This window comes from Prionailurus bengalensis, chromosome B2 (genome assembly GCF_016509475.1).
Source record: "Prionailurus bengalensis isolate Pbe53 chromosome B2, Fcat_Pben_1.1_paternal_pri, whole genome shotgun sequence".
NCBI lineage: Eukaryota > Metazoa > Chordata > Mammalia > Carnivora > Felidae > Prionailurus > Prionailurus bengalensis.
Window position 1 is genome coordinate 34,629,614 of NC_057349.1, and position 72,089 is coordinate 34,701,702.

Genomic DNA, 72,089 nt, shown 5'->3' on the forward strand with positions numbered 1-72,089 from the left:
TTAAGAACATGCTCTGAAGACGTGGCCTGTTGGGTATATTCTGTGCCAAGCACTGCAGGACAACAGGGACACGATGATCTGGAGACACTCTTCAAGGGGGTTTTATAATTGTGTGGGGGAAAACCTCTATGAGCAGTCCAGGTCGCCCAGGAAACCCAGAAGGATGGAGTAGCCAGTATTTACCATGAGGAGACTTCACAAGAGGATTCTAGAAGTGACACGTGAACCAAAGCGTGAAGAATGAAAATTGTCGTTTTGGATCCATGAATGTGCAGAGGGGAGGCAGTCCAGGCCAACTCAACCATATGAGCAAAGGTGAATTGATAATAGGGAAGATGGGGTGATGCAGAGATGAAGCCAGAGTAAGGCAGGACTCTTTCTGCCTCAAAGATGTCTGGTCTCATTTAGAAGAACTATTAGGAGCCCTAAAGGGTTTTATGTAGGAGAATGACATGATCAGACTTGAAATTTCAAAGAATTTCTTTGGCAGCAGAGAGGGCAGTGGGCTTGAAAGGGGAAGGACCAGGGACAAAGGTCAGCTAAGAGGCCACTGCAGCACATTCAGTAGGAAATCATGAAGACACTGCTAGGATGGATGGCCGCATCCAGAGCTGTGCATGTTTCCTGACGGGCGCGGTGTAAGAAGTTTCCTGCGGAGGGCCGCCTGGGTGCCTCAGATGGATGGTTAAGGGTCTGGCTCCTGATTTTGGCCCAGATCCTGATTTCACAGTTTATGAGCTCAAAGCCCCCACGTCAGGCTCTGAGCTGACAGTGCTGAGCCTGCTTGGGATTCCCTCTCCCTCCTCTGGGCATGTGCACACACTCACTCTCAAAAATAACACAACGGAGGTAAGAGGAGCTCCTCTGAATGGCTTTCGTTTGAGCCTGAGTGAGGCCTTCCAGACGGTGGTGTCTAGTGTCACCTGACTCCGTGGTCTAGAGCTCCGGGGAGGAGTCCAGGAAGTCTTGCCCACTTTGAAGACCTCACCGCAGAAATGGCAGCTGAAGTCACAGGGTCGGGGAGATGACCGAGATCACACCAGTAAGAAGAAGGCAAAGGCATTGCTCGGAGGAGCACCAGCATTTAAGTGGTAGCAGAAGAAATACCAAGAAGGAAGTCAGGTCGGAGCAGAGGTTTGTTTTTGTTTTAAGAGTATGTGTGCGGCAGGTTGGTCAAGACGAGGACTGAAGGCAAGTCAATGGATGTGGCTGTCAGGACACTAGTGACAGGAGAAATGACTATGAAAATGAAGACTAGCAGGTTTCACGCACAGGATAATTAATACATGTTTCACACGAGGGGCAGAAGTGAGGGGAGTGAGTTGAAGCGGGAGAGGGAAATGGGGAAGCGACAAAGGCCACTGCAGTGTTCGCGAAGGAACACCGGCTCCACACCTCTGCCACACTACAAGCCCACACCTGCCGGCCTCCAAAATCCCAGACCGCTCACTCGCATCCGCCAAGTCACTGCGGCTTAACCTCATCGGGGAGCTTCGCTCAGCTCCCCAGCACCGCCAGGTCGGCCTAACAGGACTGTTACACCACCACTAACGTAGCGGCTTCACAGCTGACGCCGCTTGCTCTCAAGCCACTTGGTGGGAATTCTCAAACTGCTCTGCGGTTCAGAAACCATGGCAGGCTCCCTGGCGCATTCCCAGAGGGTCCAGTACTGTGCTCCGTATATTATGGATGCTTAACTGTTACCTGGGCAAGATGTTTTTCTTTGCAAATATGCCCGAAAAAGCATCATGGAGGTGGTTAAGTCAGTGGTGGCTCTTATAGCTCATTCCAGGGAAGTGTGTGCTACCTAGGAAGCGAAAATACCATTCACTGAATCCTTTCAGAGTTCCAAAAGAAACACCATTTGGGTTAGACACAGAGGGCCAGGAGTGACACAAACAGGAGAAAGTGAAACCTAAATATGCTTTCCAAGCAAACAATTCAGAGAAGAGGCATTGGCAGTTGATGGCAGAGGATTCCTACTATGCCAGATAGGGGAGTCTTGAAACCGCAATCTGCTATTCGGAGCCTGAATATTAACCCCGGAGGAACTCCTCCATAGCTAACTTTTCAAAGTAATTCTAAAAGAAACAGCTCCTGGCTGGTCAGTCGTTAAGAGCATCCGACTCCCGATCCCAGGTTTGTGAGTCCAAGCCCCACACTGGGTGTGGAGCCCACTTTTAAAAAATGAAAAAAGAAAAACCGGTACTGAAGAGAATCCTGATGCACTCCTGAATCAAGAGGAGACTGAATGCTGACAGTATTCAGTTTCACTTCAGTATGCCATACAGCTCAAGTCCTGTCTTCTAACTCCCCCTACGGGAGCAGGAAACGGAACTATCTGTGAACAGGACCAACACTGAGCCAATGGTTCCCAACATGTCTCTTGAAACCCGTAAGCTTTGCAAAGACAATACACATTGTGGCCGCAGTTCTGACGCCGGATGGCCTTTGCTTTCCCACCTCTTTCTGGGGCTCCTTTCCCTAAGCCAGAGGGAGACCCAACAGGACTCCTGCCCCGGTGGACCTGGAGGGCCGAGAAGCCCCATCCCAGGAGGCTGTGAGGTTCCCGGTCGACCCCAGGCGGGGTAAACAGCTGTACAAAGGGCCCACCAACTGACGGCACTTTTGTCAGCCGCTCTGCCCTCGGCCTAGCTGCAGGGGGAGAGCCCACCGTGCAGCCCTGCAGCCGGTGGGAAGAACAGACGCTCAGGGTCAACAGAAGAGCGGCTCTCACACAAACACCGATTCAGAAGACGTGTTCTCAGCGAACGCGAAAGCAGGTCCCAGCCCCCCCCAAGACAGAAAAACACTCTGCCTGCATACGGGGAAGCAGTGTTCCAGTGGTCCGCAGACAAAGGGGCTGGAAGAAGCCACCAGCACTCTGCCCCTTAGAGTCACAAGCCACACTTGCTTTAAAACACATCAGGTTCACGGTGTTTTCTCACACAGTTTTATTCAGAAGTTTAAAATGTGGGCATTTTCCCCTAAAACAAACCATCCCCTGCCACTCCCCACACACCATCACCACTCCTGTTAACTTCTCTTGAGCGTGCTTACCACACATATTTGCAAAACACCTGGGGATCAAAACGTCAACTATCGGGTAATACAAAGGAACTACCAAGTTACACAAAAGAATCTCATTTACTTCCTTGTCACTAACAGACCATGAATGAAAGATTAAGGGGCAAACATTACCTTCATCCAAAGTTAATACTTCCCTATATTCCTTTTTTTTCTTCCTCTAAGACATTAAAACCCAAAGCAGTTTCATTTACTACTGTAACTCTGATATTACCCCATTTTTCTTTGCTGAATGGCTGAGCTAGGACACACTGTCAAGTTGATCCCAACCTCAAGCCTAGCAGAAAGCAGACTCCCAGTTGTAGCTTGGCCATGATGCTTTGCAACAGGCAAAATTACCACACAGGTGCAAATGATGCTTGAAGAGTTATCAAAAATTTTAAAATAATGCATTAAAATGGAGCCTCCACATTTTTCTGACGCAGCAAAATTCCTCTAAAGGTGGTGGCAGCTGTGAAAGAAAAGGCACTTTGTGCTAAAATTCAGAGGGTCTCTCGTGAGAATGCCACAGCGGAGAGGCCTGGTCAGCCAGAGCTGCAGGCTACCCTTTGGGTGGAGAGGCGCATCCCCCAGGAAGGCATCTGCAAAGGAAAAATTCGTAATCATGATTCCAAGGCAAAATGGTTACTTAAATCGGAGAGGAGAAATACCGAGAGAGAAGACAAAACACGGCTGCATCAAGGACTGAGGAGTGAACTTTACACGGATTCGTAGGCTGGCTCTGCACTTTCTAGGGGGCTGGTTCCTTCACTTCCAAGGAGGTTCCAGAGACCAAGCAGGAGCAGCACCTTAGCCAAGAGGGGTTCCAGGCTTCCTGCCTCTGCCCGGACTCTCCCTGCTGTGTTCCCAGGAAGGAACCGAGTTCCTGCTGGCAGCGCCTGCGGCTATCGCTGGTCCACGACAACGTCCGTCTTAGGGATTTTCTGATACGGCCATGAAGAGACACTGAAGGTTTTCCACGTGATCTGGGACTCCTTGGCAAGGCCCCGTGGCTTCTGGGCCTTCTGAAAGCAGTGAGCGATGGAGCTAGTATCCCCCATCAACACTCAGAAAAGCAGCTTGAGTATTTTAGATGGGCAGGAGGAGAGAAATCACTGGATTGCGGGTCTTTATGCTAGTACCATAAATAAAGTGCACCGTGAATGGTGGCTATCCAAGCCACTCGCCCGAGGCCGAGGTATGGGGAGAAGCCCCCCACCACCCCTCAGAGGACGGTGGGGCGTCTCCTTCAGCCAGAGTGCTGGCTGCTGAGGCTTTTGTTATTGCTTTATTTCCTTAGTACTATGGAGCTTTTAGCTGTAAAGGAAAAGAAATACTTGGTGGGCTTGGCAGAAAGCGTGTCTGTCACAAAAATCACAGAAATTGGCTGATATTCAGTAAGTACGTGTTACAATCTGAATAATGTTTGATGATGGCTGTTTTTTCTCCTTCATTCTGATGAACTTAGGAAAACGAGTTTTTTAAAACCTCTATCAAATTGGCTCACGATGCTTCTGAAGAAGCAGCACAGCTGTTTATGGCCGATGCAGTAGAAATGGTCGTCTTTGTTCTACAGGTTTTCGGATGCATTATGGAAGAGACTCCACTTACTATCGAGTTTCAGGAGTTTACCATGACACACCAGTGGGTTCCGGAAACTTCTTGGAAACTCTTTCAAAAGAGCATGTGAGAGGAAAACCGCAATGTTGTACAAAGAACTCCGCTCCATTTAGGGTTCTAGTTCAAGGATACTATTTTGCTGCTTTCATGTAGGAAGGTATAGCCCCCCGAGCCGTCAGGCCCTCAAAGCGCTTGTATGTGTAATTGATGAAGACCCAGTCTTTGTTCTTGTAGTCAGTCTCAGGGTGATTACTTGTAGCCACTGGGAAAGAAATAGATGTGAGAATTGATTCACTGCCTTACCCGAATGGACTACTCAGTACTGAAGACATGACATTCTGAAGAAGATACCACAGTTTCTAGTTGGGAAACATTGCTTTTTTTTCACTCTGCAAACTGCCTGTGTTTGCTTGCCTATGTTCTTTGAACCTCCTATTTTTCACGGATACTTTAAAAGTTGTACTTTCCCACTTCCGTCATTTCAGGTCATCTAACCTTTAATTTAACAAATAAAAACCAAAGAACAAACCTGTGTGATTTACCCATCCAGTTCAAACATGGGAGTTTGTATTCAGTCTCCATTCGACAAGGTGTCACTGCTGCCCAGCATTAGCACTGGAAAACTACTCGCAAAGAACCGAAAGAACTGATGTTCCTCTACCTGACTTGTAAACACAACCCCAAAATGGGAGCGGAAATGATGTACCTATGAGGCAGCAGGAGGCAGTGTTGGGGATATTACCTGTTGGCTTAAGGATATCAGATTCCGGAAACTCATCGAAGTTTGAGGTATCATCGATGCTTTTGATTTCAATAGATATTGCAGCAGGTCTCTCTCTGCCAAGAACAGACATGTCAAAAATGACTGTGGTCAGTAATCACGCGGATCACTGCTGATTAAGTCTCTTCTCCAAAAAAGCCCTCTGGTCGGGGCGCTGATAGCACAGAGCCTGCTTGGGATTCTCTCTCTTGCTCTCTCTCTGCCCCTCCCCGGCCTGTGCTCGCTCACTCGCTCGCTCTCAAAATAAATAAACTTAAAAAGCCCCCGGGTCTGACGTGGGAGGACTATCCGCGGGCAGGCAGCGTTTACTTTCTCTGAAAAGCTCGTGACACCGAGCGACCACGCCACCTGACCGCATCCAAACCAAATGAAAAAATACAAATAACAATTTTTCACAGCTGGGAAGAAAGACAAAAATAGTGAGAAAAATGAAAATCTAAACAATGCACTCCCCTCAAGGCCTGCCCCGTCTGTAAAAAGGGCAAGTAAACCTCTGGGTGCTCCCTCACGAAAGGCTCTGCGCTTCCTTCTACCAGAGGTTGTCAACAGAGAGAGTGGCTGAGGCGGAGGTAAAACTTACAGGAATGTAAGTCAGAACACAATCACGAGAGATGACGTCTTCGCCTTCTGTCTGGCAACCAACCAACCTGAGTAAGAAGGTCGGACGGCAGCAGGCGGTGCAGGCTGTTGCTGCCACTGGCCGCGTTCCGCAACCGCCACCGTGGCCACGTCCACCTCCCTCCCCACCCCCATCCTTCTTCCTCTTTCTTCCCTACCTCCCTATGCGTGGGGACAGCCCCGCCGGTGGCCCCCTGGTATAGAGAAGCTGGTGTGTTCTAGGTAAAAGCAAGGGCAACGTGCTTCTTAGGTGCTCCCTTCACCACGGAACCCGAAGTTCACTTCACTCTGGAAATAACTGCTGGCTTCCCCATACCCCACGCCACACGGCTGACAGGAAGCCCCAACTCCCAATCCTCACCGCGAACAAAGACAAGAAAAGACCCTGAATCTCTGAGCAGCTCTCTTCCCTTACGTAACTTACCAATAACAGTGTTTCTAAATTACTATTAAACAAATTACAGACTTTCTAAAATAATCCTGAAAACTTTTATATGGATATACCTGATATGTTCCCAGTCAACGCCTTCAAAAAAAGAGTTACTTTTGATTTCCTCAACTCCAGGGGCTCCAATTCTATGTTCCCACTCACAGCAGAATCTGGAAAACACAGAGGCCTTTCAGCATACCTCAAGTAATCACTTTGGAAAAAGAAAAAGAACTCCCCCCTCCCCCCTTTTTTAAACAGAGGGATGGGAGAGAGAGGGGGCAGACCAGGTAATAATTTAAGTTTAAAAATATGAATTCATTCATGTCAGAAAGCCTGGGTGGGAAGTGTTCTCTAATACCTCAAAATTAGATCCTTGGCTTTCTCAGAAATAGGAACTTCTGGAGGAAAAGTCAAAGTTTCTTTCCAGTTCATCACCTTCTTATATGTCTCTTGAGGGGTCTCAGAACAGAAAGGTGGGTAGCCTGTAATAAAAAAAGCACTTCAGAGCTTTTACATCCCAGAACCTTGAATCTGCCTGACCGTATTCTCCTTAAGATGATTCTATATATCTTCAACCCTCCATGACACGCACAAGATTTCCACTCATTCCAGAAAACATCTGAACTAATTTTTCATTCTCCCCCAAACTCCTAAACCCAAAGTGAGTTTGTGCTTCTGGTACCACAAAAGGAGCCGGCTCAGAGCTGAAGTTGGGAAAAGAAGGGAGGACACACAGAGGCTGCACACGTGGAAACCACTGCGCCCAAAGAAGAGAGGAAAGGGTGGAACATCATTAAGAAATGACTCCGTTCTAGGAATATCCTTACGCGGGTAAAGTGCCAAACAAGTTGATAAGAAAAAAAATAGGGAGGCGCCTGGATGGCTCAATCCGTTAAGCGTCCGGCTTCGGCTCAGGTCATGATCTCGCAGTTGGCGGGTTAGAGCCCCACGTCGGGCTCCGAGCTGACGGCTCAGAGCCTGGAGCCTGCTTTGGATTCTGTATTTCCCTCTCTCTCTCCCCTCCCCCGCTTGTGCTCTGTCTCTGTCTCCCTCTGTCTCAGAAATAAACAAACATAAAAAGAAAAAAAAAACAAAAAACCACAGGCTTTAAAAGTGACCACCATGCCTCTTACTGAGAACTACAGGCAAGAGGATAAATACTCTCATACCATATTACTCCGCATGCCCTCCACATAGATCACATCTGCCTCCACCGGCATCCATCCAGCGTCTCCAGAGACAACGCTGCCAGAGGCCACACTAGTCACCCACAGAATCACTCAGTACAGCCACGATACACTTACTCTTCTAGTGCTCTCGGGCATATGACCACCACCCCCCCCCCCCCCCCCGCCGACCAGAGTGTCCCTCAAATACCCAGGCACACCATCCAAATAAGAAGGAGAGAGATCTGGGGCGCCTGGGTGGCTCAGTCGGTTAAGCGTCCGACTTCAGCTCAGGTCACGATCTCGCGGTCCGTGAGTTCGAGCCCCGCGTCAGGCTCTGGGCTGATGGCTCAGAGCCTGGAGCCTGCTTCCAATTCTTTGTCTCCCCCTCTCTCTGCCCCTCCCCCGTTCATGCTCTGTCTCTCTCTGTCCCAAAAATAAATAAACGTTAAAAAAAAAAATAAAAAAAAATAAAAAAGAGGGAGAGAGATCAGAGGATTCCATGCTTTGAAGGCTTAGAGAAAGGAAGGGGACAGCAAATAAGTAAAGAGCATGTGAGGCAATGCCCAGTTAAAGTTCCCTGCATACAACGAATGTTTAACAAATGTCAGTGACTGAAAGAGCTGCCAGATGGAGAGGATGAAAACGCAGAAGGGATAAATGATCAGCAAAGCAACCGCAGGATGCCAGCAGGCCAGAGAATACACTTGGCTATTTGACGGCTGAGCTTTCTGCCTAGGAAACTTCACGTTGAAAGACAAGAGGGGAGAAGTGCTTAGACCACCCCTAATCGAAACAGTCTATTATCAGTATGCGACTCAACCCTGGCTGCACAGAAAAAGCCCCCTGAAAGCATGCAACTTACCGATAAGCATCTCGTACATGATCACGCCGAGCGACCACCAATCACAGAGCTTGTTGTACCCGGTCTGCATGAACACCTCAGGAGCGATGTAGTCAGGAGTGCCTACTGTGGAGAAAGCCTGAAACAGGTAGCACACATTAGGGGGGCTCAGCAGGCAGGAGGGTGCCCAGAGTTCTGCTCCAGAGACCAAAGGTTTCAAGCACCATCTATGGCTACCCCCAAACTAACTGCACAGGATGGCCCAGGAGCTTAATGGCAAGTCTGATTTGCCAGAGCACTTCCAAAATGAACAGTGAGGCGAGAGACCATTCCCAAATACAGCCAAAGCCCACAGTCCACCAGGACACAGGATCCACGTTCACTAGTACCGTAAGTGACTGAGTACCCAGAGAATGCCAGGCTCTGTACTTAAATGCTTATGAGCCTATTTAGTCCTGACACAACTCGCTAAAGAGGACTTTAGTAGTCCAACTTTGCAGATACAAAAAATCTAACTCCCAAAGCAGCTTTGTTCACAGGCTCAGAACTAGTTAAGTGGCAGAGCTCAGTGTGCAAATTTAATACCTTGTCTAAATCCTCCCTCTTTCTACCACCAACATTCCTCGATTTGACAAAATCGTAAAGGGAAGCTTTATTATCTATCACAAGCTAGTCATATCCTATAGGTTAGATATACATCAATTTACCAAACTTACTTATTTATGTAAATAGTTCTTAGGGGAAATTTTTCTAAATTCAAGTAATCTACTGTCATGTACAAGGACTACAACACTAGGGGGAAGTACACTCAGAGCCTCCCACTGTGCTCAGAATTTGAGAGTTTACAACACGGAAGACTCAGATTTATCTAAGTGCTTCTGATATTACAGTACTTTTTTTTTTTTTTTAACATTTATTTATTTTTGAGAGAGAGAGCACACGAGTGGAGGAGGGGCAGAGAGAGGAGGACACACAGAATCCGAAGAAGACTCCAGGCTCTGAGCTGTCAGCACAAGGCCCGACACGGGGCCTGAACTCACAAACTGCGAGATCATGACCTGAGCTGAAGTCGGATGCCCGACCGACTGAGCCACCTAGGCGCCCTTGTAGAACTTCTAAAATAAAAAAAATTATACCTGTGTTGTCTTTGGAAAATATTTACTATGGAATACTGCAAACATACAGAAAAAAAAAAAAAACAGGACAATACAACACATGTGTACCAACTGCCCATACTAACAAGATGAATAATCCGCCATATTTGTCTCAGATCAATTTTTTTAAACACAAAACTACACAATTAAAACCAGATCCTCCCTCCTCTCCTACTGAAGTCAAAATCACCCTAAAGTTGCAATGCTATGCTTGTGTGAATATTTGCATAACTGGCATGATATTACTTCCCGAACATTTCAACTTTTAATAAAAGGTTTCATCTGGTGCTTAATTATTCTACATAATGCTACAACTTGCTTATTTAACTTAACATTATGATTTTGAGATTTATTCACGGAGCTCTGGCTCACCCATTTCACTGCTGTACACCTGTCCATTATACAAATGTCATAATTTTTTTTATCCATTCTTCTGCTGCTTCTAATGTTTCACTATGACAACACCTGAGTAAACATTCCCGTGACACCTCCTGGGCACTACAGTGAGAATTTCTCTCGAGGATATAGCAGAAACAGTGTCACTGGGTCTTGGCATTATGAACATCTCCAACTTAACCAGATGTCTTCCAACTAGCCTCCAAAGTGGTTATACCCATTTAAACACCCCCAGCGCGGATGAGCTCCTGGTATTCCATATCTCACCAACACTTGGTTTTGTCAGACTTTCTAGTTTTTGCCAATCTGATGAACATGAAATGGGATCTTATGTTTTAATTTGCATTTCCTTTATTTCTAGTAAGCTTGAACATGTATTTATATATTAATTAGCCACTCAGGTCTTTTTTCTGTGAATTCCCACTCAGATCCTTTGCCCATTTGTTTTTTTAGTTGCATTATTTTTTTTTTTAAATTGATTCATTGGAATTCTCTATGAATCATGGCATTAATCCTGGGATTCAGGAAATTAATCCTTTTTAGTTTTAGAAATTGAAAATATCTTCTCCCAGTGTGAGGATTATCATTTTTATTATCATTTTTAAGTGATGTGATAATTTATTATATACCCAAAAATGTGTAATTATCAAATTATGAAGCATGATAATAAAAATGAATAACTCTAAGTTCAACTAAAGAACTGAATTATTCCCAATGTCATTAGACCTAAATTTGCACTCATCTCCCTTCTGTCAGCCCACCTCTCCTAACCTCCTAATCTGACCTTACAGGTCAATTTTGTTTATCATTCCTAAAGAAATTTAATTTTGCCCACGTCTCTCTCTAAATGAGATCTTAGTTTTATTTTGGGGCTTTGTAAAAATGATGTCATTCTACATGCAGTCTTCTGCTATTTTTCTTCTCGATGTCTTGTTCCTAAAATTGGTCCATGATGTCACATGCAGCTGTAGTTCAACTATTTTCATGGTTGTAAAATATTCTATCCCACAGTGTAACCATTTTCCTGTCTATGGACACTGGGTTAGTTCCAGTTTTTTGCTATTACAAAAATGCAGTGAACATTCTTATCCATGGCTCCTGGATGCCCCAGACCATATGACTAGGGGCAGAAGTGCTGCTTGTAGGGCATGCACATGAATTATAAGATAATCCCAAAGCAGTGGGAGCATGTGGCTTATTTTTCATTTGTTTATGTCTTTCAATATACAGAAGGGTTTTTTTTTTCCTTTAAAGTAGTAAAATCAAGTTTTATGATCTGTACTTCTTTATCTTCATATTAAAAAAAAAAAAAAATCCTTCCTTACTCCAAGATCATGAATACACGGCCCTGTTCTTTCTTCTAAAATTTTTCAAGTTTTATTTTCCATCTACAATTTATTTTTGTGTATACTGTAAGGCAGGAATCCATTTTTTCCATATAGAATTGTACATTGTTTTTTCTTTTTTACGTGGTTTTCTCTTAAATACAAATATTAAATAACATAAATGCCAGTTGTTTCAAAGTCTGAGACATGGGGGCTCCTGGGTGACTCAGTTGTTTAGGCATCTGACTCTTGATTTCAGCTCAGGTCACGATCTCACAGTTCATGGGATAGAGCCCCAGTCAGGCTCTGCACTGCCTGCGTGGAGCCTGCTTGGGATTCTCTCTCTCCTTCTCCCTTCTCTCTGCCCCACCCCCTGCTCAAATGTGCACGCATGCTTGCTCTCTCTCAAAAAAAATAAATAACTTTAGATAAAGAAGTAAAAATAAAGTCTGAGACACGGACTGGACCCTCCCCAAGAAGTATTTTCATTCTAATTATAAAGGCTAAGAAACTACAGCAACCCTTCAATTCAGAAAGTAGATTTATTACAGCAAAGCCAAGTGCTAAGTAAATCTTATTTGTTAAAAGATTTGTATTATAAAACCAGGGATTGGGGTGCCTGGTGGCTCAGTTGGTAGAGCATGTAACTTCACCTCAAGGTTGCAAATTCGAGTCCCACGTTGGGCACAGATTACTTAAAAAAACAAATATAAATATTTTAGCCCAGTGGCCAAAAGTTAAACCCTGGCTTGCTTTAAAAAAAATAATAAAAAATCACAGAAGACCCTTATCTTACGTTAGCTTCCAAAACACAGGTAAATATCAGTTTCCCAATAATGCAGGAGCTACTATTTAAGAAACGGTCTCTTGGGGTGCCTGGGCGGCGCAGTCGGTTAAGCGCCCGACTTCAGCCAGGTCACGATCTCGCGGTCCGTGAGTTCGAGCCCCGCGTCGGGCTCTGGGCTGATGGCTCAGAGCCTGGAGCCTGTTTCCGATTCTGTGTCTCCCTCTCTCTCTCTGCCCCTCCCCCGTTCATGCTCTGTCTCTCTCTGTCTCAAAAATAAATAAACGTTAAAAAAAAAAAAAAAAAAAAAAAAAAGAAACGGTCTCTTTAGTGGAGGCCCTCAACCTTCACTATACAGTAAAATCACCCAGAGTCCTTTCAAAAAATCAAATACACAGATTATATGCCCCAAACCAACCGAATCAATCTCTGGGAGTGGGACCCAGACATCAATTGGTTCTGAAGTCCACAGGTGATTCTGATGTGCAGCCAAGGTTAAGATCTACTACTCTATGGAGAGACCCAATAGAAGCATCTGATCAAATTTGTTCCTGGCATTTCCTAACCCTCAACAAGCTATGTAAACAGTTTTTCAACCACATACAGAATTCAAACACTTCAAGAGTATCAGAGTTCCTAAGGAAAGGAGACTATGATGTGACTGACTATACCAACCTTAAGTATCCCCAAGTTAACGTTAGAAAAAAGATATCAAAGATGAATTTCAGTTACCGCATCTCCAGAAGTGTTTGGTTTAAGACCATGCCTTCTCCACGGCCCAGGTTTAACAAAAATATTCATTATGCTCATAGCATGGTCTGAGGCCTACCAGTGGGCCTCAAATCAGAAAATGCAAGCCTTTCTTTTGATGCTTTCTTAACCTTACAGGCATCCTTTTTCACCATGACAGTCAGCTACCACCAGTGACCTACTAAATGAGTTACTAAAGATACTACAGAGAACTCTGATTCAGCGTTTCACTAAGAATAAGAAGTCTGACCGAACACACTATTTGACAAACCTGCGAAGTCACTACCGCATACACCGACTAGCAGAGGTGCCGCCATTTCTAGATGATACACGTGCGTGGCCATCATTCCGAGTTAGTCATCATTTTCCCCAGCCGCTACTCTTGCTTCCTACGACCAGTTGTTAGTTTAACTTTACCATCATTTACTTCATTTGCTATGGGTTTCTAACGAAGCCTAAGAATGTGGTGATACACATTTCTATGATGTCCGGTCAATAATTTTCCGAGAACTAGACACTGGACTGCACTTCAAATATACATGAATGATTCGGAATAAAAGTTTGCCTAGACTGCAATATTTCACTGGTTAGTCTGTACTTATTTAAATAACTTCCAACATACTATCAATAGGTAAATGCAATAATGTTACTTATTTTTAAGCTTGTAGGACATAATTTTATGTGTATATACTTAAATACTTATAAAGTAAATTATAAGCACTTCCCTTAAACTGCTCTCCAATTTTTATCACTAAGTCCTCTTTTCCACCACAAAGTAGGAAAGGGTGGGGCAGGTGAATTGAAGAGTCTTGACTTGCCTAAGTGAATCAAAATTGTAAAAGTTTGAGACCCATTGCCTTAAAGCTCTGGGTAGGTATTTGTAACTTCGTTTCATCTTGAGAGACCTCCAGCTTAAAGATAACCCCTTTACCACCATAAAAACAGGCAACAAGGGGAGTAGGAAGGAAAGGGCTTGTCACGAACGTAAGAACTCAAAATGAAGTCCTCCACTGAAAATGTCACAACCTGAACAATACTATCTTCCCTGCTTCAAAAGATTACCTTTCGCTCCATGGACACAATGACAGCGTTCTATTAAGATAATCTTAAAAGCAAGGAACAGATGTGCTGTAAACATTTACTGAATGCACATTTATGTACCTATTTTTAAAATTTGTTCATACTTGGTTTGTAGCATTTAAGAAGCCACAGATATTACTTACTAGCTGACGTCTATTTCTTTTCCAGGTTTCTGCTTTCCTTTTGGAATTCATGTTCTGGAAAGCTAAAAGTAGAGACAACAAGTTCTAATCAAAGTTCAAACAGGTATGTTTACTACTTTTTGGGGCTGGTTCAAGCCACATGAAGCCTTAAAGTTTTGCTTTTCTGCCCATACATTAGTAATTCTGAATAACACTTCCCAGCAAGTCTGTAAATCCAAATCAAAGGCACTGAAGCATTAGCTCAAAGAATCATACAGTCACGTGGATCATGTGGCCAGGCCTTCATCAGAATTACGGGGAATACAGTTTCATCAGAAGCAAAGGTCCCAAAGTGGACCTAGACATCGATAATTTCTCAAAGCTACCATCAAGTTTCCAAGAATAGTACTTGGTACATAATCAGAGACTTCTGAATTTATAGTACATTTTTGGCTTCAGTTCTCCAGGATAAACTGTCACTGTACCACACAGTTTCAATGGTTTGACAGGACTGGCGTGAAAGTAACACTCATAAAGATCAATGTCTTTCTGCCACAACAGAAAGAAGCACCTGGGATACATCTAATCTGGAGCTGGTCCCAGGACATTTTCCTCTACTACTTTTGCTTGCCTGCCCCACATCCATCCCCAGTAACCTTCTCAGTAGAGCTCCAAAGAAGGCTCTTTGCAACATCAGCCTTAGTACATCTGGTAGCACTCATCTTGCCTCACATACAATAAAAACCACAGGCACACCTGAGAAGATATTTTTATTCTCTAGATTCATGCCAGGAGAATCTCCTAATCTGTCCTGCATATTTTGGTTACTAGGGTAACAGCTCTTCTACGCCCAGGTAAGGGATAAAAAGGCTAACATCACTGTTTACACTTACTGAAATCACTGGGGAGGCTGTGGTTCAGATTCCTATAAAATTCAGTCCTATGTGCTTTTTTCAGTCCTGTGCAAAGGCCAAAGTCAGAAAGCTTCACGTGGCCCTATGGGGAAGAAGAAACAAGGTAATGGATGAACATTCGTGGATGTGGAACAGACATTCTATTCTCTAGCTCCTTATAGTATCCAATACACCTCCACAAAGTATACTGTCTTTTTTTCTTTGATTATAGGGAAAAATAAATTAAAAATAAATTTTTAAAAGATCACCCCAAATCCTATTATTCGAATAAAAGTATTTCAACTCTTACATATTATCTTTTTGTCCAAACATAAACTTCCCAACATAGTTGAACTCTCCACGGCATCTAAAAAGACTTCTACTACTTCTTGGGGCTCCTGGGTGGCTCAGTCGGTTAAGCGTCTGACTCCTGGTTTCAGCTCAGGTTGTGATCTCGCAGTCTGTAAGTTTGAGCCCCAAGTCAGGCTCCACGCTGACATGCAGAGCCTGCTCGGGATTCTCGCTCTCTCCCTCTCTCTCCGCCCCTCGCTCTCTCAAAATAAACTTAAAAAAATACTCTTACTACTTCTTAAACTAATGCACTCAAATCTTCCTGTGTTTCTAAATGGCCTTCAAAATCACCATTTTTAATGTGTACATGATATTCAAATGACTTAGTACATCATTGTTTACCTAACCATTCTCCTCATACTGGGTGTTTATTCCATTTCTAATTCCTCACTCCATGTAATGTGGATTATAAGCACCCTGTGATAGAGAGGGTCTGTGCCCCCAAATCTAACCATGCACGGTACAGAGGATGGTCTTAATAAACAATTGTTAATGAGTAAATAAATCTTTGTTCATATAACTTCTTTTCTGCTTGAACTATTTCATTAGGATACATTCCAAGGAATAAATTATTCCAAAGACAGAGCATAAACTTTATTACATAGTTCTTGACAAATGTTGCTATACTGTATTTCAGTCATAAGTGTCTGACTTTATCATACTCTTCAAGGAACACTCACACCTCCTCTGAGCCAGGCCCCACGCTTTAAATGTGTAATCTCATTTATAACTCTTAAGTCACATTTCACTGACTCAGACTCATTAAATGGCTTGCTGGTGAAATGGCAGAACCAAAGCCAAAAATCAATCCGTGTTCCTTCTCCCAGACCAAGATTCCCTTACCCTCTCCAATCCCCTGATCCCACCTGGAAAATGGAGATAATGGTATCTTCTTGGTAGGAATGATGACAATTAATGCATATAAAGATCTTAACCTAGTGCCTGGCACATAACTAGCTCTAAGTAAGACAGGTGTTCTTGGGGTAGTGAAATTTCAAGTAGATAAGGAGGTAAAACCAAAAATAGGGGAGGGAATCCTGATGCTCAGGGATCTACATTGCTCAAGGTCACACACTTAGAAGTGGTGTGGCCAGGGGCACCGGGGTGGTTCAGTCAGTTGAGTCCAGCTCCTGGCTTCAGCTCGGGTCATGATCTCACGGTTTGTGAGTTCAAGCCCCGCACCAGGCTCCGTGCTGATAGTGTGGAGCCTGCCTGGGATTCTCTCTCTCCCTCTCTGTTCCACACCCCCACCCCCTGCCGCTGCTTTCTCTCTCAAAATAAATAAATAAACTTAAAAAAAAAAAAAAAGTGGTGTGGCCAAAGACTTCAACATCTGTGATCTACCCATACCACCTTCCTCCAGAACATCCTTGGGCCTTAATATACAAACTTCTCAGGATACATGAGGCTACAGAAGCCCTGCTCAGATGGGTCAGTTTTATTTTGTTTTGTTTTGTTTTGAAGAAATCCCATTAGGTTTGGCCGTGTGTGTGTGTGTACCCATGCGTGTATGTATGCCCAACAAGGTAAACTGCCAAACAAAGACAGATTTGAACCTGCTAACCTGGTATCATTTTTTTCAGATTTTTAAACAATTTGTTGTATAAGTCAAGGAACAGAGTTTAATTTAGAGTTCTCAAAATTACATGTCACCTGGACACCTCTAAGAAAAGAGAGTGTCTTAAAAAGCAGTACCTGGAACAAATGCTATTCAAGCCTAAATTTTCAGGGAATTCTGTAGGTATCCTAAGTATGTGGCAGGAACTCAAAACATCTACACTTTCACCTCTAGAATCTGTATGGTTGAACACCGAAATGAGCTCGCTTGTGAAAACATCTTTCTACAAGTCTGGGCTAACATCTTGTAGAGAGCAAACCTGCACCTAACAGGGTTCCCCACTCCTCCTCATTATATTGAGGCCCCAAGTTCTTGGTTTTCAATATGTCTGCTAGACCTGAACAGAGACTACAGGGTGCAACTAAACCTGCACTAAGGCACCTGGGGCACAGGATCAGGGCATCTGAACCCGACTACACAAAGTAGGGCCAGTGCTTTATTAAAATATATCTGAGGGGCACCTGGGTGGCTCAGTCGGTTAAGGGTCCAACTTTTGGCTCAGGTCATGATCTCACGGTTCATGGGTTTGAGCCCCACGTCGGGCTCTGTGCTGGCAGCTCAGAGCCTGGAGCCTGCTTTGGATTCTCTGTCTCCCTCTCTCTCTGCCCCTCCCCTGCTTGTGCTCTGTCTCTGTCTCTCAAAAACAAACATTAAAAAAATTTATATACATAGAATGACAGAAAAATACGTTTATATACATTAACATTTTTTTTTAGGTTCAGAGAACCTTCAGAGAAGATTCTAAATCTTTCTTTATTTTTTTTTAAGTTTATTTACTTTTGAGGGAGAAAGCAAGCAAGGGAGAGGCAGAGAGAGGGACAGAATCCTAAGCAGGCTCCATGCCCAGCGCAAAGCCTGATGCATGGCTCCAACTCACAAACTGTGAGATCATGACCTGAGCCAAGATCAAGTTAGACACTTAATCGACTGAGCCACCCAGGTGCCCCAATATATACATTAACATTTTAAAAGCAGAATACCAAGCTACAAGCTACTTTTAGGATGTTAACTGTATATAAATTACAGACACAAATAGAGAAGGTATTGAAGCTATTGTACCAAAATAGTGGTTATCTTTGAATGATGAGATGATAGGTATGTTTCTTCTTTATAACTCTTTGTACTGTTCAAATTTTCTACTGTGCATACACATTATTCTTATGATCAAGAAAAAGAAATTATTTGATAAATCTCCAGCCTTCTTGAAATAGAAAGATCGTTTTTTAAAGAATGTACACCAAAAGTTCAGGTTTTTCAAAGACAGCAAGAAAACTATTAAAAAACAACAAGAGGGACGCCTGGCTGGCTCAGTCGGTGGAGCATGTGACTCTTGATGTTGGAGTCGTGAGTTTGAGCCACATGTTGGTGTAGATTACTTAAATACATAAAACAAGACAAAGAAAGAAAAGAAAGAAAGAAAGATACTCAAAGAATTAAATTCACTTTTCTCCTTAAAAGTCCAGACAACAATTCTGTGTAACAGAACAGAACATCCTAAACATTTTTTTAATGTTTATTTTTATTTTTTCAGAGAGAGAGAGAGAGCACAAGCAGGGAAGGGTCAGAGAGAGAGAGGGAGACAGAGGATCCAAGGCAGGCTCCACACTGACAGCAGAGAGCCTGATGCGGGGCTCAAACCCATGAACTACGAGACTGCAACCTGAGCCATAAGCCAGACGTTTGACCAACTGAGCCACACAGGCACCCCTAAAATGTTAAAGCTGGAAGGGACTGTGGAGCTTCTCTGGATCGATATCCTCACTTTATAGACAAATGAGGACTGGACAGTGGGGAGGCCTGCCAAGGAGCAGCCAGAAACCTAGCAACACAGGGGTTCTCTTCTGATCTGCTGTGAGTTTAAAAACCAAGCAACTGAACTCGTTTGCACGGCTAAAGAATACACAGGCCAGTCCAGAGGTTGAGCAGGACTCTTCTTTAAGCAAAGGACAAAGGATCTGGAACCTGAACTCTGGCACAGACTGCCGTTTTTGTTTGCCTTACTTCCCAGTTCTTGACTGGGTTCAAGAATAAGGTTGCCCAACAAAGGGATTCCCAATAGGTGATGCATCAGAAGAGTTAATTATATGCTAATTATAGTTAATTATGGGCTAGGAAAAGACGGTACCTTTGGCTTTATTATAAAATAAGCTTCTAAATCAGTTTTCAGGGCGTCCAACTCTTGATTTCAGCCCAGGTCATGATACTACAGTTCGTGAGATCGAGCCCCACATCAGGCTCTGCACTGACAGTGCAGTGTCTGCTTGGGATTCTCTCTCTCCCCCTCTCTCTGCCCCTCCCTCGTTCTGTCTCTCAAAATAAATAAACTTTAAATCAATTTTCCTCTTAATCATTTTCAAAGATGTCCTTTATTTTTAAGAAGAGTGTTCAAATTATAGAATCATACACCTTTCAGAGAGGGGAAGTAGCAGCAAACTTACCTATAAAAAAAAGAGAAAACTATACAAAGACTATACAAAACAATTCGTGGCTCCCTGTGATTACCACAAGCATTGCAGGTGTTAAAGCAGACACTGCTCAGATGAGGAAATACACACTGGCTATTCCCCCACCACAGTACCTTGCTGTCCAGGAGAAGGTTGTCTGGCTTGATGTCTCTGTGGATGAATCCAAGTTGGTGAATGGAATCTATTGCTAATACTGTTTCTGCTATATAAAACTGAGTCTCCTCTTCTGTCAGGGTATCTTTTTTCATTAACAGGGTCATCATGTCCCCTGGAAACAAGATACAAAGCCAACACACACACATACATACACACACACACACACACACACACACACACAAACACACACACAACAATGCATGAGTAAGTGCCAGTTTTCAGATAGGTCTTCCCTATCTGCCTACATAAGGCAGTGCTAAACAGGACTCTTTTGTGTTCCAGAAACTGACCCACACTGCCGACATGGGTGGAAATGGTAAGTAGTTTCTAATACTTAAAGGTAAAACATTCACAGCCACAGAGAACAAAATGCTTTTAACCTAACCTGATGCTGACCACTAAGCAGTGATTCCCATTTTATTCTGGAGAGAAAAAGGAAAATTCTCTCACACTTTAAAAAAAAAAAAAATCCTTAGGGTAAGTTTTTGGACTGGGGGGAAAAAGTTACTTTACTTTTTAATTTGTCTGCAAACTACCATTTCCACATAGGTTATACCACCATTGTTATAAGTATAGGCTGAAATGCCAAACAAAAACTAAATATATGAGGAGACTGAAAACAAGCTCTCCAATTTGTTTACAAAACACCTGAACATAAATAAAAAGGTGAGATTTAGGTAGCACAGTGTAAGTCAACAAAAGCTAAAAAGGAACTGAAAATGCTACGTACTGGGGTATGCAATGGCTGCCTCTCAGAAGTGCAAGGTGAACACGCCCCAAGATCAGCAGAGTGTTTTCTCCACTGTTATCATAGGTAAATATACACCAATATGCTTTATGCGACTTTTACAACACAGGATCAGTATTCTAGCAGTTAAAAGGTAGACTCCCTAGTTTTCTGCAAAGTCAAAATTTAATTATTTCTGCTTACTATCAGCAACATAAAATGGTGGGGAAAAAAAGATTCTGATCCTAACTCAATGGTTAGACAAAAGCAAAGCAAAGAAAATATTTAGAAGTAGTTTAAAGCTAAGAGAAACAGGAAAGATTCAGTTTAGATTCCATATAAAGCCAGTTATGGTCAGTAAATAGGGAAAAGAGAAAGAAACCTCTGATTTTAATAGAGCATCATGCTGCTTTTTGAATTTCACTTATAACTTTGGGGGAATTTTTTGTATTCTTAGAGAAAATTGGATATTTTACACTCAGGCAAAAATTAAACCATTTATGCTCTCTTTTTTGACCCAAGACTTGAAAAACAGGATTCCCTAATCATTCCTGGCAGCTACATATTCCATCTGGAGGCACACCAGAGATGTGGGGGTGGGGCACTCAGGCCAGCTCTAAGGTAGCTGTGTGGCCTCAGTGCTGTGGCTCAGGAGAGCAGAGTTTGCCCAGATCAGAGAGCTCAAGCCAGATGGTCTATGGCTCTGAGGCCAGCTCCACCGAGGGCAAAGGGCGGGGTCCAGGAGACATGAGAAGCTATGGAAGACGGGGCGTGTAAGGCTTGAGGAGACCCGTGTCAAGGGGCTGGTGACTGAGCTGCTTCTTATTCCTATTTAAGAACTAGCATCTAAATGTTAAAAAGTTTCTCCTCATTCTATCAGACTCTTCCCTAACTTTCATCAATTGTTCATAAAAAACTGGTGACCCTAGATCTAAATAAAAGTTGTCACAAGATCAAAATATTATGGCACAGTTACATTTGCTTTGCTATAGAACCAAAAAGAGAAAAAGTTTTCTTTTTTTTCCCCCACCAGAGTGTGCTCACAGCTCATCTGTTCACTGGCAAACAGACTGTTCCCCAGGACAGATGGTATATTCTGTTACGGGTTTACTTTGGAGCTGTCTCAGGAGACACACATGCTGAGTTATGTAAAACTTGAAATCTCAGAAATGAGAGACTGAGTCTGGCTACTAATATAGGTAATGAGAAATTCACTCCTTATTAATGTAAGTTATACCAAAAGATAAAAAGTTGAAGCAAATCACATAATAGCTTCAATCTGGTCATTTGGGTAACTGATTATACGTGATTCCCACTGACAGGAGAGCAGGCAGAGTCCCTAGTTTATTCCTATACATTTAAAAAGAAAAATAAAAGAAAGAAATGTCCATCTGAAATCATGAGAAGAATGAGTGAGAAGGTTACTTTTATGGCACTAAGAATTGTAGAAAGGCACCCCAGCACAAGACAGGTTACTGACCTCCTTTACAGACCTAAAAAAGATTTAGAAAGCAACTTTGTGAACACGATTAAAAGCAGAAAGGAGGGTTAATTGATGTGAGAGAGAAACCACAGAACAAAAAGGAAAAATGACCTTTCATCGTCAAGTAATTACCTCCAGGCAGGAACTCCATGATTAGGTAGAGGTTTAGCTTATCCTGAAAACTATAGAACATTTTCACAACCCACAAACTGTCTGCCTCCACTAGAATGTCACGCTCCGCACGAATGTGGCCAACCTGGAGGTATACGCATTTGATTAATGACAAGCCTTGCTCTGCTTCATTAGACTGTATATTTGTTTAAACAAGTTAAGTACCGTTTGAGTATTCAATTGTGATGATGCAAAAGATCTAATTTATGCTTAGGCAAACCTATGAACTCAAAATTGACAACACTGGACTTGATGGTATTCAGTCATGAACACTTGAGTGATGAAAGGCTTACAAAAGGACAAAATGAATGGCTGTCATGCAAACGGCAACTTTAACAGTGCTGTCAGTTGAACCTGTGATTAATTAAAAGTACCATTCTTTTGCACACCTTTTTGCTCTAATAACCTTTTATGACAAAAATTAGTCCCCAAGATGAAACTCTCTAAACAAGTCCTGCCTCAGGTCTGCAATGGTGTCCGCAATGACGGTGCCCTGGCTGACAATTCTAGAATACTGTACCACAGTATTCAGTTCGCTGCTGTGCACAGAGTATGTGCTCAATTCTTACGGAATGGAAATACAAGAATACCTAAGAAGAGTTACTGATTCGAATTTATGGTAATTCCAGCTTTCTGCTCTTACTAAAATATCTAGCCAAGGGAGACCAAATTGCCAAAAGGTTTAGGAGAACTGGCAGAACTACTGACAGAACTACATTATTTCATAATAAGGTTTTATTATCAAATTTACCTTATCTACTTGAAATATGTAAGAGTAGTCAAACCACAGCTGCGTATTATCAAATCCTGTCCCCTCTCCTCTTACGCTAAATGTCACAAGATGCAAAGGTGGGTTCAACCAGGTCTCCATTTATTAAGACCCAGTGCGATCCTTGAATAGAAGTTTTGTTCTTAACACATGCAGCAGGGCTTCAGTCCTACCCTATGTTCACAGGTAAAGATGTACCAAAGTTCATAAACTGGCACTTGCGGTTGGCAGACTCAGCGCATGATTGTTGTTTTGTTCAATACGATGTTCGATACAATGCTTTGTTTTACTGCAATGTCTTTAGCAAAGCCAGGCACTCTCTCTTCCAATTGGACACAGATCCCACCCTTCTCTCCTGTCTTACTCCTAATCTGCCTCATTCTTCCCTTCAGGCCCAAGGGAAGTATTGAGTTTACATATCTCAGCTTCCAGTCTCTACTAAAATTCTTTGGGAAATTTTTAAATAGCTTCAATGCTGCAGAAAACTTACATTTTTACATTTCTCCTTAGGGCATGAGGGTGGGAAAACGGTAGATAAGGGTGGTAAGGAACAGTGTTATGAAATCACAAAGAAGCTGAGTAAAGGCTAATGCTTTTACTCAGCTTTAATACAGAAGCAAAGCTTTTGGGAACCACTAATGCACTTGCTCAACCGCAGCTGTGGCTGTGCCCCAGTCATCACCGGACATAAAGACTGCGCAAGCCAGCCTCCAGCTGCCTCTGCTCTCCTGGCTCCCAACAAGGCCTCTACCTGCTGCAGGGAGCCAAAAAAAAAAAAAGGGGGGGGGGGGAGGCAGAACTATTACGACTCGTCACTCACCTCGGAGGACAGAATGGTGACGGCAACACTCTCTGTTTGTTAAGGGGAAAGCTATAGGCCACCTATGCACACCTTGCCCTCCTCTCCTGGGGCTGAAACAGCAACTAGGAACCTCAATATCTAAGAGTGGAGTGAGGTTAACACAGGGTAAGGGAAGGAAGAACCAAAGGTGCAACTCACATCAGAGGTTCCCTTTCTCTGTTCCATAAATATTTAATGGGGTGGAGTCACATGCTAGTTGCTATCCTGAGCACTAGGAAAGCAGAGATAAAAGTCCATCTTTTGTCCCCTCCTAATACTGTACTAGCATCACAATTGGAGGTTTTCCTTTAGCAATGTAAGAGAAACATGAAAAAGCTAGCTAAATGCTGGTCTCTTGTCCTTTAAAATTTATTTTCCAGATGGCAAAATTCCCACCCTATGGATCAGAATAACGACCTAAACTCTCAGTGGGTAGCTCTAACTCCTGTTCAGTTTAGTAAAAGCAAAGAAAAAACTTTGCCTAGGGGAAAGGAACCTGTACCTACAAAAAGTTAGGCTCTGAGTCTAAACTTGGTCAGCCCTACCCAAGTGATGGGTCTGCACTGGTCTATCTACTTCCTCTCACGCCCTAGCACCAACCACGCTTCTTCAAGATGGCCGACTCAGGTAGAGTCTGTGACCAGAAACTTTAACTGGATCACACTGAGATCAAATCTAGGGAGCACAGTCCAACAGCAAGGTGAGCTAACAAGTAAGCTAATACATTGTTTAAAATCCTAATTCTCATGGAAAGCTCCTCTACTTTCATGTAGGAACACTTTAGAAAATGATTTTGAAGAAGGCACAGTATTTGAAAAAATGTTTTTACACTGTATATTTGAATTGTCCTCTGCTACCATGCTGGGCAACTGGCACATGTTATGAAGGATTAATAAGTGAAAATCATGATGCATACTTTTTACATTTTATTCTGAACACTAATTATTTGATAAAGAAAGGTTTTGAGACTTGGTGAAAACTATAGGAAGGGCACCTGGGTAGCTCAGTCGGTTAAGTGTCCAACTTCAGCTCAGATCATGACCTCGGGGTTCGCGAGTTTGAGCCCCACATTGGGCTCTGTGCTGACAGCTCAGAGCCTGGAACCTGCTCTAGATTCTGTGTCTCTGTCTCTCTCTCTACCCCTCCCCCACTTGCACTCTGTCTCGCTCTCTTTCTCTCAAAAATAAACATTAAAAAAATTATGTTAAGTAATTTAAAAAAATAATAAAGTTATATGAAATAGGTCTTATAAAAATAAAACTTACTTGTGAAATACAAAATATACTGACTCATCACTACAATTTTCCATTTTCCTTTTCAAGACCAGCTAAAACTCTTTCAGGGCCTATACCCATACCACACACTAATTTTTAAACACATAAATAGGGCTGTTGAGCATTCTGAGTAAGGTTGGTATCAGCATAAACTATAGTCTCTGAATGTTTACTGCCAGGGTATTTGATACTCTCAACCGAAATTCCTGGGGTAACACGTGAAAGTTAAAGAGAAAATAAAAACTTCAAATTTTCACTGGCACTTAAAAGGACTGAGAAGCTTCAGTGATTACACCTCCCTTCAAGAGGCAAAAAGGACTGGGTGTGGGGCCAGTCTCCAACCCTGCTCTTTCACTCTGTGTCCAGGGCTCTCCTTGCCACAGGCTCTCTCTCTGTCTTCCTGGAGCATCTGATCCTTTACAGGACATATGCAGGCATCACCCACTAAAATCTGTTCTTAAGCAAACAGCTAAATTAAATTAGATTTACAGAAAAGTTGCATTCTTGTTTTTAATATATTATCCAAAATTTAAAATTTTATTTTGCATAAAGTTACTTTTGCATCTTATAAATCTACTTGCAAAGTAGGTTTAGGTTTTAGAAAGTGTTCTCGCTCCTTAAAGGAGAAATTGTACTGCTCTGCCGTTTGCATTAGATTTTTTTCAAATTCATTCAGAAAGAAGACTGGTCTGTCTTGGGTAGTAATGAGCTACTGAGAAGACCCAACTTTGGTTTGGGTATACAGAATGAAGCATATTAAGACACATTTTAGACTGCAAATTCCAAATTCTAATTCCTAAGGCTCAGTCCCAAAGTGTGTGTGTGTGTGTGTGTGTGTGTGTGTGTGTGTGTGTGTGTGTCTGTGTGTGTCTGTGTGTATGTATATATCAGCATTCAATAGGAACGTGTCATCACAGCAAGTGTGACCCCAAAAATAGGCTCCTCATGACAAGCACAGCATGTGATCAATTGGGAGACACAAACAGCAGATGCTTCTAATAGGTTTTCAACTTTTAAAAGACTGCACATAACATAAGGCATTATTTGTACTTTTAAAATACATGTAACTGCTTCTTTGTTGGGGAAAGAAAAGTAATACATGTATATTTGTACATGACAGTGCTAAAGAAAACTGTAATAAGAAAATACATTTCAAAGAAACAAAAGGAACAGTTTTACGTAACAAAAAGCTGATAAGCAGCCTAAGATCACCGTTATAATTGTGGTTTACCTGCTCTTTTTCAAGCATATCTGCTTTACGGAGTATTTTCATCGCATACACATGCCCTGTATCTTTCTTCTGAACAAGCCGCACCTAAGAGTTATAAAAGAAATGCCAAGTCAAAAGTTCACAATGCCAAGGTAATTAATGCTTTCATGTGTTATAGGAAGTAATTTAAACTGGAAAAGTGTCACAATTTTAATATAAACAACCAGCAATAAAAAAAAAAAACAAAAACAGAAAAAAAGTGCTTTTTAACATTCCAAAATGAGTAGATTTATTATACACGGTGAAGTCAGTCCTGAAAACTTTCTCAGGTATCTCTAGATCTGAACAGTTTGGCTCCCTCGTTGAACAAGTCAATCCTATTTGAAAACCCTCCCTTTTGAACTTAAGGACTCATTATAACCATGGCACCTGTCATCCACAAGCTCAGACAACCTAAGGAAGTGACTGCAACAGTGTTTAAAACAAAAGCAAAAGCTCATGTGCAAGAAAAATGTCTAGAAGGAAAAAACCTAAAATGTGTCATTAGGGGAAACAGGGTTTTATGCAGTTTTCCTCTTTCTTATCCTCCAATGTTTTTAGAGAACATAATTTTATGATGAAAAGAAAATCAATAGTCCACAAACCCAAAGAAAAACTTCTTGGCAAGTCCCTGCACATCCTCCCCTGCAACCCCCCACCCCCACCAAGATACTTAGGCTATCTCCTCCCTGCACCTTTCTTCATGTTTTTCCTGACTGGGTCCCACGTCCCTTCCTCACTAAACAGAAAGTTCTTTTAGAGGTAGTACCATACCTTCCCCTGTCTCCAGGAGCCAACAGGGATTTTGAACACTGAGGGATCAATTTAATCTTTCACCTGTGCCTTTGAGTATGTACTCACATTTCCCCTAGGTACGGCTTTTTAATAATATGCTGCTCAATTTATACAAAGTTAATGAAACTATTGCATCATCCACTTTGGGTGAGTCGTCCACTTTGGGTGTTTTCCACTAATGAGGATGACCTTGCAGGGGCTCATTTAAACCCTCCCCATAGACTGCTCTTATGACCGAGCAAGATGCATCTACAAGACCTGGTGGGACAAATGCTTTCAACTCTCTACCACTACCTGTATAACCCATTTCTATAATCTCTGTCTCCTGGGGCCACCTTTTTAGAGCAATACAAATCTAGCGGGAAGAAATAAAGGGTGGATATATGCTGTTAGTTTGCTCCTGAAGAGGCAGTGTGAGACTGGGAAAAGCAAGAGCTTTAAGATCAGGAACTCCTTTAAGAAACAAAACAAACAAGCAAAGGGAAAGAAAGAGAGACAGACAGAGAAACCAAGAAATAGACTCTTAACTATAGAGAACAAACTCATGGCTACCAGAGGGGACATGGGGGAATGGGGGAAACGGGGTGAGGAATGAGGAGTACACTTGTCATCATGAGCACTAGGTGATTAAAATGAAAACTTTAAAAAAAAAAAAAAAAGATTAGGAACTTCTGGTACTGCTGCTCAATGGCTATGTGACTATGGAGCATTACATATCCTCTCTCGGAGTCTTAATTTCATCATCTATAAAATGAGTCATTGTCATGATTATAGGAGAGAAACACTCAGTAAATAGTAAATATTGATTTCCTTCTACCTTTCAACTATCCCTCTAAATCAATACTTAAAGCGTCAACATCATCTCTGGCAAAACAGAAGAACAATCAGAGATCTGGGTCAGTGGAGGGGGAGGAAAGGACAGACAGCAGTTACAATGTGGGCCTGGCACGTCTGACCCACCTACCCCATATTTCAGTTCTATCAACAATCATGAGCTTATGATACGTTGGCAGCTTCAAAGTTCTGTGGTATTTTTGTATCTTATCTGGTAAGTAGCTGTGGTTTTTACCTCACCGAATGCTCCTCTGCCTATTACTTTTAAGGATTCAAAATCTTCCAATCCAAGTCTTGTTCTCTTCAAACGAAGAAACTCTGTTTCCTTCCGAGCATGTGCTGATCTCCTCAGTCGTTTCTAACGTTTAAATAAAGGGGGAGAGAGGAGGGAAGGGAAGGAGCTGAATTTCTGCAACTCCATAGCAGTCTTACTCGTGACTGGAAAGCAGGGCCATGCCGATTAATCATGACCTTCTCACAGGTGAGAGCCTCACAGAAGAACCCTGAAGAGGCCACTCCTCCCCTCCCCAGCTTCCGGATACAAAACCAAACCATACTGATCACCGGGGTGCCTCCGGTGGACTCTGACTAACCTACTTCAGCAGCCAATTATTCGAACTTTTCTAAGGAAGGCAGAATAAACAATCAATATTTTCCTTTAAACTTTTTTATATAAAATCAAAGTGTGGGTTTTTTTTTTTTTAACACATTCGAGTTCATTTTATGCTCTATAATTCCAACAAGACTTTGGTATTTTTCACCATTTTCCTGGATTCTATGATTCATTCCTATTTTTGAAAGCATTTCCACGGTCATTTCAGTTCCTTGCACAGTTTCTTAACTGTATTTTCTCCTACCAAGTCTGTAGACACTGGGGGGGAAGGACTGATTTGAGAAATATTTTGCCTTGATAATGATTTCAGGCATTTGCACCACTTCTGTGGAGATATTTCCATGATTTCTGTAAATATGCTATGGTTTCCTTTTAAAATTTTAATTTGATCTCATCTCTTTCTTTTCTTGGAATTCTAAATCTAATTAATTTATTACAACTGGGCCTAAACAAGACTTCCTCTCCTGGGTACTCAGTAATTAATTTCTCCATCTTCATGAATACCTAAATCCAGAAGTGCACCAGCCCTCCTAAGTCCCTCTGCTACTGAGCCAAAACCCTTTCTCTATGCACCAAGGCTAACAACTTGCTGCACAAGACTCGCCACGTTGGGTTTCAAGGAAAAACTTCCCAATATTAATTACCTCTTCGTCCTTTAGGCCTTCCTCTTCCATCACTTTTTCTAACTTCTTTTGTCTAAAAATAAATAAAAATATTTGAAATAACATTTGAATAACTTTCTGAAAAAGCCTATCCAAACACAGGGTTTTTTGTAATGATAAAAACAGGTAAATCTCAAAGTGCCTCATTAAAATAAATTACAGTTACTAAAGACAAGTGAAAAGATTCCCACCCTTTGTTAGTTCTACCTTTTGAAAAAGATTGTATAAGATGTTAATGCAACAAAGAATCTTATTTCAAAATGAAAAGTTCTCTTTCCTTTATTTTTAAGTTATTTCCTCCTTAACAAACCACAAAACAGCTGGTGTTTGATAACCTCTTCTATCAGGGTGTTTCTCTCTCTCTCTCCCAGACTGGTATCTACTTCCTTTATTTTTACATCTTCCTCCTCCTCCCTGCCACAAACAAAGAGCAATAAACACTAGTAAAGGCAGAATTTGGACATTTGGGGTGGAGGGGAGAAAAGGGAATGGTCAAAATACGTGATTGGCACCACTATCAAAACTTAAGACTCTAAATCCTTGGAGTATTAAACTTTAAAAACTGCATCCAAGAATATTTTTGAGCTACAATCTCACAGTGAAACAAGTAAAACTTCCTTATAACCAATTCCACACAACCTTTATTTATTCAGCATAATAAATGAAAGCACATGGGCTGGGATCTCTATCACTTATCAGCATTCCTGATAGCAGGCAATGTGAGCAGGACAGGGAAGAATGAAAGTACAGAGTACACGAGTACACGCAGCAACAGCATGTAGTCAATGCGGGGGAGGCACACAGCACTTCAAATGCCACACTTCAAATGTCAGTCTGTAGACAACTAAAAGCTACAGAGGCCTGTGTATAAAGGAGTGAGGTGGTGAGGTTCTATTTTAAAATGACAGCCACAGTAATAAGCTGACGGGCTGGCAGGGAAAGCAACTGACAACGACTGAGGCAGACTGAAAGCTTTAGTAACGATTCAGACGAGCAGTAAAGATCTGGAACTAAGGCTAGAAACCGAGAATGAAGTGAACAGAGCTATTGCAAAGATGACCAACTGGCAGCAGGAGTCAAAGGAAAAAATCTTACAATTTCTTGTGTCGGAGGATAATGACACCAGTAACCAAGAGAGGAAACACAGAGAAAGGACCAAGGGAAAGATAATGGGTTTTATTTTGGTCAATAAATAATTATTGCAATAACAGTAATTAGTTTAAATCAGTATCATGTTAGAAATCATATTACACATCCACAGGATCAGATGACATCAAGAATTCATATCCAAACTCTCAGGAAGTAAAAAGATCTACTCTGACCCTGATTCGGGCGGGGGGGGGGGGGGGGGGGGGGGGAGTCGGGGAAGCACTGGCATGGCTCCCAGTCTGCCCACTTCTCTTCTCTGAGTTCCCAGAATATTTTGGGGTATGTATCTATGTGTGCACATTACTGGAAGGAGAAGGCTGTATTACTGGTACTTTCAGGAGTATAAATTAATTCCATTTCAGTGGTTAAATAGTTGAAGTAGAGAAGAATAAAAAGAATCAAAGATAACATCACGGCAAGAACTATAATATCTCAACCATGGTTAGCTCTTTTTGTGCCTTGAGTATCAAACACCATAATTTCCAACTATGTTTTTTTGAATGACCACACCAGACTAGGCTAGAAGTCCAATGTGCTATCATATAATGTGTGTCCCAGAGATGGTTGCTTCTGACTGTGTATTTTTTTTTTTTTTTCCGAAAGAGAGAGAGAGGGAGAGAAAGGCAGAAGGAGAGAGAGAATCTTAAGCAGGCTCCATGCTGGGCATGAAATCATGACCCAAGCCAAAATCAAGAGACGGACCGTAACAGTCTGAGCCACCCAGGCACACCTGCTTCTGACTATATTTTAAATCTCAGTTCCAACTAAGAAGCTTTCCATAGCTTGACTGCAAGCGTAATTAAATTGGTGTCTGTAGAATATCTACCTGAGAGTAAAGTTATCAGAATCAACTCCTTGAACACAATCAGATTCGTTCATCAGAAAAGTATCCAGAAAAAAGCCTATCCATGGTAATGATACTGGGGCCAAGCCAATGAAGATCTTAAAGACACCAAAAATGGCAAGCATAGCCTCAAATGAGGCTTACAAATGATATCTTCTGTGAGATGATCCCAAGAAATTACCATTAACTTTGTTAGATTCATGATGACATTGTAATTAAATGGCCATATTTTACAAGATGTACCCTACAGTACGTAGGAAATGACAGATGTTTAAATTTTGTTTTGAAACACAACTGCAAGAAAAAATAAAATGGAATAGATGAAACAAATTTAACAAAATCTTGATGATTACTGAATCTAAGGAATGAGTATATGGGGGTTCATTGTAAGATACATAGATAACTACATATAGAAAGACATATAGTCTTTCTATATGTATGTTTAAAAGTGTTCATAATGAAAAAAGAAAAGCAGGCCCCTCCACTGTGTGTCCCTGGTGGAAGAGCCAGTTTAGCTAACACTCCAGCCATTGGTGAAGCTACTCTTGCACTCAACTCCAAAGGTCCAGAGCAGAACCCCAGAAGAAAGACCGCCCACTTACACTTGGAGGCCACCCCCAACCTCACCCCATCAAGGGCTTTCTGTGAGCTCTACTTATCTGCATGAGAGCCCACTTCTCATAGGAGATGGTAAGGGCAAGTAGCTGAATCCTCCTTCTCCACTAAGAATAGCGTCTTGTACACAGCCAACTTCATAAAATGTGTGTTGCCAAATGGGGAGGAAAAGATCCAAGTGTGTATCAATGTGCAAACATATTTATGACTGCATTTAATTAGCCCCTTTTGCCAACCTTAAGTTTACCTCCCAGTACAGCCTGATTCAGAGGTTGCAGAAATGGGAGAAAAGAGCTAATCCACTCTACAAGACAGCTGACTAGACAATATTTCTAATTTCTGTTGATGAGACATTTTAAAACCAGGAAAAATAGTAAAGAAATAAACACTACTTGTTATTTCCATGATCAAAATTGAGAAAACTCTCAAGAAATATCCTAAAAATGAGTATTACAGATTTTTTTAAAATCTCGACAAATTACTTTGGTTTGACTGATATATCTAATCAGTGAATTAACAATCAAAGGTCAAGATTTACCCATTCCTGGGACTTAAATAAAACTGACACTTGCTGACTAATAGTAATCACAATATTACAACTCAGTATCAGATGAGACCAAATGCAGACAGGGGGAAATCTGGGTAAGACTATCTAACAGGAGTAGTAGAACTTGCTAATTCTCAAAGGGTAAAATGTAGGAAAATTCTTATTTGATTTGGGGTAAGAGGGGAGGAAACACACCATTACTTCCTATTAAATTAGGTTTTTGTGGCTTTAATTAATCCACCAAAATAGTATTTATGAAGAACAGAAACAACACAATATTTAATAAGAAAACAATGCTGGGTGCTTGGGTGACTCAATCAGTTGAGCATCCAACTTCAGCTCAGGTCATGATCTCATAGCTGGTGGGTTTGAGCCCTGCATCAGGCTCTGTACTGATGTACAGCTTAGAGCCTGCTTCAGATCCTCTGTCTCCCTCTCTCTCTGTCCCTCCCCCACTCACTCTGTCTCTCTCTCTCTCCCAAAAATAAACAAACATTAAAAAACAATTTTTTTTTTAAGAAAAAAATGCCAGTTTCCTTGGTTTTGGTTTCAGGCTGCTATAAATTATTTTGTATGAATATCTAGGCAATAATCAACATCTACCACATAATTAGGATCACATAAGAGAAAGAATAGAAGTGGTGTTCCTAGAGAACCTTACCATCAGAGGCAAAACAAGGATTAAATAAAGAAGATAAGGGATGCCTGGGTGGCTCAGTCAGTTAAGCATCTGACTTCAGCCCAGGTCATGATCCTGTGCTTCATGAGTTCAAGCCCCGCATTGGGCTCTGTGCTGACAGCTCAGAGCCTGGAGCCTGCTTCGGATTCTGTGTCTCCCTCTCTCTCTGCCCCTCCACTGCTCGCTCGCTCTCTCTCTCTCTCTCTCTCTCTCTCTCTCTCAAAAATAAGTTAACATTAAAAAAAATCATTAAAAAATTTTACCAAAACCACACATCCTAATCCTTTTAAGTGTCTACCATTCCCTTTGCACAATCTCTTTTGGTTAATTTGATCTTTAAGAAAAGCAAAACCACCACCGCTTTTGGAAGGTATTTCCATCCTAAGAACCCAAAACAGGGGCACCTGGGTGGCTCAGTCGGTTAAGCGTCCGACTTCGGCTCAGGTCATGATCTCACGGTTTGTGAGTTCGAGCCCCGCGTCGGGCTCTGTGCTGACAGCTCAGAGCCTGGAGCCTGCTTCGGATTCTGTGTCTCTCTCTCTCTCTGCCCCTCCCCTGTTCATGCTCTGTCTCTCTCTGTCTCAAAAATAAATAAAACATTTAAAAAAAAAAAAAAAGAATCCAAAACAAAAAAAGCACTGATTTCAACCCATTTTGGGGTGTAATTTAGTGTAAATCACAACGTAACACTTATTAATAACATAACACCATTTATCGTATAATTACTAGAGAACATGATACATATCAATAATGAACTTTAAGGCAGAGCCAGTAGGATTGAAAACCAAGTATTACAGGGTTGCCCGGGTGGCTTAGCTGCTGAATGTCAGACTCTTGATTTCAGCTCAGGTCATGGGATCGAGCCCAGTGTTGGGCTCTGCACTAAGTGTGGAGTCCACTTCAGATTCATTCTCTCTCTCTCTCTCTCTCTCTTGCTCTCGCTCTCCCTCCCTCCCTCTCTCTGACTCTCTCCCCCACTCTTCCACTCTCTCTCTGAAGTAAAAAAAAAAAAAAAAACAAACCACCTATTATCAAATAAAACAAGTATCTTAATCAGAACTCGTAAGTATTTGTTTTCTTTCTATAATACCAGAAACTACAATTTCAAGAGAGTGGTTGTATTTGAAAATAACTATCTCCAACAGCATGCCTAGAGATATACTGTGCAAATTTATCCTTGAATTCCCCATGATCCCAACATAGGGCACTCTGCAGGCACTTCTCTGTTTCAGTGAACAGCAGCTAGCCACCACCAGCTATAAAATATTTTGCTATTTCACTTTCAGATCTGCATATTTAAAGTTCAATCATGATTTATACCTTCATGAAGAGTGTGGCTGCAAAAGCTCTTATGAAAATATCAGTATATCAAATCCAGCAACATACAAAAAGAATACATTATATTATAATCAAGAGGGCTTTACCCCAGAAAGGCAAGGTTAATTTAACCTGCAAAAAATCAGCCCACGTAATTCATCATGTTAAAAGAATAAACAGCGATGCAAAGATGCAGAAAAAGGATTTGACAAAATTCAACACACACTCATGTTAAAAACTCAGCCAAACAGGAACATAAGAAAATTTCCCCAATCTACAAAGGACATCTCTGCAAAACCTACAGGTGACATCACAACTAATAGTGAAATAGTGCTTTTACCTTCAAATCAGGAACAAAACAAAAATGTCTACTCTCACCACATATAGCCAACGTTGTACCTGATATCCCAGCCAATCCAATAAGGCAAGAAAAAGAAGGCGATAGATTGGAAAAGAAGCAAAACTCTCTATTTGAATATGCATAATTGTTTACACAGAAAATCCTAAGGAATCTACCAAAAAAGCTACTAGAATAAGTAAATTAGCAAGTTGCAGGGTATAAGGTCAATATACAAAATTCAGGTATATTTCTATATGCCAGCAGCAACAACTGGAAAAAAAAATTAAATATCCACTTACAACAACATCAAAACAACCCCAAAGTACTGGCTATAGATGAACAAAATAACATATAACAACCCCATATTAAACACTACAAAACACTTCTGAGAAAAATTAAAGACCTAAGAGAATGGGAAGATATACCACGTTCATGTATCAGAAGATTCAATACTGTTAAGATGTCAATGCTCCCCCAAAGTGATCTTCAGATTCAGTACAATTATATTCATAATTCCATCAAGCTTTCCTCTAGAAATTGACACCTGATTCTGAAATTTATATGAAAATAAAATTGCCACTTGCCATGCTGGCTGCATGCTTGCCTGCACCCTTCGTAGCCATGTCTTACAAAATTGAAGAAATCAAGGATTTTCTGCTCACAGCCAGGTAAAGGATGCCAAGTCCATTCAGATCAAGAACAATAAGGATAATGTGAAGTTTAAAGTCTGATGCAGCAGATACCTTTACACTTTGGTCATCACAGACAGAGAGAAGGCAGGGAAACTGAAGCAGTCCCTGCCCTCAGATTTGGCAGTAAAGGAGCTGAAATGAACCCAGCAAACTAATTTGAACTGTATTAAAATTTTTAAAATTCTTGAAAGAAAGAGGGAAAGAAAGAAAGAAAGAGAGAGAGAGAGAGAAAGAAAGAAAGAAAGAAAGAGAAAGAAAGGAAAGGAAAATGCAAAGAAACTAGACTATCCAAAACAATCTTAGGGGGAAAAAAAACCAACAACGAAGTTGAAGACTTAACCTACATGACTTCAAAACTTAGCACAAAGCTAACAGTAACCACGTCAGTGTGATACTGACATAGGGACAAACAGATCAATGAAAGAGAATAAAAAATCCACAAATGGGGGCACCTGGCTGGCTCAATCAGTAAAGCATGCAACTCAATCTCAGGGTTGTAAGTGTGAACCCCATGTTGGGTGTGGAGATTACTTAAAAATAAAATCTTTAAAAAAATAAAATCTTGGGTGTCTGGGTGGCTCAGTTGGTTAGAGCACCCAACTTCAGCACAGGTCATGATCTCACGGTTTGTGGGTTCAAGTGCCACATCGGACTCTCTGCTGTCAGTGTAGAGTGTACTTCAGATCCTCTGTCTCCCTCTCTTTCTGGCTCTCCCTCACTGATGAATGAATGAATGAATGAATGAATGAATGAAAGAATAAAAGACAGAAAAGAAAAAACCTTCTAAAAAGAAAAAAAAAAAACAGATACACGCTACATGGTATTTGGTTTTTGATAAAAATGCCGAAGAATCTAATGGGGAAAAGGAAATCTTTGCAACAAATGGTGCTAAAACAACTGAATATCCGTAACAAAAAAAATAAATCTCAATCCCCACCTCATACACTTATTAATTCAAGATGGATCATAGAACTAAATGTAAATACTAAATTATAAAACTTCCAGAAGAAAATGTAAAAGAATATCTTTATGCCTTGGGAGGAGTGAAGATTTCTTAGAGATCACAGAATGCAATAGCTATAAAAGAGAAAAATGCCAAATTAGATTTCATCAAAACTATTTTTTTTATTAGCATTACTTTTATTTTAGAAAGAGAGAGCATGAGCAGTAGAGAGGGGCAGAAGGAGAGGGAGGAAGGGAGAGAAAGAGAGAGAGAGAGACAGAGACAGAGAATCCCAAACAGGCTCCACACTCAGCACAGAGCCCAATGTGGGGCTCGATCCCACAACCCTGGAATCATGACCTGAGCCAAAATCAAGAGTTGGATGCTCAACCGACTGAGCCACCCAGGCACTCCAGATCTCATCAAAATTTAAAACTTCTGGGGCACTTGAGTGGCTCAGTCGGTTGAGCATCCAACTTTAGCTCAGGTCATGATCTCATGGTTTGTGGCTGCAAGCCCAGCGTCGGGCTCTCTGCTGTCAGCACAGACCCTGCTTCAGATCTTCTGTATCCCTTTCTCTCTGCCCCTTTCCTACTCACGCTCTTTCTCAAAAATAAACATTAAAAAAAAATTTAGGGTGCCTAGGTGGCTCAGTCAGTTAAGCTTCCAACTCTTGGCTTCGGCTCAGGTCATGATCTCACGGTTCATGAGTTCAAGCCCTGCACCAGGCTCTGCGTTGACAGTGTGGAGCCTGCTTGGGATTCTCACTCTCTTTTTCTGCCCCTCTGCCACTGGTGCTGACTCTGTCTCGCTCAAAAAAAAAAAAAAAAGGTTAAAATTTTTTTTAACTTTTGCTTATCTAAAGACACTGTTAAGAAAATGAACAGGAAAGCCAGAGACTGAAAGAAACTATTTGCAGAACATTTATGTGACAAAAGACTGGTAACTAGGACTTATAAAGAACTCCTACAACTCAATGGTCAAAAAATTTGAAGAAACACTTTACACGCACACACACAAAATACAAATGACCAAAAGGCACATAAAAAAATGTTCACCATCATTAATCATCATGGCAAAGCAAATTAAACAGTAAGATACCACTAACCATCTATAAGAATAACTGAAGTTAAAAGACTGACAGACGTTTTGTTCGCAAAAATGTAAAGCAACTCGAACTCTCATACGTTATTGATAATACTTTAGAAAAAGGTCTAGCGGTTTCTTATAAAATGAAACATACTTATGTATATTTATGAACCAGCAATCCCACTCCTAAATATTTACCCAAGAATTGAAAGCAAATGTTCACAAAAAGATCTGTACACAAATGTTCATAGAAACATATCCAAAACAGTCAAAAAGTGGAAAAAAGCCCAGATGTTTATCAACAGAAGAATGTAAAAACAGAGGTATAGGTATAGTCAGAAAATAGAATGGTACTCAGCAATATAAAGGAACAAACTATTGATACAACAGCAACATGGATGAACCTTGAAACATTAGGCTAAGTGAAAAAAGCCTTACTGAAATGAGTGCTTACTATATATAAATCCATTTACAACCTCCATTTGTATAGAATAAGCAAGAGTAATCTAAAATTACAATAGTGGTTGCCTGGGGTTGAAGGAACATCTCCAAGAATCAAAGAACTTTCTAGGATGATGATAATGTTCTATGTCTTGGTAGGAGTTTCAGTTCTACAGGTACATACACTTGTGGGGCGCCTGGGTAGCTCAGTCAGTTAGGCGTCCGACTCTTGATTTCAGCTCAGGTCATGACCTCACAGTTCATGGGATCAAGCCCCACATCAGGTTCTGCTCTGACAGTAAGGAGCCTGCTTGGGATTCTCTCCCTCTCTCTCTCTGCCCCTCCCCTGTTCACACGTGCTCTCTCGCTCTCAAAATGAATAAATATTTAAACTGTTTAAACTAAAATATTTTAAAAAATATATATGTATATATATACACACATTGAACTCATTTGCTATACAAGAAGTAAAATATACTGACATCTGCAACATACTTTGAAGTACAGCAAAAAATTAAGATGGTTTAATGAATGGATAGAGATGGATAGATGGATATGTGATAAAACAATGAATGGTAATTGAAGAATCTAGATGTATATACGGGTATTCACTGTATAATTCCTTCAACTTTTCTGTACTTCTGAATATTTTCATAATAAAATGTTGGGAACAAAATTTTAATTACGAGTTACTATATAAATAATATATACCAGGTGCTAAGTGACTGAATGATTGCTATGTGAGAAGCACTATGGTGGATACTTACATATGTTATATCTAATCCCCACAACGATCCTGCGAGGCAAGTATTATCCCCATTTTCCAGATTGGGAACTGATACACAAAAAGTCTAAGAAACTGGTCCTGGCCTCAGACAGCTACTAAATGGTAAAGGCAGGATTCTAAACCCAGGTCTGATTCCATAAGGGCTGCTCTTTCTACTACATCGCACTACTTTAACAATAAATCTAAGAATTTGGCCAATGTTTTCATACTACCATGGAATTCTGTGTTATTTTTTTTTCTAAGAATTTATTTTTTATTTATTTATTTTTTCAACGTTTTTATTTATTTTTGGGACAGAGAGAGACAGAGCATGAACGGGGGAGGGGCAGAGAGAGAGGGAGACACAGAATCGGAAACAGGCTCCAGGCTCCGAGCCATCAGCCCAGAGCCTGACGCGGGGCTCGAACTCATGGACCGCGAGATCGTGACCTGGCTGAAGTCGGACGCTTAACCGACTGCGCCACCCAGGCGCCCCACTAAGAATTTATTTTTAAGTAATCTCTATACCCAACATGGGGCCCAAACTCACAACCCTAAGATCAAGAGTGGCATGTTCCACTGACTGAGCCAGCCAGGCACCCCTGTGTTATTGGCTAGTAGTAGAAATAAGTGGGTTAATAGCAAGGACTTTGGAAATCAATGGCACTGTCCTTCCATTCTAATGGGATAGGATATAATATGGACGCTGCTATTCTTATCTCCTTTCAACAGTATTATGAATGTGTTTTGTGACACTAGACATGAATGCCAAAACCATGACACAATTTTCTCAAACAAAATTCTTTACCTCATTTCTCGTTCTTCATGTTGAGCGATAAGGTTGCTATAAAAATTCTCCAGTGTCACTTTGGTCATTGTCACCCTTTCCTTTGTGTGATTACTCATGGATGAGCAAGGTGTTGAGCCTGTCATTGCCATGGCTGCTAGAAACAAAAAAAGAAGAGGTATTAGTTTTGGAGTTAGAATCCATCAACTATCACTCTCCTACCTCCCCGGTAGGAAAGTAAACTGGTACAAGTTTTCTGGAAGACAAACATGTAAATATGTAACAAAAGCCACATACACAGAATACTTGGTGAAATTAGTATGTATTAATGTCCTATGACCCAGAAATACCATCTCTAGGTATAAGGCCTAAAGAAATTGTCACACATGCTCTTAAGGAGATATGCACAATGATGTGCATTAGAGGGGATGTTTATTATGCCATCATTTGTGACATAGGAAGTTGAAGCCAATTCAGTAAGGAAATAAATAAAATGCTGTGGGTGCACATAAAGAAATAACATGCAGTAGTCAGAAGCAAATCTATCTGTACCTAAAAGTGACATGAATATCTTTAAAACATCTTGTTAATTTTAAAAAAAGGAAGAGAACAAGATCGTAACACCATAAGCGTAAATTAAGAAGATATAATATAGACACAGTATAATTCTTTGCCATCCAAGAATCTACCTAAAAGAAATCAAAGACCCATAGGGATTCATACACAAGGAGACTCAATGTAGCAGTGTAATGGCAAAGGAAAACTTGAAATAACTTGAATATCCAACAACAGGACTGATTAAATTATTGATTTATGTGTTTACCAGATGTGCACAGAATTATTTGAAATACATATCAAAATGTTACCACCGGCTTAACTCTAGGCAGTAAGAACGCAATACATCATTTTATTCGTTTGTGCTTTTCCATAATTTCCATATTTTCTTCAATGAATATGTACTATTACTATTAAACTACAAATAACTTTTTTTTTTAATTTACATTTATTTATTTTTGACAGAGAGAGACAGAGCACAAGTGGAGGAGGGGCAGAGAGAGAAGGAGACACAGAATCCGAAGCAGGCTCCAGGCTCCAAGCCGTCAGCACAGAGCCCGACACGGGGCTGGAATTCACAAACTGCGAGATCATGACCTGAGCCAAAGTCGGACGCTCAACCAACTGAGCCACCCAGGCGCCCCTAACTACAAATAACTTTTAAATCTGCCATTCCTATAGTTAAAAAAAACCTATGACTAAAATGCCCATTTATAGGTATTCATGTACTGACATGTCTTATGATATTCGATAAATGCTTGCTATTTGGATTTACAAATTAAAACAAATAACTGTGATAAAAAAACATCGTTACAAAGAAATAACCTGAATCACAATTTTAGTGATGGAAGAGATCTGGAAAACAAGGGACCCTAACTTCCTAGTTTTACATATGAGAAAACTGATACCAACAAGGTTTAAATAGTTTATAGAACATTTTTTCCTAAATTTAAATTTCATCCTCCACCCCCACCCCAGATATTTTTGCCAGCCCATATTGTCACACTTGGCCACACCATTCACCAATCTGGACCTGCTCCAGCATTGGCAATAATGTTCAGTATTTTATCCTTATCATGCCTTCCTCCAACATGACTGCCTGCCTTTAAGTCTGTCCTTTCATCCCAATATAAAGCGGAGTAAAAGTAGGAGGGGCCAAGGGCCATTTTCAAAGAGAGTACATTCTATGAAAAGTTTCCTTCAGGTTCCCTTTAATACTTAGCAGCTTTTTATTTTTTATTTTATTTTTTTTTAATGTTTATTTTATTTTTGAAGGTGAGACAGAGTGTGACTGGGGGAGGGGCAGAGAGAGAGACAGAGAGAGAGAGAGACAGAATCTGAAGCAGGCTCCAGGCTCTGAGCTCTCAGCACAGAGCCCGACGTGGGGCTAGAACTCAGAAACCACAAGATCATGACCTGAGCTGAAGTTGGACGCTCAACGGACTGAGCCACCCAGGCGCCCCATACTTAGCAGCTTTTTAAACTGTCTCGTAGATTAAAGCTATTAAGGAATGTGCAAATACTTACTATTACTAAGACAAAAGGCTTAACATTAAGCAACTTTATTAAAAAAATATTCAGGGAAAATCATATAAAAGAATAATTCTTTGAGAGCAAAGAAATTCAAAATCAAGGCTCTACTTCAAATGTTTTTATTGATGATGTGCCAAAATGATCAGTAATCACAAATTCAAGTGAACTCAGCTCTACCTTATGTTATTTGTTATTATGTTATATTTTTTATGGGGAAGTTTCTGCTAATACCAAACAAAGAAAACGCAAATGTTTTTAGGATATCGGCAGATTTTTCAAAAACCTCTGGTTTGTGAAGCTTGGGTGTGGTTCCTTATTTGTCAGCCTATACCCCCTCCACCCACAATGAAAACCACATGCACTCTAAGTCTGGTGAAGAAATTTTGAAACCAGATTTAAAAACAAGTCTGAAGTAAGGGAGTGCTTTGTACTCCTCCCTGGTCTGAACATTTCTGGAGACATTTTTATAAATACACAGATGTGGTTACATTTTAACAACTGAAATTATTTTAACATAGAAATGCAACTAGAAGAGTGTTTAAACCTAAGACAAAGAGCACCTTCCATATAATAAGTGGTTAATAAACATAAGTTGAGCAAGTTAATGATTTTTCAGTTGTCAACAAAATTAAAGAACAAAGTTACATTTACATTGATAGGTATATAAATACTGGGGTGGAGAAAGTTTTGACTCATTTAAGTCCCTGGCATGGCTTCCTAAGCTTTTAAAAAGATCAACAGGATATTAAGCGTACTCAAAGATGATCATATAATAGGCTAACAAATTTTCTAGCAGAATGATTTTCAACCTTCACATACAGTCTCTAATGTAATAGCAAAGATTGCACTATCCTTCCCTTTGACCTTTCTTCAAAACCTCCTCCTCCCCTTCCTTCACTCATAAAAGGATGAGCCTATTCTAATAACCTTTCATCAAAAGATACAATTACTATTGCCCTATAGCAATTTACAGGTTTACTGGGTCAACCAAGTACCTTTCATAAGACAGAGCTTTCCCTTATGCTTTTGACAATTCAAGCCTTCATGCCCTGACCTACAGACTACGGGAGGTCCCTTCCCTGTTTGTTTCATTCTTCAACTCTGCAGAATTAGGGAATAGGTTGGTGAGAAATTCTTAAAAGTTTTTATTTATTTATTTATTTATTTATTTATTTATTTATTTATATTTATTTTTATTTGTTTTGAGAGACAGAGAGAGACAAAACGTGCGTGGGAAGGGGCAGAGAGAGAAGGAGACACAGAATCCAAAGCAGGCTCCAGGCTCTGAGCTGTCAGCACAGAGCCTGATGCAGGGCTTGAACCCACGAACCTTGAGATCAGGACCTGAGCCGAAGTCCGACGCTTAACCAACTGAGCCACCCAGGAGCCCCTTAAAAGTTTAAAAAAAATGTTTTTTTATTATTTATTTATTTATTTATTTTCAACATTTATTCATTTTTGGGACAGAGAGAGACAGAGCATGAACGGGGGAGGGGCAGAGAGAGAGGGAGACACAGAATCGGAAACAGGCTCCAGGCTCCGAGCCATCAGCCCAGAGCCTGACGTGGGGCTCGAACTCACGGACCGCGAGATCGTGACCTGGCTGAAGTCGGACGCTTAACCGACTGTGCCACCCAGGTGCCCCAAAAGTTTAAAAAATTTAATGAGAGAACTGGATCTTTGTAAGGCAGGGGTAGGTACTGCAAACATAAAAGCAGATCACATGAAAACCACTGTTTTATTCAACCCAGATGGCTATGCCTGGCCGACTGACTTTACAATGGTACTGTCACCTCTATGAACACCCCTTCTCTCACTAATTCTTTCTTTGTGACTGACAATCCAGAACCTTCCATCTGGGCCAATGAACGCGGAGGCTAAGACTACTCCTTAACGGTCATCCAACTTTGGGGCATCTGGGTGGCTCAGTCAGTCAAGCCTCCGACTCTCCATCTCAGCTCCAGTCTTGATCTCACAGTTTGCAGGGGATCGAGCCCCACGTCGGGCTCTGTGCTGACAAGCCTGCTTGGGATTCTCTCTCTCCCTCTCTCCCTCTCAAAAGTAAACAAAAAATAACTTTAAAAAGAAGAAGAAGAAGAAGAAGAAGAAGAATCACGCATCCTAATTTCTCCTCCTGAACTGTAAGCCAATGGGAAGCAAGTACTTTTAATATCCTTCTCCAGTCTCATGCACAATGCTACGCACTTAGTAAGCACCTTATAAAGATTTACGAAGAAGGCACTCATCTTTTATGACCATTACTAGGAGCTGGGGCTACGTAGGTTTGGTAGGGATGGAGTTGGCACGTGAAGAGGTTTTCTCTACAAAGTTGGAGGATAGTGCTCTGGTCCCCTTGTGAGCAAGCCGCTCTCGAATGTCTGGGGTAGACAGTGGAGCCCATTATCGTGGTCATGTTTTACGTTTAGGGAAACCGCATCTGCTGCCTGGCTAATCCGAATTCAGAGCCGAGGTGAGCTGAAAGGGGGAGGAAGCACAAGGTGTACCTCGCGCCAACCTTCCTCTGTACGTTTCAAAAACAACAAGTGTCTCTTCGTGTCTTTCGGTCAATTCGAAGTGCAGCCGGGAGATCTGGTCTCTCTACTAGCTGCTCCATACACTTTCTAACACAGACTCTCCTCCCAGTCCTTATCGACTTTTCTTTTCTACTCTTTAAAAAAAAAAAAAAAAAAAAAAATCTCCACTCAATCTTCCTGTGATTTTAAGATGATCTGAAGCCCAGTACCCTAAGACTAGCCACCGGGAAGGGAGCAGACTCCAAGGAACCACACCCCAAGGTGGGCTTTCCACACCTCTGCCTCACACAACAGCTCTTAGGTTCTCAGACCCCAGAAAAAAAAGCAAAAGAAGTGACAACTGGCAATGACTGAGGTCCCAGAGGAGACTGAGCTGTTGCAACGAGTAGACAAAGCTGGCAACATGGAAAAGAGAGACAGCCTGGCTCCCCGCCCCAGCTGCACAAAAAGAAAGAAAGAAAGAAAGAATGGGGTGGGGAGCCTGGGACTGGGAAAACGTGGAGAGGACTGACAGGGGACCCTGGGGAAACCCAGAGGAGGGGGACTGTCAGGAGGCTGAGGAGGGCGGCCGAGGGGCCGACAGGACAGGGCTGGAAAGAGGGCGTCGGCGGGAAGGGAGAAGCCCAAAAAGAGTCGGGAGGAGACGAGGGGGAAAGCCTGGGATGGCCTGAAGACAGTGGCAGCGAGACACTCACCAGAGCCCCGGGGGGAGAAGGGCTGGGGGCGGCGACCAGCCGCGGACGCCGGCGCGGCCAGCGATGTCTCTCGACGGGCTGGCGGACAGGCGAAGCCCCAGCGGCAGCACCCGGCCGACCAGAAGAGACGAGGGGACGCCTCAGGGACTCTGGAGTCCGGGCCGAGGGGCGGTTGCGGGTGAGGACAACAGGAAGCGCTCCAACTGCCGGAAAAGACGGCAGCGCGAAGGGGCCAAGGCGGCCGAGTACCCCGCCGCGTAGTGGGGCAGGCGCGGCGGGCAAGGGCCAAGACTGCGCAAGCGTGACTTTCTAGCGACGCGGCGGGGGATTTCAGGACTGCGCGTGCGCGGCCCTGCAGCTCCCGCTCTCCCCGCCTTACCTGAGCGGGAGAGGGGGTACGGAGGGCGAAGTGTGAGGTGTGGGGCGCTGTCGGGGTGGGCGAGGCTGGGCTCGAGAGGGAGGCTCTATTTGTTTCTGGTTTCTTTGCTTTATTTTGAAATAATTTTAGACTTACAAAAAGCTGTAAAATTAATACAAGGAAGTCTCGATATACCCATCACCCACCCAGCTTCCCTCACCGGCTTACGTAACTATGCTACATTGTCAAAACCAGGAAATTGACATTGGCACAACGCAACTGACCACGCCAATACAATTGACTAGATTGCAGACCTTACTCAGATTTAACCAGTTTCCCGTGCACTCATTCGTGCGTCTGTGTGTGCTTGCGTGTTCACACTCATCTGTAGTTCTATTAAATGTTAACACGTGTAGTCGTCATCCCCCCACCTTCCCTTGATTTTCAGTCATCGTAGCAATAAGACGGCTAGAGCCCTTGGCCCCATCTTACTCTTCCTTAAGAGTGCCGTCCTTACCTAGGATCTGGTGAGCTCTCTTAACACCAGGCTATCAGGAGAGCATCCCAGCGTGCACAGAAGAACCTGCTTTTCAAAGCTACCCAACCACTTAATCTGTACCACCCCTTGGGGTAGAGGTCCCAAGCCTTTGGACGGACACTCATTCATTCCTTGAGAATGGAGCACAGTGCACTTGGCCAGAAAGTGTCAGGCTTCTGGAAACAAAGATAAGTAAGACATAGTGCCTGCCTGCCTTCAAAAAGACCATCTAGGAAGCAAAATGTGAGAGTAAGGTGTCTCACTCTTGAGTACTTGTGAGACCACAGAGCTTGGTTTTACCCTTCAAGCTTGGGGTCCTGGGCTTTGTTTCCTTAATGGTCTTTAAACACAGGCATTCCTTGACTGCTTTCATCTTCCTAGTCTTCAAAGCCCAGTTTCCTTTTGTCTAGCCTCGTACAAAAACCACTTCACCTTTCATTCTCTCTGCCCAAAGGCCCTTCTCCCTCAATGCCTTTTGTCAAAATCCTGTCCCTCCTTATGGACTTAATAACAGTCCAAGATGTTTGCATAGTGCTTTTCAGTTTAGAAACCCCATTCACTCATTTAATCTCAGTTCATCCTCACAAATCTTTGGCACGTCACATAGGATGAGTTTTTACACATAAAGTGTAAACACATAAAGAGTTACACTCAGAGAAGCAAAGTGACTTGCCTGAATTGTCACAGCTAGTAAAGCAAGCAGCAAAGAAAGGAACCCCATTTTCTGATTGCAAATCCAATATTCTTTCTGCTTTCCCTTTTCCCCAGCTCAAACCTTATCTTTTCCTTGGAGCCTCCCCAGTTTCACGAGAGGTATTTTGTCCTCTATTCTCTATAGTTCTTTAGTGATTTATCTCTACCCTAACTAATAAATACTAAGGTTTTCCTCAGAACAGCTTAGCCAGAATATGCTGCTCTTCCAGACTCACTTGTGGCCAGGAAGTAGGCACAAAACCTAAGTGCCACCAGTCGCTTAATACCCACCCTAGACTGAGTGTGGTCTGACCCTACAACCCATAGAATTTGGCCTTACTTGCCTCGCTCTAATACTGGTGTTGTTGGATCCTGTCTTTATTTTAAATGCTGATATTTTATTCATCATGCATTTTTTACATTAATTGTTTTTTTTTAAATTTTTTTTTCAACGTTTATTTATTTTTGGGACAGAGAGAGACAGAGCATGAACGGGGGAGGGGCAGAGAGAGAGGGAGACACAGAATCTGAAACAGGCTCCAGGCTCTGAGCCATCAGCCCAGAGCCTGACGCGGGGCTCGAACTCATGGACCGTGAGATCGTGACCTGGCTGAAGTCGGACGCTTAACCGACTGCGCCACCCAGGCGCCCCTAATTGTTATTTTTTAAATATTGCATTAAAGTATTATCTTGGGGCACTTGGGTGGCTTAGTCAAACGTCTGACTTCAGCTCAGGTCATGATCTCACGGTTTGTGGGTTCGAGCCCCACGTTGGGCTTCACGCTTGCAGCTCAGAGCCTGGAGCCTGCTTTAGAGTCTGTGTTTGTGTGTCTCTCTCTCTGCCCCTCCCCAGCTTGTGTACTCTCTCTTTCCCTGCCTCTCCCAAAAATAATAAACCTTAAAAAAAAAAAGAAAGAAATGCAAAATCTCAGTTTTGCCCAGACTTTCTAAATCAGAATATGTATTTTAATTGAATCCTACAGGATTTGTATACATGTTAAAGTTGGAGCAGCTCTGGGCTAGCAGGAGCTGAGGACGGTTCCTATCTTCTCGTGGAAGGAATATTCAGAGGCAACTGATGTCATTGCTTCCAGTGGGTGAGACACACACTGCCAGGGGTAAGATGCCTGTTGAGAGGTAGAGAGAGACATAGTGTGAGCAGGAGAGGGGTAGAGAGAGGGAGACACAGAACTCGAAGCAGGTTCCAGGCTCTGAGCTGTCAGCACAGAGCCTGATGCGGGGCTCGAACCCACAAACAGTGAGATCATGACCTGAGCCGGAGTCAGACGCTTAACCAGCTGAGCCACCCAGGTGCCCCATGTGGTCTTTGACAAAAGGATGAGCTTCAGCCAGTGAAGCCATGGCAGGTCACCCTGATGGATTAGAAACAGGTGATTTCCCTGGGACAAAGAACAATTTGGGGCAGTGTTTAGAGAAGGAAAAGGCTAGTGGGTCTGGAACTGGGGAAAAGAGTAAGACATAAAGTGTTAATATTTGAGGCATCTGGCTACCTCAGTTGGCAGAGTCTGCAACTCTTGATCTCAGGGTTGTAATCTCCAGCCCCCGCTTTGGGCTTTGGGCATAGAGCTTACTTACAAAAAAGTGCTAATCATACCATGTAACTCAAGTCCCATGGGGTTGAAGAATAATTTAGTATACTAACAGGTTATTGGCTTTCCAAGAGTTTTTAAATAAACCTGTTATAAAACTGGTTTGGGGCCTCTTGGCTGGCTCAGTTCATGGAGCATGCAACTCTTGACCTTGGGGTTGTAAGTTCAAACCTCCCCTTTGGGTGTAGGGATTTCTTAAAAATAAAATCTTAAAAAGAAAACTAAGGTGGTTTGCTTAGGCAGAAATCCTGAAAACCTCAAAGTAAAAAAGGAACTAAGTGCAAAAGTAGCTTTTCGTATTGTTTCTTGGTTTCAGACTTACAGGTACGCCAATGCATAGTACGTTTTTGCCTGCTTCGAGATTTGTATTTTCTTTAAACTGCTTAATGATGGGGCCAAAATAATTAAGAAGTCTTCAGAAATACAGATTTTATGCTCAACATCACTCAGCATCAGGGAAATACAAATCAAAACCACAATAAGGTACCACCTCACACCTGTCAGAGTAGCTAACATTAACAACTCAGGCAACAACAGATGTTGGTGAGGATGCGGAGAAAGAGGATCCCTTTTGCATTGTTGGTGGGAATGCAAAATCGTGCAGTCACTCTAGAAAACAGTATGGATGTTCCTCAAAAAATTAGAAATAGAACTACCCTATGACCCAGCAATTGCACTACTAGGTATTTATCCAAGGGATACAGGTGTGCTGTTTCGAAGGGACACATGTACCCCCATGTTTGTAGCAGCACTATCAACAATAGGCAAAGTATGGAGAGAGCCCAAATGTCCATCGATAGATGAATGGATAAAGATGTAGTATATATACGTATGCATGTGTGTGTGTATGTGTGTGTATATATATATATATAATATATATGTATGGTATGTATATGTATGTATGTGTATGTATACATACACACACACACACACACACACACACACACAATGGAGTATTACTCAGCCATCAAAAATAATGAAATCTTACCATTTGCAACTACGTGGATGGAACTAGAAGGTATTATGCTAAGTGAAATTAGAGAAAGACAAATGTCATATGACTTCACTCATATGAGGACTTTAAGATACAAAACAGGGGGCGCCTGGGTGGCTCAGTCGGTTAAGTGTCCGACTTCAGCTCAGGTCATGATCTTGCAGTTCGTGAGTTCAAGGCCCACATCAGGCTCTGTGCTGACAGCTTGGAGCCTGGAGCCTGCTTCAGATTCTGTGTCTCCCTTTCTCTCTGCTCCTCCCCTGCTCACGCTCTGTCTCTCTCTCAAAAATAAATAATAAAAACATTAAAAAAAAAGACACAAAACAGATGAACATAAGGGAAGGGAAGCAAAAATAATATAAAAACAGGGAGGGGGACAAAAACATAAGAGACTCTTAAATATAGAGAACAAACAGAGGGTTACTGGAAGGATTGTGGGAGGGGGGATGGGCTAAATGGGTAAGGGGCATTAAGGAATCTACTCCTGAAATCATTGTTGTACTATATGCTGACTAACTTGGATATAAATTAAAAAATAAACTATTTTTAAAAAAGAAATACAGATTAAATTAATTTTTTCCAAATGACTATGCACATGCATGTGTGTGTGTGTGTGTGTGTGTGTGTGTGTGTGTCCTGATGAGTCAGGAATTGAGGGAATTGAGACTGAAAACTCTCAAAAACAAATGAAGGATGTGAAGCACCGGCAGGTTCAGTACCCAAATGATGCATGAACCTTTCCCACCTACCCGTTTGGTAGTGAAAATATTAGGAGGGAGGAAATTATACAAACCTTATGGAGCTAGGAAAGAAAGAGAACAGTAATTGTTGAACAAAAAGAGTGAGGAAAACAAGTTCCCCAAAGCAAAAATAAATCAAAACCAGGGGCGCCTGGGTGGCGCAGTCGGTTAAGCGTCCGACTTCAGCCAGGTCACGATCTCGCGGTCCGGGAGTTCGAGCCCCGCGTCGGGCTCTGGGCTGATGGCTCGGAGCCTGGAGCCTGTTTCCGATTCTCTGTCTCCCTCTCTCTCTGCTCCTCCCCCGTTCATGCTCTGTCTCTCTCTGTCCCAAAAATAAATAAACGTTGAAAAAAAAAATAAATCAAAACCAGCAGTGATAGGGATGTCACCGACCTCCTTGCTTAGATGGGAACTTTCCTGCAAAACAAAGGAGGTCCTGAGGCTCCCACTGTTGAAAGATTTTCTTTTAACTGGTGGGGTGGAGAGCTGTGAGAATCACAAGACTCCCAAGCTCCCTGAGGAAGGTACTAGATCTTCCCATATTTGCAGAGGTCCCAGAACTGTCCTAACTGCCAACTGATAGCTGATCTCATAAATTCCCTAAAAATGTAGGCGTGTGAATCCCATTTGTTCCAAACAGAGGATAGGATATGCCAAAGTGTTCTATTTCCGTATGTTTGAAACATGCTGGGTTAAGTAAAATTATGTGAGTTTCCTTATGGCAGGCCTTCTCAGGACGTTTAATAGCATTGTGACTCTCCATCAGGAACGTTTATTATACAAGATGCCATAAATGTATTTGATGTCTCATAGAACATTAGTTAGCATTTCCCTAAACAGACGCTCTGAGGAACACAGATCTAGATACTTGCCATCAGGGTGTGGGTGTGCGGTTATAGGAGAGAGAGGCCAAGATCACTCACTAGTTCTTCTGTAGCTTCTGATCAAAGGAGCAAAAGAGCCAACAGACTGTTACTACTTCCTGGCTTTGAAATATGATCTCATAAATTCCCCTTTAGTTCTAAATTGTGAATAAAGCTTTCAAAACCCAATATCCAAGCTAAAAAGAAACCTAGATATCACTTCAACTAATCCTTCCATTTTACAAATGTGATACAGGCCTATGGATTGGAATTAAGTTGCCCACAGTCACAGGTACATTAAATTGCAAAGTTCCATTAGAGGCAGGTTTCTTGACTTCCTGTCCACTGATCTTTCTCCTCCCCTCTGTGCCTTTCCATACGACTGAATCCACAAACTAGCAATGGGCTATTATTACATGATTTTGACAAATCTGCCTAATATCAAAAATGAGATCTAAGCCAGCTGATGGCCCATACTATCTCAAACAAATCTCAACATGATAAAATAATTCAGATAGTCACAGTCATTGGCATTTGAAGCGGCAGGATTTGACCTGTGGTTTCAACATCACATTCTTTATCTCTGAGACCATAGCTTCATGATACCTTCCTTGAAAACTGAAAACATTTTAATTTATTTATTTTTAATTTTTATTCATTTATTTATTTTTTTGAGAAAGAGAAATAGAGAAAGCATGCATGAGTGGGGGAAGAGCAGAGAGAGAGGGAGAGAGAGAATCCCAAGCAGGCTCTGCATTGCCAACACAGAGCCCAACACGGGGCTCAAACCCACCAACAGTGAGATCACGACCCGAGCCAAAATCAACAGGCGCTTAATTGATGGTGCCACCCAGGTGCCCCTGAAAACTGAATTTTTAAGTCATGTAGATGTCATGGCCCATCTCTCCTTATAAAGTGTTTTTTTTTTAACATTTATTTGAGAGAGAGAGGGGCAGAGAGGCAGAAAGAGAGGGAGAGAGAGAATCCCAAACAGATCATGCTGTCAGCAAAGGACCTTACACAGTTCATCAAACTGATGAACCTGATCATGACCTGAGCTGAAATCAAGAGTCGGCCACTTAATTAAGCTGACTAAGCCACCCAGATGCCTCTCTCCTTATAAAGTTTTAAAACAGGGTTCTATTCAAAAAATAGATCAAGGATTCTTTCAAGTTCAAAATGAAAATCTCATTCCTACCTCTGTCTCCCTCCCTCCCACTTCTCACCTTCCATTTCCACATAATTAGCCATTGATATTATTAGTGTTTTGTGTTTCCTTCCAGAGTACTTTTTAAAAATTTTATTTATTTGTTTGTTTGTTTGTTTATTTATTTTTGGTAATCTCTATACCCAACATGAGGCTCAAGCTCACCCTCCTGAGATTAAGAGCAGATGCCCCTCCAGCTGAGCCATCCAGGTGCCCCTCCTTCCAGAGTTCTTTACGCACATATGCATATAGAGTCATTTTTCTCCCTTATTGACACAAATGGCATGATCTCTTTATTAGGCATGTCTCTTCCCCTTCAGGCTTAGTTTCCCCATTTAAATGTTTATGTATTTGGGACTCCTGGGTGGCTCAGTCGGTTAAGCGTCCGACTTCAGCTCACGTCGCGATCTCGCGGTCCATGAGTTCAAGCCCCGAGTCGGGCTCTGGGCTGATGGCTCAGAGCCTGGAGCCTGCCTCGGATTCTGTGTCTGCCTCTCTCTCTGCCCCTCCCCCGTTCATGCTCTGTCTTTCTCTGTCTCAAAAATAAATAAAAACGTTAAAAAAAATTTTTTTAAATGTTTATGTATCTATTTTTAAGAGAGAGAGAGTGCACAGGCAGAGGAAGGGCAGAGACGGGGAGGTGGGGGGAGACACAGAATCAGAAGCAGGCTCCAGGCTCTGAGCTGTCCGCACAGAGCCTGATGTGGGGCTCGAACTTTCAAACCGCAAGATCACGACCTGAGCCGAAGTCAGACGTTTAACCGACTGAGCCACCCAGGTGCCTCTAGGTTCCCTATTTATAAAGAAAGGATATTGTCCTACGTCCACCCGCTCCTCTGAACTTGTCAGATGCTGGGCATGCATTAAGCCCCCTGCTACTCACTCTGCTTCTCTTGACAATGTTTGGCCTTTTGGAAAGTCACACTTGCATGGCTGGTTTTGTCAGTGACCTCAAATTTAGAACACTCAGGGTGTGGTTTGTAGACTCTGGTATTTCATGCTTTAAGAAAATCCAGGACAGAAATGTCAACATTTCCAAAGCAAATGAGGGAGTGGTTGTTTGCACTACAAATGAACCTTGCAAAATGATTCACCAAAGGCAACTTTCATGTATTTACATATATTTTGTTTATTAAATAAATAATACTTATACTTGGTACAAAATGCAAAAGAGTATACAATGCAAATGTCCCACTTTCATCCCTGGTGACCAAGCTCTCCTCCCTGTGGGCCGGTTTTCTCCTTAGTTTCTTGTTTCCATAGTTTTTGCATACGCAAACATATCCATATATATCCTTTTTTGAAAACAGCATTCTATTTTGTGTGTGTGTGTGTGTGAGCTCTACATTCAAAGTGGGGTTTGAACTCACGACTCCAAGATCAAGAGTCACATGATCTGACCGACTGAGGCAGCCAGGTGCCCTGAAAATAGCATTCTAAACACAGTTTGGCACCTTGTACTTTTCACTAAAGAAAACCATCTTGGTGCGGCATCTGGGTGGCTCAGTCAGTTAAGTGTCCGGCTTCAGCTCAGGTCATGATCTCACAGTTTGTGGGTGGGTTTGAGCCCCATGTCCAGCTCTGTGCTGACAGCTCAGAGTCTGGAGTTTCCTCCAGATTGTGTCTCGCTCCTTCTGCCCCTGCCCACCCCCCCGCCCCCCACACGCTCTGTCATTCTCTCAAAAATAAATAAACAGGGCACCTGGGTGGGTCAGTCGGTTAAGCATCTGACTTCGGCTCAGGTCATAATCTCACAGTTCATGGGTTTGAGCCCTGCATCAGGCTCTGTGCCGACAGCTCAGAGCCTGGAGACCACTTTAGATTCTGTGTCTCCTTCTCTCTCAGCCCCTCCCCTGCTCACACTCTGTCTCTCTCTCAAAAATAAACATAAAAAATTCTAAAAAAATAAATAAACGTTAAAAATTAAATAAAAGAAAATCATCTCGGGAATCCTTTTTTTTCCTTTTTTAAAATGTTTTTCTTTCTTTTTTTTTTTTTCTAAAGATCTAGACCAGCTGTGCTAAGGAGTTTATTTTTGAGACAGAGAGAGACAGAGCATGAATGGGGGAGGGGCAGAAAGAGATGGAGACACAGAATCGGAAGCAGGCTCCAGGCTCAGAGCCATCAGCCCAGAGCCCAATGCGGGGCTTGAACTCATGGACCGCGAGATCGTGACCTGAGCTGAAGTCGGACGCTTAACTGACTGAGCCACCCAGGCGCCCCTAAAATGTTTTTCTTTAAGAGATAGAGCACGCACACATGCACATTAGCAGGGGAAGGGCAGAGGGAGAGGGAGAGAGAGAATCCCAAGCAAGTTCTGCACTGACAGTGCAGAGCCTAACACAGGGCTCAAACCCATGACCCTGGGATCACGAGCTGAGCTGAAATCAACAGTCGGATGCTTAACCTACTGGGCACCCAGGTGCCCCAGAAATCCTTTCATGTCAAGGCAAATAAAACTGCCTCATTTGTTTAGGGTTATATAATGGTTCAGTGACAGATATACCAAAACGAATTCATCTAAAAGGGGTTCTTTTCAATAGTGAACTCTATTGTTCCACTGACAGTCTGATTTCATCCCTGAAGTCCTATTTTCAGCTGCACTCTATTGTAGGAGCAAGATTCTCTCTCAAGGTGCTTCCCATTGTGCACAACGCACAATCAGAGAAGGTATCAGCACCTACAGGCCAACTTGTGCCAGACAGAAACTCACAAGTATTTTTACCTCCTAACTCTTAAGGTTGAAGCTCAGATTGCTTCAAGACCCTCAAAGCCTAGTCTTCCTAATTTTTATTTTTATTTTTTTAGAAGGGGGAGGAGGGAGGGCAGAAGAAGAGAGAGAGAATCTTAAGCAGGAGCAACCCCGAGATCATCACCTGAACCGAATTCAAGAGTTGGACACTCAACCTCCTGAGCCACCCAGGTGCCCTCTTCCAAATTTTTAGAATAAGTTTTTGCCTCTAATTTTAGAATAAGTTTTTCTCCCTGTCTCTCCCACTCTCTCTCTCTCCCTACTCCTTTCTCATTACCGAAAGCTGAACAATCTAATGTAGCTTTTTTTTTTTAAGCACCTAACTTTTGAAACCTCTCTCATTCTCCGAAGCTCTGACTACCCCCCTAATGACCACGGGCAGCTCTTCCTCTGGGTGGTTCCCAGCTCTGCCCTCACGACAATAAAGCTCCTCTACCATCATACTTATTAAAAGAATAGGAAAAACCTTGACCAGAGGCAGGGGATACCTCATCTCCCGGCCCTCAGTGTAGCCAAAGGGGCCCAGGCAGCCTCGGGAGCCTCATCCACCATTCACCACAGGGGATGTAGAAATATTGTCGTGTTTTATTGTGTGATCATTGGAATGATTGAGGGGCCCTGATGAGCCCCTTGGGAGGAAACACCGTCCGTAGCAGAGTTTGGCACATGGTGTGTTCTCGTGAACGTGATTGATCGATTAGCTGGTTGAATAATATAATCAGGCACTGGGAACTTGATCAAAAGTAGTCATTATGAGTACTATTATGTCTTCTCACTGTTTTGTTGTCATTGTTCCCCCAACCGAAAGAAAGAAGATCTGACTCCCACAGATATTTTACAATCCTAATCTTAGTCGACCTCTTATTTCACTTGCTTAAAATATTCACTTGCCTTAGTTCTGTGATATGACATTCTCGGGCTTTTCTTCCTGTCTCTGCATCTCCTCGGCCGCTTCTTCCTCTTCCGGACCTTTAGATGTTGGAGCGTTTCCAAGCTTAGCTCTGTGTCCTCCTCTCTCCCCCTGAGCCACGTCAGTGACTCCTGGGCAGACTGTGTTCTGATGCCCCCCAGATTGGTGTTTTCAGCCCACAGCCCTCCTCTGAGCCCCACACCCATGAATCAGACTGCCTCTCCATCGGCTCTTCTGGAACCGACCCAGATGAAGCGTCTGCCACCTAGAGGAGTGAGGACTCGAAATCGGAATAAAAACACTGAAATAGAAGGGGGTTTTGTGTGCGTCTGGAATTTGTACCCGCGCTACTAGCTATTTCAAATCTTTTTCACCTTCTTCAATTCTTTGATTTTACCAACCTCCCCACCCACCAACACACCCCAATTAGCAGATTCTATCACTTCCCGCTTCCCAGAGACCATCAGACAGTTCCCTTGCCTTCTGCCACCAAATCTGCAGACATCTGCACTCTCAGGCTTTTCTCCTCCTGGTTAGGCCGAGTTCCTACATGGGCTTCGGTTTGTGTCACTTCTAGTCCCTCAGGGGTCCTTTGCAACTGGGTGTCCACCCTCCCTATCCGCTCTCCTTTACCCACTCTTGCTGCTTCCTAGCAATGTTAATGCATGTTCAAAGAACCTCCGACTTAAAAGCCTCTTTGGGGGGCGCCTGGGTGGCGCAGTCGGTTAAGCGTCCGACTTCAGCCAGGTCACGATCTCGCGGTCTGGGAGTTCGAGCCCCACGTCAGGCTCTGGGCTGATGGCTCAGAGCCTGGAGCCTGTTTCCGATTCTGTGTCTCCCTCTCTCTCTGCCCCTCCCCCGTTCATGCTCTGTCTCTCTCTGTCCCAAAAATAAATAAACGTTGAAAAAAAAAAAGCCTCTTTGGGGCGCCTGGGTGACTCAGTCGGCTCAGTTAAGCCGCTGACTTGGTTTAGGCTCAGGTCATAGGGTCGTGGTTCCCGAGTCCGAGCCGCATGTCAGGCTCTGCGCTGGTATTCTCTCTCCTTCTCTTTCTGCCCCTCCCCCTCTCGTGTTCTCTCTCAAAATAAACTTAAAAATTTTTTTAATTAAAAAAAAAAAAAAAGCTTTAAAAGCCTCCTCCTTTGACCCCATATCGGACTCCTACCTACTACGCTTTACCATTCCCTTCCCAGCCACGTTTCATGAGGTGTCTCTGTTTACCATCTTGATTTCTATACCTCCCACATGTCTCCCAATGCAATTCTGCTTTCATCCCGCAGTCTGCTGAGACCAGCCTTGGCAAAGCCAACACCAGTGTCTTCTGTATTCTTTAAATCCAATGGTCTTCACGTTGCTGGACCTCTCTGCAGCATTCTCCAGTATCGGCCTGTCCCTTCTTCTCGTTCCATTGTTCTTTTCCTTATGACAACATTTCATAAACGGTTCGGGGTGGCTCACCTGGTAAATGCCAGCCCCGGGACCATGTTTGCTTTCTACCTTCACCAACACCTAGTTTTCTCTAACTCACCCTTCAGGTCTCCGCCCAAGGCAACCTTCCCCGTTCCCCCAGACCTGTCTGCACAGTTCCCTGTTTTGCCTGAGTAGCAATTATCACAGATTGCAATTAGATGTGTTAGGCTCATTCTGCACCCCCCAGATTTTCCCTCTGAGTTGTATCTAATTTCCAGGGACTGCTGTGGTGGCAAGGCACAGGGGAGGGTGGCTCTTTGCTCCTGTATATCACCTAATGTGCTGCCCGGGTGAAAAGTACCAACAGCTCACAGTCCTCATGAATGCTAGTTTGAAAGGATCTGAATACTTTCCTTCATTGTCCTCACACATTTAATTTTTTCCCCTGTGTTTTTCCAGACCTTGTCCAAAGCAACCATTGGAAATGATTGAAGCATCAGTCCCCAAGTGGCCTGATGGTGGCCACACGACCTCCTTGTATGAAATTTCACCTAACGACAACCACTGAAGCCACCAAAACAATTATAGAAGCTCCCTCCCCTCATCCTTGTTCCTAACCCCTACCCCAGAAGGCCTTGGCCCAGTTGTAGGGAACACAAAACAGGGCCTGGAGTACACAAGCTTCTGAATTCTCCACTCACCATCTCCTCAGTCAGGGGACCCTGATCTCATGTAGAGATCAAGTAGATTCTTCCAAACCTTGGGTGTTGTCTTTTCACCTGAGTCTGTTCTGTTTCCCGCAGGGTCCTGGCTGCAAAGTCACGAAAAGACTCCTCTTTTAGCTGGGCCCACCGTTGCCTGAATTGAGACCACAAAGATTTAGTTCACCCAATGGGGGAAAAGGTCATGCAGGGGACAAAATCCTGGGGACAAGAGCCATCAGTTGATATTCCAAAGTAGCCTCCTGACACAATGGTAGGGATATTGAGAATCTGGGGAAATATGGATTTGGAGATAATAGATGAATCCAGAACTTCCTGATGTCTTTAGTAGATAAACAGATATGGCAGAAGGGGGAAAAAAATCATTTTTCCAGAGAGTTAGAAAAAGAAGGGTTGTTTGATCTTCAGCGTTACACAGAGAAATTTCTGGAGCAAAATGTGAAGATTTTGTGATTGTTGAATTGCAGAGGGTATGAGTCATTTATAAATATTAGGGAAAATGAAACATGTGCTTGTGCCCAAATGTAGCTAGCAAGAAAGTTAATGATCACCCACACATCTCCCCTTAATTACCTAATTAATCTAAATACCTCCTACCATCTTCTGACCTTGGTCTTCCCACATGTCCCCATTTATTGTGTATGACCTAAATGAAACAGCATGATCACCCCAAACAAAAAAACCCACAGATAACCAGGAGAAGCCACATGTTTGAGAAAGACTCCCATTATATTTTCAAGTAACTCTGTATTAACACACACTCTTTTTCTTTTTTTTTCTTTTTTTTTTTTTTAGAATCTCAAACCCTGGGAGGAGGATTTAAGATGCAAGTCAAAGGCAAAGTGACCTCATGTTTTTTCTTCAAATACTGCTGGTTCTCAAGGGGCAGGAAGCCAACTCCAGAGGCCTCTTGCTTTGTGATAATCCTTCAGGACACAACAGAACAACAAAGAACCAAATGTTTGCCTGTAGGCGGCTAAAACTTGACACAGACCAGGATGGGGTCTGTCCAGCTGCCTCTCTCTCAACACCAAAATGCACCTTGAGATCTGGCTCTGTTTGGCTGATTAATATCTTTTCTTCTTGTTGACATCCGCGCAATGGAAATCTGGCCTTTGGGGGCCCCTGCAGATGACTTTCTCCCATGATACTCTCTCTATCTGCCTTTGTTTTTGGAAGCTGTTTTTATGCTCACTTAGACTTCTCTTTGGAGAGAGAGCATTGGAGAAAACTGAAATAATTGGACTCTGGGGAGAGCTGAGTTGCAAAGCTGAGGCTTAAATGAACTGACAACATAATTTTCTCCATATCATGTTTTTAATTTCAAAAGCCTGCTCAAAAACTGGCTCCTAATTGAAGAATTCTATTTTTTTCATCATCATCATCATTATTATTGTATATTACTATTAGCAATCAGTTATTGCATACCTACTCAATAAACATCGTGCTGGGCCCTCGAGCTAATTTTCTGACATCCATAAGAATTGTGGGGTTTTGTTTTTTTTTTTTTTAGCATTTATTTATTTATTTTGAGAGAGAGGGAGAGAGAGAGAGAGAGAGAGAGCATGGGTGGGGCAGGGGCAGAGAGAGAGGGAGAGAGAATCCCAAGCAGGCTCAGTATGGAGCCTGACTTGAGGTTCGATCCCACACACTTTGAGATCATGACCTGAGCCAAAATCAAGAGTCAGACGCCCAACCAACTGAGCCACCCAGGTGCCCCAGAAACAAGTATTGTTAATCCTATCTCAGAGATTTGAAAACTGAGTGTCAGAAATAAAAGGCTAATAAAGGGCAGACAGAGGCAAATTAAATGGGAAGCTAATGAAACTAAGGACATTCAAGGTACCCTGTCTTACATGGAACTCTTTCAAGGACCTGCACCTAATATTGCATGCATAAGCTTTAGTCTTCTCCTTAAGAGGAGCTTTCAATATTGTATAGAATTCAGTCCTCACCAAATCTGGATCTGTCCCTGATGTGGAGCCCAGAATTATCTGACTTTGAAGCCTATGCTCTTCACACAGAACTATTGTTCATCATGAAATGCAAAAGTCAGAAATTATGCTCCCTAAATCTGCATAATGTCAAATATGCCAATACCCTGTTCAAATACTATGTGAGTCACTTGTTTGTGGAATCAGAAACACATATCAGCCGAGACTCATCTGTCACCATGTGGCTGGTGGGATGAGAGGCATCTGAGAGAGTGGTTCAAAGGACAGGCTTTGGCGCTGACTCCCTGGGTTAGAATTCTGGTTCTCCCACTTCATCTTTAGCTGTGTGTGTTTAGTCAAGTTACTTAACCTCTCTGTGTCAGAGTTTCCTCTTCTGAGAAATAGGTACAATAATGGTTCCTACTGCATAGTAATTTATGCATGTCTGTGTGTATTAAACGAGTTAAAAGCGTTTTTCAAACTGTAGGTCAAGAACCATTAGTGAATCATGAAATCAATTTAATGAGTTAACCAGCATTTAAAAAATTTTTTTTGTTTATTTTTGAGAGAGAGAGGCAAAGCTTGAGCAGGGGAGGGGCAGAGAGAGGGAGACACAGAATCGAAGCAGCCTCCAGACTCCGAGCTGTCAGCACAGAGCCCGATGAGGGTCTTGAACTCACGATAGTGAGATCATGACCTAAGCTGAAGTCGGACGCTCAACCGACTGAGCCACCCAGTAGCCCCCAGCATTTTTGTTTTTTTAAATAGAAGATATCAGATTGCATTGCACATAGGGTAAGTGATTGGTCTTTTTTTTTCATGTTTATTTATTTTTGAAAGAGAGCGCAAGCACGAGCAGGGGAGGGGCAGAGAGAGAAAGGGAGGTGGAGGCTCTGAAGCGGACTGCAGGCTATCAGTGCAAAGCCCAACGTGGGGTTTGAACCCATGAATCGTGAGATCATGACCTGAGCCAAAGTCGTATGCTCAATTGACTGAGCCACCCAGCACCACCCCCATAATTGTTTTCTGAAAGTTTCGTTTCCGTTTCCGTTGTATATAGTATGAAACTATGTATATATGTATGAGTGTGCTGTATTACTCTGTAAAATGTTGCTGTGAGTCACCATCCAAAAGTTTTGAAAACCTGTGAATGAATACAACCAAAGCCATTAGAAGCATACTGGGCACCTTGTGAGCACACGGTAAATGTTAGTTATTACCATGGTGGTAGACCTACGAAAGTAATCATAGGTGTGCTTAATGTAGTCCAGATGTTTTATTTGTATTATTTGTGTCCTTTAAAACAAGTTGCTCTGGAGACCACAAAATCAATTTTGTGGGTTGGGACAGAACCAATGTTTACTGTTAGGTAGACAAAACAGTATTAATGGAATGTTTTATACCTGCCCACTGGTTGTTTCGATATTGTTTGCTTCAAATGTATATTTCGGATGGAATCATTTGAAAAGCTCATCTTTCTAAGCTCCTGCTCCCTACAAAGGGAATGTCACAAGAATGTATAAAAAATAAAAATCTGTGGGGCCCCTGGGTGGCTCAGTGGGTTAAGGGTCTGACTTCGGCTCAGGCCATGATCTCACAGTTCATGAGTTCGAGCCCCACGTTTGGTTCTGTGCTGACAGCTCAGAGCCTGAAGCCTGCTTCAGATCCTGTGCCTCCTTCTCTCTCTATTCCTCTCTTACTCCCACTCTGTCTTTCCCTCTCAAAAACAAATAAATAAAGACTTTTTAAAAATTTAAATAAAAATCTAAGAAAAAAATTATATGTCTCATGTAATCCTAATGATCCTTTAAAAATAATGTTTTATTGGGGCGCCTGGGTGGCGCAGTCGGTTAAGCGTCCGACTTCAGCCAGGTCACGATCTCGCGGTCCGTGAGTTCGAGCCCCGCGTCGGGCTCTGGGCTGATGGCTCGGAGCCTGGAGCCTGTTTCCGATTCTGTGTCTCCCTCTCTCTCTGCCCCTCCCCCGTTCATGCTCTGTCTCTCTCTGTCCCAAAAATAAATAAACGTTGAAAAAAAAATAAAAAATAAAAAATAAATAAAAATAATGTTTTATTATTATAAAATCATGCATGTCCAGGGTAAGGGTAGAAAGCTAGAAAATCCAACTAAGCAAAAACATAATAGCATCATCCCATTACCAGAGATTACCGCTGTTAAGATCTTAGTTAACATCAATTTGTATCTTTTTTTATATACATAGTTTTGTTTTTTTTTTAATTTTTTTTTTCAACGTTTTTATTTTTGGGACAGAGAGAGACAGAGCATGAACAGGGGAGGGGCAGAGAGAGAGGGAGACACAGAATCGGAAACAGGCTCCAGGCTCTGAGCCATCAGCCCAGAGCCCGACGCGGGGCTCGAACTCACGGACCGCGAGATCGTGACCTGGCTGAAGTCGGACACTTAACCGACTGCGCCACCCAGGCGCCCCTATATACATAGTTTTTAATTCAATAAAATTATATCCTACATATTATTTTGTGAACCTTTTTTTCAGTCAACAATCTCTTTCTCTTCACTCCTGTAGACTTTCGTTTTATTTGATATCCCAACTATATTCAAATTTCTGGGGCGCCTGGGTGGCTCAGTCGGTTGAGCGGCCGACTTCAGCTCAGGTCACGATCTCACGGTCCGTGAGTTGGAGCCCCGCGTCGGGCTCTGTGCTGACAGCTCAGAGCCTGGAGCCTGTTTCCGATTCTGTGTCTCACTCTCTCTGCCCCTCCCCCGTTCATGCTCTGTCTCTCTCTGTCTCAAAAATAAATAAACGTTAAAAAAAATTTCAAACTTCCCCCCAAATATCCTTCTTAGCAAGTTTGCTGAAAGCAGTATTGGTATATTCCTTGATCTGGTTATGACCCTTAGTGTCTTCTGATCCTTTTGTCATGACATTGGCTTTCAGAGAGCCCAGGCCAAGTGTCCTGCAGAATGTTTCAGTTTCTGATTTCTCTGTATACTTCTTTGCACCAGTGTTTATCTTGCACTTTGCATTTACTGTAAATTAAAAGTTGTATCTAGGGGCGGCTGGGTGACTCAGTCAGTTGAGCGTCCGACTTCGGCTCAGGTCATGATCTCACAGTCTGTGAGTTGGGGCCCCGCGTCGGGCTCTGTGCTGACAGCTCAGAGCCTGGAGCCTGCTTCCGATTCTGTGTCTCCCTCTCTCTGCCCCTCCCCCGTTCATGCTCTGTCTCTCTCTGTCTCAAAAATAAATAAACGTTAAAAAAAATTTTTTAATAAATAAATAAAAAATAAAAGTTGTATCTAAAGGTGTGACATAAATAAATAAATAAATAAATAAATAAATAAATGTATGACAGACTTAATTTAGACATTTTGGCTAGACTATAGTTTTAGTAGTGTTATGTATTCATATTACATCATCAGAAGACACCTAATGTCTAGACCCATTACTGATGCTGAAATTCACCAGTCTTAAGGGGAATGATAGCCTGATTCTCCCACAATATAATTACATCCACTCCTCCAATTTGACACTAAAAATGAACCAATATGGTATTAACTGAGACTATTTGTGCATCCAGTTCTCTGTCAACCATTCATTGAATTATTTAGGTATAGCAAGCAATAAATGGCACATTTTTAAAGAGTACTGTGTTGATTTTTTTTTTAATGTTTATTTTTGACAGAGAGAGAGAGAGAGAGAGAGACAGAGACAGAGACAGAGCATGAACGGGGGAGGGGCAGAGAGAGAGGGAGACACAGAATCCGAAGCAGGCTCCAGGCTCTGAGCTGTCAGCACAGAGCCCGACGCAGGGCTCAAACTCACAGACCATGAGATCACGACCCGAGCCAAAGTCGGACGCTCAACCGACTGAGCCACCCAGGTGCCCCCTGTGTTGATTTTCTATTGCTGCTGTGACAAATTAGCACGAAAGTAGGTTAAAACAACACAAAATTTATTATCTTACAGTTCTGTAGGTTAGAAGTTCAACATGGGTCTCACTGGGTTTAAGTCAAGATCTCAGCAGGACTACATTCCTTTGTACACGCTTGAGGGGAGAATCCATTTCCCTGCCTTTTCCAGCTCCTAAAAGTTGCCCACTGCTTTGGCAGGTGGTCCCCTTGGTCCACCTGAAAAGCCAGCAACATTTCATCTCTTTGACCATTGTTCACACTCCTCTCTTTCTCTCCACTTCTATTTTTTTGTAAAGATTTTATTTTTAAGTAATCTCTACACCCAACGCAGGGCTCAAACTCACAACCCCACCAAGAGATGTACACCCCACCAACTGAGCCAGCCAGGCACCCTCTCTTCCATTTTTTTAAAAAAAGTTTTTATTTATTTTATTTTGATAGAGAGAGACAGAGAGAACGAGCGAAGGAGGGTCAGAGAGAGAGAGAAAGAGAGAGAATCCCAAGCAGGCTCCATGCTGTCATCGTGGAGCCTGATGCAGGCTCAAACCCACAAACCCACAAGATCACAATCTGAGCCAAAACCAAGAGTCGGATGCTTAACCAACTGAGCCACTCACGTGTCCCCCCTTCCACTTTTAAGAACCTTCTTGATTATATAGGGCCTACCCAGATAATCCAGGATAATATATTTTAAGGTCATCTGATTAAATTTAATTCCATATCCTACCTGAACTCCACTTTGCCATATAACATACACATTCATAGGTTTTAGGGATTAGGATGCAGACATGTTTGGGGAACCATTATTCTGCCTGCCACAAGCTGCTCTGTGATCCCCAAAGATTTAAGTCCATCTCTTGGGGCGCCTGGGTGGCGCAGTCGGTTAAGCGTCCGACTTCAGCCAGGTCACGATCTCGCGGTCCGTGAGTTCGAGCCCCGCGTCGGGCTCTGGGCTGATGGCTCGGAGCCTGGAGCCTGTTTCCGATTCTGTGTCTCCCTCTCTCTCTGCCCCTCCCCCGTTCATGCTCTGTCTCTCTCTGTCCCAAAAATAAATAAACGTTGAAAAAAAATTTTTTTTTTAAGTCCATCTCTTATGCTAAATATATTCACCCATTCCAAGATCCCCCAAATCTGAACACAATAGAGCATGAACTCAAAGCCTAAAATCTCATCATTGAAATCACCTAAATTAGATATGAGTGAGACTCTGGATATAGACCATCCTGGGGCAAAGTTCCTCTCCATCTGTGGACCTGTGAAACTAGAAAGTTTTCTGCTCCCAAAAGACAATGGTGGGACTGGCGTAGAATAACAGTTATAGACATTCCTATTCCAGAATGAAAAAAGGAAATGTCTGGTCCCAAGTATTCCAAAATTCAGTCAGGTAAACTCCATCAGGTTTCAAGGCTTGGGAATAATCCTTTGGCTCTCAGCTCTGTTCTCTGGGTTTGAGGCTTCATCCTGTCATCCTTCCTTTTTCAGGAAAGGTATATGTGTTCACAGCTGAGGAGTTTTATCAGCCTGCTTCCTGTCCGTAGACTTTGTGGGGTCTGACAGCCTTTTTTCATTTTATCTACTTGGCGCCCTTCAGTCCAAGCAGCTCTAGTGAGTATAACCTTCTCAATAGCCTTGTGGGTCTCCTGTGCCTGTCATGGGGATTCACTGCAGTAGATGAGAGATTCTTCCACTTATCTTTCCTAGATAATCCCATCTCTAGTTTTTTCTTTTATTGAGATGGCTGAGGGGATCTATGAGTCATACCCTTAGTCTCTTCCAAGAGTTTTTTTGGTGGTTCCAAGGAAATCTGACGCAAACATCCATGTATAAGTCTTTGTGTGGACATATGCTTCCATTTCTCTTGGGTAAATACCTAGAAGTGGAATGGCTGAGTTGTATGATGCATATTTAACTTTTGAAAAAACTGCCAAACTGTTTTCCAAAGTGGTTGTACATTTTACATTCTCACCAGCACTGCATAGAGCTCCAATTCCGCCATATCCTCACCAGCATTTAGTATGGTCAGGGTTCTTAATTTTAACCACTGTAATGGGTAGAGTACCTAATGCTTTTAACACCAGTTGACAATCCTTGCTTGAGTCAATTTTATTAGAGCTTGCAAGATGCTGATTTTTATGGGGCACCTGGGTGGCTCAGTCGGTTAAGTGTCAGATTTCGGCTCTGGTCATGGTCTCACAATTCATGAGTTTGAGCATGGTGCCGGGCTCTGTGCTGATGGCTCAGAGCCTAAAGCCTGCTTCGGATTCTGTGTCTTTCTCTCTGCCCCTCCCCTGCCCATGCTCTGTCTCTCACTCTTTCAAAAATAAGTAAACATTAAAAAAATGTTTTTAGGGGCGCCTGGGTGGCTCAGTCGGTTAAGCGTCCAACTTCGGCTCAGGTCATGATCTCACGGTCCGTGAGTTCGAGCCCTGCGTCGGGCTCTGTGCTGACAGCTTGGAGCCTGGAGCCTGCTTTGGATTCTGTGTCTCCCTCTCTCTCTGACCTTCCCCCGTTCATGCTCTCTCTCTCTCTGTCTCAAAAATAAATAAACATTTAAAACAAAACAAAACAAAAATAAAATAAAATAAATAAATAAATGTTTTTAAACATGCTGATTTTACGTTTATTTATTTTTTAATTTTTTAATGTTTATTTATTTTTGAGAGAAAGAGAGAAAGAGAGAGATGGAGTGTGAGCAGGAGAGGGGCAGAGAGAGGGTGACAGAATCTAAAGCGAGCTACAGGCTCAGAGATGTCAACACAGAGCCCAATGTGGGGTTCGAACCCACAAACCATGAGATCATGACCTGAGCCGAAGTCAGACACTCAACTGACTGAGCCACCCAGACGCCCCTTATATTTCTTTTATATAATAAATTAATATATATTTTTTATATATTTTATATAATAAAATAATATATAATATATATAATAATATAATATATTATAATATATATAATATATATATATAATATATAATATATAATATATTATATATATAATATAATATAATATAATATATAATAATATAATATATTATAATATATATAATGTATATATATAATATATAATATATAATATAATATATATATATTTTATATATTTTATATAATAAAATAATATATAATTTATTATATAAAATAATATAATATATAATAAATATTAATTTATTATATAAAATTATATAAAATATTAATAATATATAAATATATAATAAATAAATAACAAATTAATAATTTGTTAATGCTTGTTTATTTATTTTGAGAGACAGCGAGAGAGGGAGGGAGATCTTGAGTGAGTGAGGGGCAGAGAGAGAGAGGGAGAGAGAGAATCCCAAGCAGGCTCCTCGCTGCCAGCGCAGAGCCTGATGCGGGGCTTGAGCCCAGGAACCGTTAGATCATGACCTGAGCCGAAATCAAGAGTCGGACGTTCAACCAACCGAGTCCCCCAGGCGCCCCTGATTTTATACTTCTAACATCACCTCTACATTGATTAGCTGGCGTTCTTAGTAAAATAGAGCTTTCGCTCATCAACTGAGGTTACGTAGTTACCCTAAATATAGTTCCCACTAGAACAGAACTTAAATGTTTAATTCTCTCCCTTCAGTTGCCCATTTTCAAAACAAAGAGTTGTTTTAATCCTTACACCCCATTTTGATTCAGGCAGGCCATTCTCCCTTTCCCATTTTGCAATATGAAACATGATAGTGAGACTCAAAAGAGCTTGATACTGAAAAGTTGCTCAAGGTCCCAGTCTGAGCCAACAGCCAAGAATCCTGATAGGAGTTTGCGTCTAGATTTAATTAAACGTCTCGGTTGCCAAGGAACTCTGAAGGCTTGTCACGGTATGCCCGGGCTGGGCGCCTGCTTCCTGGCAACGTGGTCATACTCTATGGAGAACCGTTTCACCTCCCAGCTGTTAACTCCCTCATTTGCAGCAGGACCATTACCAAGTGTCTCACAGTCTGTTGTGCTGCCCCTTCCAGCACCTGCGGTGTGGTGCAGAAGCCAAACTCTGTGGCCCGACAGGCCTGGAATGCATTCTTTTGCCATTAAAGCCCCCTTCATTGACTTCTCTCTGAGCTGACTGTTTTCTCTCAGAAATTAGAATTAATTAAGGGTGACCAACTGGGCTAATTTCCAAGCCAGGATGGGGCAGAAAGTACCAAGAAGCAGAAAAGCCAGGAATCTGAAAGCAGGTTTAGATGGCAGAGTCAGTAAGGGACACGGAAGCTAAGGAGTAGGTAGACAGGGCTGGTTTTTCAGCTGGAAGGCTCTGGAACAGAGGTAACAGCTGTTAAAATATTCAAATACTTCTGTGTTTGTTGCTAAATAGCTGCTACCCTGAGAACGCCCATCCGTACCCCAGTGCCTGTCTCCTGCCCAGCTTGAACCCCAATCTCTTCTCTCACCACCCTCTCATGACTGTTTTCATTAGCTAGGGTCCAGGCTGAACCAGGGTTAAATATTTTGAATAACTCCCCTGGGTGTGGACACAGACTGGACTGGAATTCTGACTGGTATGACCTGGCACCTATATTCTAAGTTGAACATGAACACGGTGTTGTCAAACACTGTCGAGACGCTGCCCACCCTTGGGTCATGTACTTGTGGGTAGTAGGTGGCTTGTGTGGTCACATGTACTTGTTACTGTTGGGATCAAAAGTTTGAAAAACCCAGGGATTCTTGGCAAAGGGGACCAAATACAGAGGTATGCAGCTTGTTTCTGGAAAGGAAAGACAAGATGACTAGGAAGTAGGCAGGGCCAGGTATGAAGGCCATGAGGCTCATGGTCAGTCAAGAGTAGCCTGAAAGCAGTGAGACCCAAATGTGGGGCATAGGATAGAGTGAATTGGGGGGTCTGAAGAACGTTGGGAACAGAAGGGCATGTATCATATTTGGATGTATGCATTCTTTAAATTTTATTTTATTTTTAAGTAAACTCTATGCCCAACGTGGGGCTCCAACCCAAGACCGCGAGATCAAGAGTCGCGTGCTCCACCAACTAAGCTGGCCAGGTGCTCCTGGATATATGTTTTAAGCATGAAGGACTAAGCACCCCACCAAAGAGAAAGCAAAGAACTTAGGTCCTGAAAGTAGCCAAGCTCCTTATGGAGAGAGACATACAGGGAGCCAGGAGGAGACTGTAGAGGCCACTTTTAGTCAACAAATTTGCTCAATGGAAACCTGAGTAAGGTCAAAAGACCCACAGTGACCGGTGGGCTGAATGCAGACAGGCTCTTTAAGTGACCCACCTTGAAACAGCCATAGGCCCTAACTGACCAATTACAACCAGGCGCAGTCCCTTAGATTACCAAAAAAGGGAAAATTCCATACATCCCCACACTCCCTCACTCTGCCCTAAAAGTGTAGCCCCTCATCACAGTTTCTGTCCTGCCCATGGCTCCCTTGCAGCGCAGTCAATAAACTTCTATCTCTCTCATTCTGCCTTGGGTGAATTCTTTCACTGCATATGCCGCCAGCCCATACCCCACTGGGACACTCCACGTTTGGTGGCCCCCCATTCAATCAGAATGCCCCACGGAGACCAAGAGGAAACCATGAAGGCTCCCTGCATTAGCAGGCAGTAGAGGAAGAAGCACCCTGAAGGGCACTGAGAATGAAGAGCCACAGAGTTGGGAACTTCCAAAATGGGGAGGGAGAGGGACACCTGGCTGGCTCAGTCGGTAGAGCATGCGACTCTTGATCTTGGGGTTGTGACTTCAAGCCCCAAGCTGGGTGAAGAGATTACTTACATAAGTAAAAAAATAAATAAATAGCGGCGCCTGAGTGGCTCAGTCAGTTAAGCGTCCCACTTTGGCTCAGGTCATGATCTCGTGGTTTGTGAGTTTGAGCCCCGCGTCAGGCTCTGTGCTCACAGCTCAGAGCCTGGAGCCTGCTTTGGATTCTGTGTCTCGCTCTCTCTCTGCCCATCCCCTACTCACACTCTGTCTCTCTCTGTCTCAAAAATAAATAAAACATTAAAAAAAATTTAAAAATAAATGAAATGAAATAAAATAAAATGATATGAAGTGAAATGAAATGAAATGAAATAAAAAACTGGGAGGGAGAGGACCGAGATGCAAGAGAAAAGGAACCAATATGTGAAGGGTTAAGTAGACTAGGATTCCAGATACTTGTGGTGTGGGGGGCAGCGCTCAGGAGAGTGTGGGCCTGTGGTTAGTATCCTGACTACAGGGATCAAACCTGGCTCTGGTAATTTTGAGCTCTGGGACGCTGGGTAAGTGACTTAACTTTTTGTGCCTCAGTTTTTTTCATCCATAAAAGGGAGATAATGAGAACATCTACCTCAGAGAATTTCATGGAATAAATAAGGGCATTGGGAGGGAGAGGGGCACCTGGCCCCCCCATGGGGCTCTACACTGACAGTGTGGAACCTGCTTGGGATTCTCACTCTCTCCTCCCTCTCTGCCCTTCCCCCACTCATGCTTTCTCTCTCTCGCTCTCAAAATAAATAAATAAACTTAAAACAAAAAGCCATATTAATAAAAATAAATTTTATTTAAAAAAAATTTTTTTTAATGTTTATTCGTTTTTGAGACAGAGAGAGACACAGCATGAATGGGGGAGGGGCAGAGAGAGAGGGAGATACAGAATCGGAAGCAGGCTCCAGGCTCTGAGCCATCAGCCCACAGCCCAACGTGGAGCTCAAACTCACGGACCGCGAGAACGTGACCTGAGCCGAAGTCGGACGCCCAACCGACTGAGCCACCCAGGCGCCCCAAAATAAATTTTTAAAAAGGCTGTTAAGTGCTACCTGTAAGCCATATGCTAACTTATGACAGCTATGGGATGCGCTACCTAATTTTTTTACACTTTCTAGGACTGAGTTTCCCTGGCTATAAATTACAGATTGATGTGTAGACCCTAGAAATTCAGAAAAGAAGGGGAAAAAAGAAAGATAGCCATGGGGGAAGCTGAAGAAAGACAAATCTCTTTCCAAACACAGGATTAAGCTCACACTAGAAATTGTGACATCTTGATGCCTCTACCAGCCCCTCTTCAGCTGCTTCTTGTACTTTCTTCTCAGCAAACTCGTTTCCCTGTATGTGTGATTTCCAGAGCACCAACCGCGGTCAGTGAAATAAAGATTTCTCATCCCCTAGTTGCACAAGCAATCCTTTTACTCAGGCCTGGATCCTTTTCCAGACCTCTTTGTGGGTCTGAGAACCAAATAAGGTAATACACTGAGGCAGGCATTGCCGTCCAGGCCCCACCCTGGGGGAAGAGGGTGGTGCTGAAATCAGAAAAAGGCTCAGGAACAGAGCTGCCAGAGGGGGCTGGCCCAGCAAGGAAGGACATGTGTTCCTGTAACATGTTGCTCCTTGGAGCTGAAAAAACAAACACACACACACCCAGAGATGTCAAAGGCAGCCTTTCCAAACGGCCGCGATTTCTGAGCATGGCTACGCTGCACTCTTCAAATAATCGTCAGGCTCCAGAGTCACCTCCATCGAATCCCCACCTCCGTTCCTTACAAGTTGTGTGACCTTGGGCAAGTTTCTTAACCTTTCGGTATCCCAGTTTCCACTTGTTTCAAGCGTAAAGTTACATTTTATAAGTCGGATAAATTCTAGAGAAAACCCCAGGGTGAAAGATTAGTGGGTGTGCTGGGTTGGGGGGAGGAGGGGCTACATGTGGAGAAAGGTATTTGGGGGGGTAGGCAGTGTCAGGAACAGGCAACTACTCAAATTAACCCTCAGCTCACTCCCAAACTTCAGTGGTCATGTGACATTCCAGTCTAGGAGAAACTGGATCACCAACTGAAAATGAAAGTTTGAGGGGCGCCTGGGTGGCTCAGGGGGTTGAACATCTCTGACTCCTGATTTCGGCTCAGGTCGTGATCCCAGGGTCGTGGGATGGAGACCTCGGACAGACTCCATGCTGGGTGTGGAGCCTGCTTAAGATTCTCTCTCCCTCTGTCCCTCTCCCCACCATTAAAAAAAAAAAAAAAGAAAAAAGAAAGTTTGAAAACCTGAAACTCAGCGTTTCCCAAACTTTTTGATTCTGTGCCACACTTTGAGAGGACTTAACTTTCCCTAGATGCAACATGGTGATTGAGACGGAGGAAGTGTAACTTGAACAGAACTATCAACTATATCCTGGGATGGCAAGCCCTCATTTGCTGGCCCTGCCCCTTAAACTTTAAAACAAATACAGGGTTGCGCCTGGGTAGCTCAGTTGATTAAGCCTCCTACTCTTGGTTTCAGGTCATAATCTCACAGTTCGTGGGTTCAAGCCCCGCATTGGGCTCTGTGCTGACAGTGTGGAACCTGCTTGGGATTTTTTTCTCTCCCCTTCTCTCTGCCCCTTCCATGCTCACTCTCTCTCTCTCTCTCAAAAATAAGGAAAAAAAATACGAACAAAAACTCATGAAACAAGCTACAGGTTTTTATCTGGAGAATAAAGCTTTGTCTAGGTATACTTGTAATTTAAATTCTAAAATATGTGGCAAGCAGTTGGAAGCAATCCAGTTCTGCTCGGGTAGGCTGGAAGACGCCAGAAGCAAGGGGTACTATTGCTAGGGGTCCCTACCTCACAGTTTGTTTTTGCTCTAAGGCCAAGCCTGAGAGAACTGACTGCTGCAGAGCCTGTAGGCAAGTGTGGACAGGGCTGGGAATGAGATCTTTCATAGTCATTTCTGATGAACATTTAGTGTTGTCTTTGTGTCAGGCTGGCCTTTAAACGAAGAAGCTGGGAGCTCACCTGTCCCTTCTAAATAACTGCCTGAAAATGTGCCGTAATCTATAAAATGCTACATTTTTATGCCATTAGCTACAGGATAACTCTTCCCTTTCTCCTTTTCTTCCTGCTCTCCTCTTATGGATTCTCTCTCTTTCCTTTTACTTTATTGTGGAAAATTTCAAACATATAACGAAAAGTGGACGG

General features: G+C 42.6%; 1 protein-coding gene across 2 annotated transcripts; it reads right to left on the bottom strand.

Annotated features, from left to right (window-relative positions):
• Positions 1–2,930: 2,930 nt before the first annotated feature.
• STK38 (serine/threonine kinase 38) lies at positions 2,931–44,900 on the bottom strand. Of its 2 annotated transcripts, none has more exons than XM_043592985.1 (14): positions 44,564–44,900; positions 39,268–39,400; positions 29,020–29,071; positions 27,998–28,120; positions 26,116–26,199; positions 21,962–22,085; positions 19,577–19,731; positions 15,030–15,132; positions 14,158–14,219; positions 8,547–8,664; positions 6,874–6,997; positions 6,590–6,685; positions 5,429–5,523; positions 2,931–4,948 (listed from the first exon to the last, which is right to left on the bottom strand). In XM_043592985.1, the coding sequence occupies exons 2-14, from the start codon at positions 39,396–39,398 to the stop codon at positions 4,818–4,820; spliced, it is 1,398 nt and encodes a 465-aa protein (XP_043448920.1). In that variant the 5' UTR covers positions 39,399–39,400; positions 44,564–44,900; the 3' UTR covers positions 2,931–4,817. The 2 variants fall into 2 exon arrangements, with proteins under 2 accessions (XP_043448920.1, XP_043448921.1); XM_043592986.1 differs by having other exon boundaries at positions 39,268–39,403; positions 44,564–44,864.
• Positions 44,901–72,089: the final 27,189 nt, after the last annotated feature.

What these genes read in the sequence shown, in the direction of transcription:
- STK38 (XM_043592985.1), bottom strand. Translation starts at nt 39,398, where the DNA reads ATGGCAATGACAGGCTCAACACCTTGCTCATCCATGAGTAATCACACA. An exon ending in CATGAAGAACGAGAAATGAG is followed by an intron (nt 29,072 to 39,267) that starts GTAAAGAATTTT and finishes ATTTATTTTTAG; the next exon opens with ACAAAAGAAGTTAGAAAAAG. An exon ending in GCCAAGGATCTAATTTTGAG is followed by an intron (nt 6,686 to 6,873) that starts GTATTAGAGAAC and finishes TGTGTTTTCCAG; the next exon opens with ATTCTGCTGTGAGTGGGAAC.